Source organism: Lepisma saccharinum, chromosome 18 (assembly GCF_977018435.1).
Source record: "Lepisma saccharinum chromosome 18, izLepSacc3.1, whole genome shotgun sequence".
NCBI lineage: Eukaryota > Metazoa > Arthropoda > Insecta > Zygentoma > Lepismatidae > Lepisma > Lepisma saccharinum.
Genome location: NC_139246.1, coordinates 37,120,527 through 37,186,576, shown reverse-complemented (window position 1 = coordinate 37,186,576; position 66,050 = coordinate 37,120,527). Strand labels below are relative to the sequence as shown.

General features: G+C 37.2%; 1 protein-coding gene and 3 long non-coding RNA genes across 6 annotated transcripts; 2 read left to right on the top strand and 2 right to left on the bottom strand.

The window, feature by feature from the left end:
• Positions 1–25,930: 25,930 nt before the first annotated feature.
• Positions 25,931–27,057, bottom strand: LOC146001982 (uncharacterized). Its single transcript, XR_014443651.1, has 2 exons — positions 26,990–27,057; positions 25,931–26,099 (listed from the first exon to the last, which is right to left on the bottom strand). It is a non-coding gene; the product is annotated as an uncharacterized LOC146001982 (long non-coding RNA).
• Positions 27,058–37,999: 10,942 nt separating this feature from the next.
• LOC146001981 (uncharacterized) lies at positions 38,000–39,640 on the bottom strand. Of its 3 annotated transcripts, none has more exons than XR_014443648.1 (3): positions 39,611–39,640; positions 38,501–38,573; positions 38,000–38,245 (listed from the first exon to the last, which is right to left on the bottom strand). It is a non-coding gene; the product is annotated as an uncharacterized LOC146001981 (long non-coding RNA). The 3 variants fall into 3 exon arrangements; XR_014443649.1 differs by having other exon boundaries at positions 39,548–39,634; XR_014443650.1 differs by lacking the exon at positions 39,611–39,640 and adding an exon at positions 39,516–39,588.
• Positions 39,641–40,398: 758 nt separating this feature from the next.
• Positions 40,399–42,474, top strand: LOC146001980 (uncharacterized). Its single transcript, XR_014443647.1, has 3 exons — positions 40,399–40,451; positions 41,858–41,930; positions 42,202–42,474. It is a non-coding gene; the product is annotated as an uncharacterized LOC146001980 (long non-coding RNA).
• An 11,727-nt stretch (positions 42,475–54,201) lies between these two features.
• Positions 54,202–63,702, top strand: LOC146001979 (uncharacterized). The gene is made up of 3 exons (XM_083139695.1): positions 54,202–54,278; positions 58,029–58,103; positions 61,712–63,702. Exons 2-3 carry the CDS (start codon positions 58,053–58,055, stop codon positions 62,093–62,095), a joined length of 435 nt encoding a protein of 144 aa, XP_082995821.1. The 5' UTR covers positions 54,202–54,278; positions 58,029–58,052; the 3' UTR covers positions 62,096–63,702.
• Positions 63,703–66,050: the final 2,348 nt, after the last annotated feature.

The following is a 66,050-nucleotide window of genomic DNA, read 5'->3' as shown; positions in this document are numbered from 1 at the left end:
AAAAGTGCACCATGATATTCCTGTATCGCTCCTCATTGAGTCACGTGATTTCCATGTTGGCCCTCAAAAAATTAAGACCCGATCACGCTATTGGACCAAAAACCACACCACACAGTCACTTTCTTAGGATGAATGGGTTCGTCCAGAATCACTTGCGGATTTTCATCTGCCCAAATCCAACAGTTTTGTTTTCTCTGTCGGTCGATTATGTTGACCACAAATTCGTCTCAATGCACGAAATGTGTGTCGAACTGAACACGAATTTTGATAATATATTCGAATAATTTATATCCTATTTGTTTTAAACAAGTTGCTCAAATTAGATAAACAAAAATAAATATAATACCTAGGTAATATAACCTTATTTTACATTTTCCTGGTGATTTTCCAATACACGATCCACATAACTGTAAGAAACAGCAAATGTTTTTCAAATGTTCAACTATAAAACTTCTCCTTTTATTCCATAACAGGACTCTGTATTGATTAAATTATCTCTCAGTAATAGTGCATATTTGAACTTGCACAAATCTTCTGGTGTGTACTCAGTTTTAAAAGCATCGGAACTGTTGCCTCCAGTTTGTTAATTGTTAATACTATATGCGTGTACTTCGTGTATACTCCGTATACGGGTCGCAACCTGTGATGTTAAAAGGACCGATGACGTCAAAGGATTAGTCGTGTGCTTTGGGAAAATACATGTATTTGAATGAGCGTGTTGTTCAAAAAAGAGTTGTTGGAAATGTATTTATTTCAGAGTAAGAATAATAATTATTATCGCAAATTAAACATAGTTATGTCCTCATAAGTTACAAGTAAATTTATGTGTTTATATGTAATACAACATTAGTTATATGTTAGTAAAAAAAAGTGTGTTCAACCATTGCGAAGTACGGCATTTAAGAATTTGTGTTTGGTAATATTATCTACACGGTTGCCGAACTAGTAACTAATAATTATATTCCTTTATTTAACAAGAAAAATGTTGATAGTTATTCATATGTCCGTTTTATTGCTCATACGTTGTCTGAAATTGTGTAGTTCGAAGTCCAAAAGTCACGTCTTAAACATCTTATTTACTTTCCAGCCACAGCAGAGGATATTTGCTTAAGGTAAACCGTGGTATTAAGGACCACGGGGAATTAAGGATCGTGTGCTAGAATTTCGTAAAAAGCACAAAGAAATGCAAAGCGGCAGGTGCACCAGCCGTGTGCACGGTCTGTGATCCTCTTTCGTTTGTGTAAATAGGACTCTGCACATAAATGGCGTGTAACCTGCGTAGTTAGACCGGGAAAAGGTACCAGCCAAAAGGCAGACTCTCAAAAACGCTATAAATAAATGCTGACCGGCTGTATGAAGTTAAAAGCGCATCCTGGAACGTCCACTGCACTAACAGCTGCAGAAGAATCACAATTAGAGGAGTGCTTCATTCTATTTGCACAGTGGGGTTTTGGAATGAACAAACAACACTTGTGTGACGTAGTTCAAGATTATTGTGTTTCGAAGAAGAAAGATGTACCATTCAAAAGCGCACCGGTCCTTGATACCCCATTGGCTGGTCCTTATTACCCAGCAAAGGGGCAATTGGGACCATACAACATACTTTTCAATTCATTGTAGTTTTTGCCTTGCGTTATATTCCTACTCGTTTGTGTTGTCATTAATGTAAACTAGAAAATACACATTGCAGAATGCATCCTGTTTGTGTTTTCTTGAACAGCTCCTCATGAATTTCTTCAATGAAATAGCAATTTGGTGTCCTTAATACCTCGGTTTACCTTACTTCTTCAAGCTATGTTCCGGTTTACAAGAATTATGATATTGATGATATACATCACGTGCAAGAAATATAATGTACATCAATAGAATTTTACGACTTTCTTCAATTTTAATAACGTATTTCACAAATACATTGTGCCTAATTTTGTACCTTTGTATTCATTGTTGATTATTTCTGTCGAAGACAGGAATAAATCTTTATGATTATTGCAATGTAGTAAGCGAACTATACAAAAATGTGTGGTTGTGTCACCAACATTTTAGGTAATTGGAAATGTAGAAAATTTACTAGTATAATAAAGAATAACGATTCGTTTCGTACACTTGCACAGTCAGTCATTGTGATTTCATGCAACCTACTTGCTTTATTTAAATTTATGCTCCGTGTAAAAGTAGGAGAGCAAGATTTTATCTCAACCTGTTCTAAATATCACAAGTACAAGGAGAAAATATAATTATCAACTTATATGTCAGCGAATTTTGCATGGTACGATTTCAATACATGCCAAGCAGTTACAAGTAAATTGTCGTTGTTAGGGATGAATGAAACACATGATGATATTCCTAAAACTTACGCCGTATTCTGAAAAACAACTTGTCTCTTGATATTTACCATATCTAGCTTGTCTAACGAAAAGGGATATAATTATAAGGATTTTAGAATACGAAATTCTTCTAACAATATTTTCCTGATAGAACATGAGGTTTATTGTGTTCACCTGCTTTTTGCTATAGACTTATTAATTAAAGTAAGTTGCTTGCATTAATATTCTCATTATCAGTGTGATCGTAAATCCATTTTCATGCTTTAATTACTGTCAGATCATTTAAGGTTAGTGTTCTTAGAATCCAGGTATTTAGAATAGGTTAGGCTATACTTTTGCTTCATTAGTATGTGTGCACTTTCTCTCTTTGCATGATGTAAAAATTTTAATACGAAAAATGATTTAAAAAAATTGTAACCTTCAACCAAACCGGACAAACGTGTGGAGCCAAATATTTACCGGATTTCTAGAAATTTAAGAATTTATTCAAATTACACACGGGAATTGAGTTTCCAATGTTGGAAAGTTTATTTAATACCAAATTCCAATCTTACAATATCTTTCTTCTACCTAACTTTTGCAAAATTATCTTGCATGCATAACTTGAATCGTAAGTGTTTATTCCACAGCAATTCAATAGCAATTAGGTATATACTAACGATGAAAATTCTTTACGAATTTTGAGTAAGTTTTACGTATTTTCTATGCCGTATAACATTTCAAATGTTTGTGAGGTGAAAGCAACGTTCTGAACGAATAAGAAAGGACGATTCAGTCAGAAAAATAAATATTATACCCTTATAATGCACTTCGTTAAAGTTGTAAATCGACTATACTTGACTAATCGCGTGAAGTCACGGAAGCTGGTGTGAGGCCCGTATATATGAATCTCGGAGGCCCCGGCCAGAGCGGGTTTTGGGGGTGGCAACTCAGGCATCAGGGGGTCCCGCGCCAGGCCATTCCCATACAGAATGAAAGTAAAGTATTTCTCTTCATCGGCAAATACAAAATTAATCGTACTTGTAACATTATAATCTTGTTTTACATTTACAATGCGTAAAAGTGCATGACTACTGGGTATAACTCAAGATGAATTAGGCAAGCCTTTTTAGAATTTGGATTTAACATTGAGCCATGACAAATGTCGCTATTTTGTTGGCAGTGATTTATGTTCAGAACTCAACTCATTATGTACAGAACTCAACTCAAAGTGTTCCGTGATCTCTTACCTCAGGAAATTGAAACAGCAGAAGTCCTACAATACATTCGGTACCTTTGAGACCCTTTTCCAAACACGTACATTGCATTGAGAGTTTTTTTCTGACAATACCTGTAATCGTAGCTATTGCTGAGAAAAAATTATAAAACATACTAGAGATCAACTACGTTCCATCGAGAAGAGAATTTTCTCGTCTCTAGATTACGACGAGCTCATTACAAACTTTGCATCAAAGAAGACAAGAAAAGTTGAATTTTGGTAGACAAACTAATAGATTATGGCAATAAAGGCAGTTGAAATTGAGAATGGTAGTCATAAATGATACTAGTTTCATATTACACAAAATATGTAATTTATTATTTAGGGAAACTAGTTTCAGAATGAGGAAGAGTTTATCCAGAATTCTCAATTTTGACGGGTGTATGTGCGATTTTAGAGAATAAAATAAAAAAATTGCAAAAAAATGTAAATAGATTGAGCGCCGTGGTGATCTAGTCTGTAGGGTGTCTGACTGCCAGGAGGGATATCAGGGTTCGATTCCCTGGGTGGCTGATATAGAGACTTTGGGGCTCACCCAGACTCAAATCTATGGGTGCTTTGAGGTAACCTTGGGGGGGGGGGTTAAGGCGGCCGGGGCGTGGTGTTGATCTCATCACCTCAAAATAATGGCCGAGATTGAGAATGTATGCTGCCCTACCCGCACATCGCCTAATTATGGCTTCATGACACGATCTAAACATGTTAATAGACTATTCCCAATAAAAAAAAGTTTCGGGGGTAGTGTATGTAAATCACTTAGATGTCGGATTTTTAAAATGAATCTGAACAATTTACGTTATAGCTCTTTTCAGTTCTTACGGCGGGCGCTCTAGGAGCTGGCCAGGGAAGTGGGAAGCGGAGAATTCGCCGCAGTCCAACCGGACAACAGCAGTGGCGCCGAGAGATACGACGTGGCGGAAATAAGTACTACGTGAACCTCGTTCTACAGGCTGCTGAGTCTCTTATCGCGCTGGATTGGTCGCTTCCACTCTCCCCACTTCCCTTGACAGCTTCTAGAGCGCCCGCCGTAAGAACCGAAAAGACCTATAGTGTCCTAGGCCCCGCACCCACCTAGGGCCAGCCCTACCTTGGTCTTCCTCAAAAGGAAATACATCTGTTTCTTCACTGCATTTCCAATTCATCCTTCCAGTCGAATCTTATTGGTATTTTCCACTTCTGCACGTTAAGTAGCCACTTTAAACTTATCTACCGAAGCTTCCGCAATTGACATTTGACAGAAATGTTTCATCAAATTCATCAGTTCATCAATCATCGACGTGATTAATCCAAGGGATAGAAAAATTATATTCAATAACCGGAAGAGAAAAGAAAATTCAAACAACGACCTACATAAATGTACCCCATACAAAGACAATGATCACGAGGTGAATATATACTCTATCCAGGGAACCTCTGGAGCATCGCGCAGGAGGACATTAAGGAAGTGGGAGGACCGAAGCAGTACAAAGAGCTGGGATACAAAGATACAAAGAGCTGGGAGCTGCAGTCGTTCTCTCTCACCACGCAATCCCATTCCCTCGCACGCGTTCATTGGTCGAGCCCTCTGAATTCACGATTTGCACAGAGACTTGCTTTCGTTCGCTAGCTCCAGAGATTCCCGGAACGGAGTATAGTTCAAATACGCTCTGTGTGATAAGTTAAGAAAATATACAAATCGCAAAGGGATCAGAAATATGTGATTTTTCAAATAATGAGAAGACTTATTTTAATTGCATACTCTTTTATTGACTAATGAACGTGCATATAATTGTTTAATCTCAAAAATCCTCATTATTCAATCACCTGGTTGGATGCCATAGTTTCAACATTTGCAACTGGAGCAGCCGCATTCCTCACTTGAGGAACTCCCTACATTGTTGACATTGGAATTCTGCGACGAAGACGAAGCACTGTTGCCCTTTTCACTGCTGCCCTTTTCGTTTCCACTGGCGTAAATCTAAAAAAAACATATACGTATAAAATACAATTTAAATGGTTGGTTCCCTATGCACTTCAATTTTCACGAAAAGTTTCCAAAACTTGGTGTGAAATTGTATGGACAAACAAATTTACTGGAACCCTCTTGAAATAATACAAATTACTCTCTCTCCAAGAAATTCAAAATCCCTGTGACATGAAGGCACTTGGCTTGGATTTGCATCACAATAGAAAATTCTACCCTAGTCAGAAAATAAACTTCTGTTGCGTTTGCAAAGGAAAGATATTAAATATGAATATTTGTGATGCTTTTATTTTTTCTGGACAAATACAAACATCCTTATGATGTCTCAAAAGAGGAATTCTTTCATTAAATTTGCGAAAAGGTAGAAAGGATCTTACATTATGGAACATTAGACATGAAGTTAAATGGTTGATAAGGACCATAGTAAAGTTACTTATTTACTTTAGTGAGACTAATTTTGATGTATCATCTCTACCTTTATAGGGTAACCGTGACGATTGTAACATTCACAAAGAACTGCAATTATACATGCTGAACAATTGGACCTGCATATTGAGTTCTCACACTTTGTGATGTAGAAAAACAAAAGAAAATAGTGCATGATATTTTTATCCTATTAAACTACTTTCTCTGTTATTTATTTATGTATGTATGTATGTATGTATAAGTATGTGTGTTTGTTCACGTATACAAACTGTATTGCTTTTATTTTATTTTAGTTCATTTTATTTTATTTTTAATTTAACTTTTTTATTTTTCATTGTATCAGTAAAGAAAAATAATGCATTCTGTAATTAATGCTTAAGTGCAAGAGAAGGCATTTGAACCATAACTTCGGCATGTGAACGAAGTCGTAAATAAATAAAATAAATAAATAAATGAAGATGAGACGAAATAGAGAAGAAATAAAATGGGAAAGTAACTGTGTTTTGGCCAGGATTCCAAGCCACGACCTTCCGTTGAGAAGGTGTTGAGATATTACAAAACTCGTCATTTGAATTATTATTTTAAGAGATAGGCTAATCGGGACTGGACCTACAGTTTAAGGTGGGATCCCAACCACTATGGAATGTGCTTCCACTGGCTATCAAATCCGGGAATCTTTGATTACAAGGCGGTGATTACGGTACCACTACGCAAAACTCGCTATAGAGTAAAGAATATATTTTTCAGCATGTAAGTGTTCCCATTAAAATATATTTCCCCCTTTCAATGAAGCAGCACCCGTTGAAAATTATCTCATAATTGGTTTGATCCGTTTCTGTCAAGCCGAACTTTAGTAAAATTTCAGCCTAGTGAAATCAGTTAAGGAACTTAAAACACAGAAGAATACCGATCATACCCACCCTCGTCCCCCTTTCGGAGAATCTCACAACAGACTATAAAATGTTGGTAAATTAGCAACTTGTAATCTAGATATGCTTTTTTAATGTTTTTACATTTTTTTCGGCTTCTAGGCAATATATATATATATATATATATATATATATATATATATATATATATATATATATATATATTATCCTTCTCTCGCGTAGAAGGGACAATGAGACTTAAACGTTGCGGTTGCTCAGACTATCTCTTATGAGGTAAGTTTAGTTTTGATTTTATTATCTCCTATTTTTTGACTGAGATCACATCAGACGTGAAATAAAATGTATCAACACTACTGCAACTATACCCTGTATCGGTTATCTCTGGAGCAAGGCCACACATAGCAGCAGGGAAGGAGGTGAATCGAGTAGGCAGAGCGAAGCAGTACACGCTGCTGCGAAGGCTGGTAACAGCAGTCACTTTCCCCCTCCACGCAATCCCATTCCCTCACGTGTTCATTGGTGGAGCCGTCTTGCGTCACTACTTGCGCAGATACTTTTCTGTTTGCTTGCTCCAGAGATAACCGAGACAGAGTGTACACTACAGAAAATCATCAGGAATTCATTAAACGAGGAGGTCTCTTATATAGACTCAACATTCAGACAGTAGTGACTATAGCTTCTCCCGTTCAGCCACGAACATTGTCGTCGCTAATATTCCCTCCATACACTTCTAAAGAAGCTCTGAAGGAAATAATAATAATAAACCTTTCTTCTATTACAGTTGCCAAATTTCAGAAAAATAATACATTGTCTGCACACTCAAACATCAATTAGTAACCGAAAATCTACAGGTTAGTCCATGACCACTTGGTGAAATTAAACAATTTCGTAATTTACTAGAATTGAGGACTAAAAGTTGTAAACGTTGTAAGTGCCAAAAGCGAAAGTGTTGTGAAATTGCATCGTTCAGCACATCAGCCCGTACGAACGTTCACACTAGTGCCTTTTTACACGCCCTTTGAACTACTTAGAGGGCTACCAGCCACTTTTCACGTTTACCACATTATCAAGCATGGCACATTTCACAGTTTAACGTGGAAAACGGTGTTTGAATTCTTGTGGCACTTACAGCGTTTACCAATTTTAGTCTTCAATTATGCAGTGGCCATAATAATTTCATCATAGCTTCATCAGAAAGAACAAACAGAAAGTCTCTAATTTCAACCTGGATTCAACTATAAATTTAACGTACCAATGCCATGCAAGCGAGAATCAGAAAGAAGACAATCTTCAAGTTTGCCATTTTTTGTTGGTGATCTGCAAAAAGAAGCAATATTTCATCAACATTAACATAAGACCAACATCACGCTACATCCCTAAAATATTTTTATTAATATTTATCAGCAGCCCTATTAAACCTTATCATGATTGCATTACGGCGTTAAGAGCCAACTGAGCTCTCGCTCTACGAGGGTTTCTTATATAGGTTTTTGAGTGGCGCTGATGTGGTGTGGGAGGAAAAGAAACAAACATGTGACGTCACACTTTTCAAGGTAGCAAACTCCTTTACGGAGTGTCAACCTCTGTTCCAATAGTACAGCTTGGAAACTAAATTATTTAATGCTAACAATACTCTTGCAACTCTAGTCACAGCTTATATATTAGTTATGGGTATTGAGACATCAGATACAGGCTTTGGGTTTCGTGTTTGATAAGAAATTGATCTGAATGACCATTTTATTTATTAACTTAACGAGTTTAAAAACGATCTATTGCATTGTAAATGTCCTGTCTACCATTATATTTTTTATTAAGTGGGTTGCATACAGGTATCAGGTGACGGCTGGAAAATAACAGTGTCTGACTCGCGGATTATTTTTAAAACAAATATATCAATCGATTATTGCTGCATAAATACAATGGAATTTGTAAAGCCTTTGTATGTAATTTGATTATGTAAATATGTGAAAGGAATTTGACATTCCCAAAGGTATGCCACATACAATTGATAATCAAATTGAAAAAATTCCTGTTGATAGTAATAGATCAAGAATCAACTCTACAAACATTCCCCACGCGCCAAATGTCTCTTTAAAGAAACTAGAATATTCTAACATTTTAAATCTTGTATCTCCTTAGAATATTGTCTGTTTTATAGACGCGCAGTTATTTCTGTCGATCCTAGGTCAGGTCCTGCTATAGGGAAGTAAACACAGTGACTTGCGCAGAAGCTGCTGCGCATGAGCTGAAGTTCGAAAAAGTGTTGAGTGGGCGGAGCCTGTTTTGGAACGTTGTACGATAGATTCGTACCGGAGTTGCTCATAAGGAACGGCATGGCCAGTTTTTTTTTTTATTTTTTTGTTGCACTGCAAGCCTATTTTCTAACATAGCTATCAAAGCATGTGCAAAATGAATCCATACTAGAGGCTTGTCGATTAAAGGCGTAGAAGAAACTTTAGGCTTGCAAATGCCATTATAACAATAGACAATAGTGAATATGATATATTTACCTGTAACGTTTCCTCAGTAGACACTGTGAAGAGTGAGTCGTCCTCATATGCTTATATCCAAGCGTACTTAAGGAGCTTGACACAACAGATGTTAAAAAGGGTTGTACAGGGAAAACGCCCACCTTTATGACCAAGCCGAGGTCTTCTACGAAAACGATGATAAGGAGAGGGACACGTGCTTGAGACTAATAATGTAGCACACAGTGCGAAGACCCAAATAGACATTCACTCAGGGAAGTTGTTTCAAACTTCAACAGTATTTTTTCTTTCTATCGCCTGGTATCCTGAAGTGCACACTTGAAAAAGTTAAAGTTTCAGACAATATGTCTCTAGTCTGTCCTTAAAAGATAACGTAGCTAATAATTATATTTGATTAATTTATGATTTTGATATAATAGTAATTACTAGAGTTATTATTGTTGCTGCAATGATAAAGAGTGCGCAAATTTAATTTCTGCATGGCTGCCCGCAGCAATGGCCGCAGGGGAGGAAAGACTCGGGACGACATTTTTTAGGTCAACGAGAAAGAACTAAAATTTCTCAAGTTATTGTAAAATACTAGATATTTGCGTTTCCTTTAATGCAATGAGTGGGAGGAGTCAACCTGGTCTATTAGTACAACCAGGAGTCATTGTGAAGTCATCGACAACAAAAATATGTCACCTATACTCTGTCCCAGCTAACTGTGGAGCAGGCAAACGAAAACAAGTATCTGCGCAAGTAGTGACGCGAGACGGCTCCACCAATGAACACGTAAGAGGAACTGCGTGGAGTAGGGGAAAGCGACTGCAGTTACCATCCTTCCTAGCAGCGTATACTGCTTCGCTCTGCCCACTCGATTTCTTTCGCTTCTCTGACGCAATGCACTGCCTTACTCAACAGTTAGCTGGGACAGGGTATACTGTCAGATTAAAAAATATATACCCTCGTGTTTAGACTCCAATTAAAAATTAACCAGTAGGCCAACATTAAAAAGAGTTACATCAGCATTTTCGTGGAGTATGCCTTCTATTATTTATCGTCGTGACAACAAAGAAGTGCTATTTTTTAGTTTTGCAAACGATCGCTCTATTTGAAATCCTATAAATAAAAATGGGTGGTCCGATGGTGAAAAAAAATTAGTATGGTGCAGCCAGAAAGGATTTGAACACAATTCTTAATTTCCAGATTTTAAAATAGGTAAAAACAACCGTTCTCATCAATTTTGTGAAAAAAACTTTTTCTCAGAATTGGGTAGTCCTAGAAATACAATATTGGTCTTTAGTAGGACGACAAACTGGCCAAAACTTGTCACCTTGTGGGAACGTCACCGCCACAAGTGACAACACTATTTTCCTCAAAGAGGTCATCATGGAGAGTGACTAATTCACACTTAGCTATTTTGAATTATAGCTTATTATTATTATGATCATCATCATTAAAATACCCTTTCGGCACGTAAACACATGGATCAGAGGTAACGTGAGTGACAGTAGATTAAGTGGCCTCTGTTTGATATCTGTACATCGTGGATAAGTATAAAAAGACAAAGAAATTTCCATCAACAAAGTGATAGATGTTTATACAAAGGAAGCAAAGTGAATCCAGTTTCTATCTTAATAGTAGACTCGCGTGTGAACTTATATAGAACACCAATGTATTTTCAATTCAAGTTAAAATTTATTATTTGTAAAGAAGTAGTACTAGTAGTAGTAGTAATAGTGATATTAATAATTACAATATTATTAATATTAATACTAATAATAATAAAAGTTTTCACGACTGAAGTGCAAGATATGAAATCTCACTCTGCTTCCTCCGAGAAAAAATCCTGCGGAGGATCTACAATCAGCAGTCTAGTACTATTATTTATAAAATTATTTATTCTTTATTCCTATCTTACTTCATGTTTATGACACAATCTTTTATATTCTAATAATTATTAGATAGAAATATTTAACATTTTATCTTAGTAGCTCCTATATGTTTGAATACATGTGAAATTAATTAGAGATAATAGATATTTTAAATTATAATAGCATGTGTTGTATTTTTAAATCTTAGAATGATCAAGTTTAGCATGTGCAGCACACTAAACATGCACCGTGCAAGAGTGTAAACTATGCACCATATTGTCCCTTCTGAGCAACACGATACTGTGAATATATCTATAGATATTGCGCTATTTTTAAGCATGGACGAATTGCTGGAACCAGTTTTGAAATGTAAAAAACAAATATTGTTTCTGCTTCAGCTTAGATTACCTTTAATCAATCCGTTTTACTGGATTTCAAGCTTCACTGATGACGGACAATTTGAATTCCGGTGGAGGCTCATTGGGTCCCACTTTAAACTGTAGGTTCAGTTCTGATTAGCCTATTTTTTATTTTGTTCACACAGGTTAATGGGGACTGGGCCCTCAGTTTTCATATAGCATACATGGTGATTGTAAAGTCTCTGTACATTTTAGTGAAATCGTGACAAAATACATTTGTGTTTCAAGCTAAGTGAAGCAATCCTAACAGAAGAAGAAAAAACAGCAGTTGTTTGTACTCGTCTGCGTTGAATGACGTATGAACAGGTGTGAACGGACTTCACCCGGAAACCAGATCCCACAAGGCTGGCTATTAAGAACCTGGTCAACAAATGCAAGTCAACTGTTGTGGATGAAGAACGTCCTGGTAGACCAGTCATAACACCACAAATTGTGCAAAGTGTACAGGACGCGATCACACATGATTCCACCGAATCAACCAGGAGACTCAGTACACTCAGGAGACCCACTTATACTTGTTCATATCTTGGTTTATCAAGTCTACGATGTACGAGGTGATAATCCACAGCATTGCCCAGTTGAAACAACGCATTACGGTTGATGAGATTTTCCCAGCTATGGTGGAGAAGGTGTTTCGGGCTGTGGTGGATCGCTGACATCTGTGCCTAGACTTGAGGGTTGGTCAGATTGAGTTATACTGATTTTGTGTTCTACCGTAATGTATGTTTCAGTACATGTTGTAGCGGGTGTTTCATAAATACTTGAAGGGTTACAAATACTTATTATTAATTAAACCAGTACAGAACGAACGAGGAACTGTTTTTTTAGCACCTAAAAATGTTCAATGTGTACACCAAGGATGTCACGGGACGCATCAACACGATAGTCTACTTCTTGCAACACACGCATCAAAATGGACCTGAGTAGTGGTATTTACCATATTACTGGAACGAGAAAGTATGAGGTCTTGCCTGTACTAAAATTAGGCTAAGATGCCTATAAAGGCTTATTGCTCAAGTGTCCTCCTCTATCAAATTTAAGATTTTTGTACAAGAAAACTTTTTGAGAAAGTATGACCCCCCTCTTAGATTGATTTGGTTATACCTGTATTTGTCAGATTGTTATTCATAAGTTTGTTAAAAATATGTTTTTTTTATATACTGTTTTGGCTTCACTTAAAACTAATCCAATAAGCTCATAAGAGTTTTTTTTATTACACAGTAGTATACTGTAAAATATAATCTTAAATACTTGTTTAAAATATTTTTGTACTATTATGTTAATATATTGACTTGGAATGTTCTGAATATTTTAATTTAGGACCAGGCTTAATTGATATATTTAATATTAAGACAATGCATTGTACAAAAGTTTTCTAGAATTGCTCTGTGACTCTCTCATTTCTTACATCATAAACATATGATTTTTCACCTATAAGAATAACACTACATATGGTGTCATCAGGGAGTGTATCATGGAATTCACAAATAATGTTAATGTTTGTCCTGTCATTAACCACAACCTGTTTCCTTTTTGAGGTGTTGATGACAAACATGGGTCTCTGTGTTTTGAATTCATCTGGTGAGTAATACATGTCAGTATTCCCAATTGTGACTCTTTTGTATGCTGTAAATGCCTCATATAATTTAAGAAAATCATCCTTGGACATGTCTAAATTATAATTTTCTCTAGGAAACACCTCATTTCTGCCATTTTTAAGATATATATGTTTGTAATGTTGCAGCTATCAAATTTACTTGATTTTTTTTCTTGGTTATTGTTTCTTCCAGTCTGAAACAGTACCACCACAAAATCTGGCATGTCATATTGTATACTGGAGAATGAGTTTGTAGCATCAAATTCATAATAGCTACCAGTGGCAGGCTTCTGGACACATTGATATGTATAAAATTGTAAAGGCACCTGTGGATTTTTTAGTATATCTGCCTTGTATTTAAGAGCATAACTGGCTTCATATTCAACTACTGGAATTCTTAGCTCCATAGTCTGAATAAGACATTTGCCCTCATCAGGTAGGGTATTAGGCAGAGCTGCCCCAGTAAAGTTTAATGTACTGTACCTCATCAAAGCATTATTATCATTGGCAGCTCTTCTAAATGTAATTCTTAAACCACCCTTCCACATAATATCTTTGTAATCTGAGAAGAATCCAGGCAACAGGCGCATAGGAAACAGTACTGTGTGGCTCTTGTTTAATATTTTATCACCAGCCTCAAATCCACCTATTTTGTAGTATGAGGCCTCGGTCTTGGATAATTTTAGTGTGGCCAAAGCAGTAGATGTAATACCAGGGTAGTCTACTCTGTTTATAACAACACCATGTTTTCTGATCTCGATTTCAGAGAACAGATGTGGCACAAAATTGTCTACCAGCCTTATATTTGAGTTAGCCGGATAATCTGTACCATCAAGCTTTACAACATCAAATTTGATATATAGGTCTGCTCTGTGAGGATGTATAAAGCCATCCCCTACATCAAGGTCAACCTCAATCTCTGTGTTGACTTGATTTAAATTTGCAAAGGTCCTTCGGTTTGGAGGGAATGATTGTAGCTCATAACTCTCAATATTTTCCATTTTATTTATTTATTTATTTATTTATTTATTATTTATATGTATTTTTATTTAAATATTAATTTCTATGATAGCAGTTGTTGTGGCTCCAGCAAAATCAACTAATTCTTCTTTTTCATTAGTGACCATCAACTCAATGTAGTCTATTCTATTATGGCACACAGGAAAATATAATTTTGGTGATGGAGTGTAGATGATTGGTTCCATAAATTCAGAGTTAGGTTTGAATGTTGCAATGATGCCAGTTTGTTTGTGAGTGCCTATGCCATCTGATTTGGTGATCATACCCTCGGCCACATTACAGTGAATATTTAAAGTCTCTATGGCTAAGAATTTTGGTATATTAATAGCAGTGTGTTTAATGGCTGGTTCAAGTTTTGTGTTGTTCTGGAAGCCCAATAGCTCTCCTATAGTACCCAGATCTATTGTTTCTGTAGCAGACACAATCTCTACTCTGTGAGTGACAGAATTTTGAGTTAACACTATACCTCTGGGTAACTGAGCATTTAGAGTAGACAGATTATACTGCCCTGGAGTGATGACAAAGTTTTGGTCACCAACTGCAATCTTGTTGTTGTGGTGTGTAATATTAGGGATCAAGTACAGGCCATAGAATGCTCTGAGAGCTATTGTTTTGGGATAAACTATATCATCATGTAGTCTGAGCTTCAATATTGAATTTTGGCTGGTAAGATGGAATACTCCATTGATGTTTTAGATACCACAAGGCTTTTTGAAAATTTTCAATTGATGGTTTATTTATTTGGGACAGATATCTAAGAACAGATAAACACAGATGTACACAATTAACATCTTTGAAGTTTTGAACACGGGCATTATTGTAATAAAGATTAGTTGATTTTAGATATTTTACTAAATTCTCAGGTGGAACATCTCCAAATGAATAAAACACAAATGCCTCATTTTTTTAAATATTTAAGATAGCAGATCCAGTGAGTGCCTTGATTTTTGTACTTATCTAAATTGACTATGCCACACTCTTTTTTGAGTGGTTTTTCTGGTAAAGAATCAGACATGTACACACCTCTAAAATGTTTGATGCCCAGTGGTTGGATTAAAGCTTCAATATCTTGGTTTGTAAGCGGCTCTTGTTTTTTTTAAACTTATTCATAACTCTCTTAAGACCTTTGCCTTGTTTTTCCATAGCCAGATTATGGCGCTTTTGTTCATCTAATTCTGCCTTATTCTTCTTGGCATCTATTACTGTTTTTGATATGGCAGCCGATCCCCCAGCCAAGCTGCCAACTGCACCGAGGGCTGCTAAAATAGCTGGGATACTAAATATGAAGCCGCCTAAATGTGACTTTTTTCTAGATTGCTGTAATTTTTTTAATTGGGGGGTACTAAGTAATAATTTCATACCATGGCCCTTGGCAAGACAAGAACTTTTCTTCTTGCGCTGCTTTTTGGTTAGAAGACTATCAATAGTTCTAAGAGATTTAAGACCTGCATAAGGTATTTGATACATAACACCTTTGGCTTTCATTGTTGGTTTATTATATACATATTCTGGGATTAACTAGTTCAATTAAGTTGTAGCTAATTTATTTAATCTTTTACAACCCCCACCCCAGTTTTTGTTTAGTGTTCATAGCTATGGTGGTCCCCAATGCTGATATTCTCTCACACAAAGAAGCATCTTTGCTTACAAATCTACCAAATGCAGCCTCTTCTAATTTCTTGTCTGCCACATGTCGCTTGTCAAGATCGGTATGTGTGTTGTATGCGATGTCATGGTCTCTACAAGCAGCATCTAGGGGATTAACACCAGGATCACCTCTGTTTAATATATGGTCTAGTTTTGTGCCTGGACCACAATACTGATAGCCTGGAATGTAAAACTCAAATGGCAGCTTGTTTATGATGTCATTAACCAGCCCCCGACCCTCTGAGATATTCCAAAATTTGGGGGGTAGAGTATTAATAATTTTTATAAGATATCCAATGCCCTTAGTGTCGTTAACTATAAAATTATTCAATTTGGTGCCTATCATGTCCATAATTCCAACCTTTTCATTGTAAAAATTGTGGTTACCAGCATTTTCTTCCCCAGCTATCACCAGCAACCTATCTACAAGTTTCCTGACATTATCAACCCAGACAAATTCTTTAGGCAGGGTATTGTACTGTTTGATCCCACTACCTGTCTTGATCTGTGACCATATGGGCTTAATTAAATTGTAGTATTTTGCTCCACTGCTAGACTTGACTCTTCTTTGTGTGGGATCATTGTTCTGGTATAGTGCATCTGATTTTATTAATATTTCTTTGTAGTGCTCATAGTCTTGATCTGTATAGCTGCCAGGTCTCTTACGAGTCAACAGTTTCCACAATCCAGGTGTGCCAGGATACTTAACAAAACCACCTCTTTCTCCAAGATGAGATTCTGAATATACTATTAGATCATCCACCATAAATGTTACTCTGAAATTGCCAATTCTATGTATAATGCTACCATCAAGTTCTGTGTCAGCATATAAACCAAAAACCTCATCTTTGTTGTTTTTAGGTGTGCTTAAATATTTTTGAGCAAGAAGACCCAATTCACTAGGATCCTGACTAGCTTCAATTCTTCGAGGAGGAACAGGACTAGGTGTATGAATACTAGAAAGTGGGGTGATTGGATAATCTAATATGTTCCTAGCAGCTACCGGTACAAGCTCTGTGATTAAATCTTGGTTCTGCTCTGTAACAGTTTTAATATTTTTACCTAGTTCACTAATAGCATCAATAATAGGCTGTTCTGTGCGCTTGTGTTGTTCATAGATACCTCGGTTCTCTACTTTCCATACCTTAAATCTTTTTACAAGATAGTCTCTTAATTTAAGATCATCAATGATTGGTCTTTCATGGTTATTTATATATGTTTTTATGTCTAGAAAATTGTTAATTTTATTTCTATATTTACCAGTATTGGGTTTCCTTGTCATATCAATTGTGACAAATCCATAGCTGTCCTGGTTCCAACACCTACTGCAAAACGTACAAAAATCATTGTAGCTCAAGTCCCCACCTACATATTCATCATGTATGTGTTTGAGGTTGGTATGGTTTTGATGAAACACACATATAAAATTGCTGTTGTCTCTTATCAACTGTTTTGGTATTTTAGAAAAAGTCTGTGCCAGGTAGAAGCAATCTATGTTTTTGTGTCGCCCCTGTGTAAAGAAATTTCTAACCTTGTTTTGGTTTTCCAGTATAATATCATCAAATACAATAACAGAGTTATCAAGACAGTCATGGAGTGGCTTAACATCTGATTCAAAAGTGGCTATATCCAGTCCATCATATAGCTTCATCAGCTGCTGATATTTTAATTGTTCTAAACTCTTAGAGAAGACAGACAAGTGCCTGTTTTTCCAGTCTAACCAGTTGGGTGCCAATAAAAAATTATCAATCATTAGTGTAGTTTTACCACAAGCCGATGGCCCAACAATAAGACATCTAATATTATCAGGTAGCAGATTGCCATTTCTCTTAGTCTGCTGTTCAGGATCTGGTAGTCTCTTTATAACATCCCAGGTGTTTATATTATCACTTTGTCTGCCTCGATCCAGCTGTGTTCTGGGAGACCTAGCCATTTGACCAGTATTTTGTTGCCTTTTTTGCGGATGACTTTTTCTATAAGATATGTGTCAGGCTGTTTAGTTTTTGCTGAGTTCTTCTTCATAGAACCTGCCTTTGAGTATTTCTCCTCGGTGGTCTTTTATTATATATGTGTTACGGGTCCCAGGTTTAACTTGAACCACTGTAAATAATTCAGTACTCCAGTTTCTGGTAAAACCTCTTTTGAATAAGTGCTTATATTTACTGATTCTTACTTGATCACCAACCTTGAATTTAGCTTTTTTGGTTGTTGGCTGATATCTAGGATAGTAAACAGTGCTGATCAATTTTTGCTCATCAGATGAAGTTACCTCAGAGGGTTTCATGTTGATTGTGGTGTGGACTGAGTTGTTACATCGATCTAGAAGTTCTGGTAGGATATTAAGCCATTTATATTTGCCTTGAAGGGTAAATTGTTTATACATATGATTTTTTAGGGTTCTGTTAAATCTTTCTACAATAGAGGCCTTGAGATCACTGTAACTCGAGTAATGTTTTATTGACTGGCTTTTAATAAATTGTTGGAACACCAAATTATAGAATTCTTTGCCATTATCTGTTTGTAGATATCGTGGTGATCTTCCACTCTGATTAATAATTGTCCTAAAAGCTTCTGTAACACATTTTCCTGTCTTAGAATTGAGCGGCAAACCCCAGGCATATTTTGAAAATGTATCTATAACAGTAAGTATATACTTGTAGCCTTTGTTGATTTTGTCTAAATTTTTCAGCTGTCCCCCATGAGGGGCCATTTCAACCAAGTCAGACTGCCATAAATCATCTATGCCTTTTGTAACTACTGGCAGTCGCTTATAGTTACGTCTAGCTGGTCTGTGTAATTCATCAACAATAGTTTGTCTAGACATAGTATGTAAACAAGAATATTGCAACTATGGGGTGTTCAGCAGCAGATACTACAGGATTTTCTAAATACAGTTTGTCTCCTATTTGTATATTAAATTCAAGAGAACCATCATCTTCAGCATAAGCTGTCTCTAATGTATTGGGGTCTGTAAAATCCTCTAACTCTATACTGGTGACTTTTGGTTTGTTGTCAGTATTTTTTATTGATAAAGTAGGATAGTGGTGTGCCTGTGGTTGGAGCCAATATTTGATCTTGATTGGTCTGAGTGTGCCCCCAACAAAAAACTGGTAATAAAATTGTGCAGAGGACAACATATATATTTTGCCACCTGGTGTAAATGGTGAATCATATTCTTTGTTGGGGATACTATACAATTCAAGAATTACTGTATGCTTAGGATTTTCGATTAGACTAGTTATTTCTTTTTCTGCTGTAAGCAATCTACTTGTTACAGATTCAAGGTGCTCATTGATAGTCCTAACAATCTCATCGTGACCTGGTTTAATTCTTATGTCTACAGCACGTTTTTTGTATTGTTGCACAATTTCTTGAAGCTGGGTGGTAAAAACAGACAGAGCATTTGCTTGGTTGGATTCCATGGTCCCTAGCTGTTTCTTGATGTTGGCTACAATTTGCTGTAGATTTTCAACAACAGCCAATTTTGAATTTTGGGCTGTAAGATCATGGACTTGTCTTCTGATATCCTCAAACAAAGCATATAGTTCATTAATATGTTGATTGGTTGGTAGAGTAGCCACTGTCTGAGTAAGCTGTTTGATTTCTGTCTGGATATTCTTGATATCTTCTGATTTCAGTATGCGATTCACTGCTCTTTTAATATTTTTAAGTTCCTGTGATGTAGGCAGATTGGCTACAGTATTCTGCAAAGACTCAAGGGCCAATTTCACAGTATTTAATTCAGAAGCATCAGCCACACTACGCATAGCATCTTGGAGAAGGGTTATGTCTGCCTGAGTAGGTGTTGATTGTTGTAAAATTTCAAGTTTTGTTTGGATATCATCGATGAAGTGATGAAAATGAGATAGCTCAGATTCAGTGTTGAGGTTTTCAAGTTTTGTGATCTGTTGCTGGACACTGACAAGAGTGTCTACAATACCAGGCAAGCGAGATTCTAGAGTTTCTTGTACATTTGTCAGATCACTTTGTACTGCTGCTATGGTACCCTCAAGGTGGGTTATGGTACTCTGAATTTTTCCAAAATCTTCATATATCTCAAGTAGCAGCTTAATGTTGGCAACACTACGAGTAATATCACTCAGAGCATCAGAAGATGGTAAGTTGTCCATAAAATTCTCAAGTGTCTCAATTTTTTCTTTAACCTCGGCTTTGGCATTGTTCAAGGGGTCCAGATTAGGAATCTGTAGTGATTTAATTGGTTCTTTTAGAGTGGAAATTACTAGATCAAAATCTTCTTGTGATTTTATGCTTTTGACAATTGTTTGGAGCTGTGTTTGGACACTACCAATCTGCTCTTCTAGTTGCTGTTTTAATTGCTCAGAGTTGGTAGTCTGAGTCTTTAATTTGGCTTGAGGCTACAGCTTCCTCTAAACTTTGAAAATTATCTAATGTTGCCAAGTCAGTATATTTTTGAAGTAGCAATTTAAGTTCTGAGTCAATTTTAAGAAGAGGGTCCATGCATTGTGATTGTAAATTTGTAATCTCTAGTTGAAGACTGGCATTGAGTGTGGTTTGTAGAGCTTGTAAATCACTTCTTAATTTTTTAACTCTGACATCAAGCATCAGAATCTCATCCCTGTGATCTTCGCGCCTTGTATGGCCAAATATATCATTAGGCATTTTTTGTTTTTTGTTTTAGTGGTTATTTATTATAAAATATCTAATTCTTAATTCTATAAAAAGAGGTATAAGTTTGTCATAGTATCCCGGGACCTCAATATATAAACAGTCACCGGCAGAGACAGTATATACAGTGCCAGAAATCATGTTTGAGTGCTTAATTCTATAAATATTTCTCCCTACTGAAACCTTGACATCACCCTCGGGAGTTGTAATAAATTGTAATTTACCACCTACAGGTAACTGGTAGTGGTTTAAGTTATTGTTAAATATGTATAATGTTTTACCTGTTTTATCATCAACATCTGTAAGTATGCTGTTCAGATGAATAATTAAGAAACCACTTAATTTAGATTTTATATCAGGAGAGGGTGCTGGTGTTGGCAAGTCCATAATAGCTTGTTTTTTAAATCCAAATAAATTCATTGGCATGTTTATTTATTTCAAATCATGCTCTGTAATTGGGCATTGATTGCCACTTCTTAAGTCACAATGACCCCATGGTAGAGTATGTAACCCACATGATAAAATACACCTCTTATCGTCATGTGGGTCCAGAGCTACTATTCTTACAACATTTGTGGTCAACAAATGATCCACACTCTGGATTCTACATTCTGATGTTCTTATTAACCTCTGCGATTTAAGACAATCTTCATAATCTTTAAATTCAAGCTCTTTGTCTACAATTACTCTACCTATACCCTTGGCATTTTTAGTAACACCACCACTACATGTTTTAAAACTATACATTTTAGCTCTTAACCCAGCAAATCCTACAATAACATCGCCAAGTGTCTCATCTTTTAACTTGCCAGGCACCTTTTTGTTGTGGGGTTGAATTTTTGTATGTTCACTAGTATCAAAATATTTAAACAATTCAGGCTGTGATATATCTTTATAAACATCTTCTGTTTGAATATCAAGAATAAAGCTATCTGTATCCATATACATTAATTTTATACTATTACTATAAAAAGGTTTCAACACATCATAATAGAGTTCCAGCATGTGTAATTTGGCCAATTCTCATATCACAGCCCCTACATAAATAGGTTTATCAAACTTAATCTTTGTTTTTTTCATATTAAAGAGTGTCATATTTTCATCATAAATTCTTCTATAATTGAAATTAGGCTTTGCCACCAATTGTTTGCTCCGGCTGGGGTCGGTAACTAATTTAACATCACTATGCTTTCTAACATTTTCTATAGTTTTGCCATATACTGAATTGACCATTAATTTAAACAAAGTTTTATCAAATTGGCTTACTGCAGATGTTCGAAGCTCGGTGTTCGTATCAATATATGACTTAAACCATTTTGAGTGCCTGAACCTCAAAACTTTCCCAACTTTGGTAACTTGAACACCATGATTCATTAGGAACTGGAGGTTTTTGTAATATATTACATAACCTTGTTTTGGCTCTAGAGTCATCATCAATTTCTTTTGTTTAGAGCCAGGTGAACACTTAACCTCAGGAATTGGGGGTAGATCAGAAAACTTATTGTGTAAATTATCTGGAATTATCAGATCAACCTCTAAGAACAGGCCATAGTGACTGTCATCAAAATCCTGAAGATTTTCAATACTAAAATTTTCAACCCACTCAAGCTCTGCATATGGCAATTTATCCATCATAGCATGACCATACAGGCTGTTGGCATCCACATAAAGTATATAATTTGATTTCAGTGCTGGATCATAATCGGGAATATATTTGTTATTGGCTCTGGCATATCTCTGAGAACATTGCACCATGCCCCCACGTATACATTGTTCCATAACTAGATATATATCTTGATCTTGGATTAGATTCAATTGCATTTTAGTATTCAAAAATATTGCAGACCATGCTAGGCCTGGAGCACTGTAGAAATACATCGGATCCAGCTTATAATTTTTCATTGAAGATTTTCTAAATGCCTGAAGTATATCGGCTAAGAGAGTTACATCAAGTTTTAAGTATGCCTTATGATAATCACCAAGTGTCTGGCATTTTAAGTTGTCCCACATCAACTTGGCATGGTGATAATCTTCATCAGTGATTCCGGAGGCCCTGAGTTTACTGTAGAACTCTTGTTGTGGTGGCAAAGCACACTCATTAAATTTTGAAAAATCTGTAACATAGTCATATGGGTATACACCTTTTCGCCTAATTAATTTCAAGTCCTGATTTGGAAACATATCACATGTGATTTTAAATTGATCATCAGATAATTGAGTGGCCAGAGTAGCCAAGCTAGCCGACAGAATTCTGTATGAATCAAGAAATCTTAAGTGAATAGGAACACCATTAACTTTAATTATTTTGCTTATAGCTATATATTTCTCATCATTTTCTGCTAAAATATTTAAATTCTCCTTATCAAACCCCTTGTACCTGATCAGATGATGAAAATCATAATTGGATGCACCATGGCAAAATATTGGGACAAATTTTGGTCTCTGGATTTTAATATTACAACTATTATACAGAGCCATTAAGAATTTACCATTTGTATGAGAATGGTGTTTCACCTTGATATTTGTAATTGAAAATTTAAAATCACATACCGGGCATTTTTCTGCATTGTTAAAATTTTGAATTTGTTCTTTTGTTAAAGGCATCATAAGTTTTGATTTTAATAAGATATTAGATGCTATGTAATAACACTCATTTTCTATTCTATGTGCAAATTCTTTGATGGCATTTGGTCCCATGTATAAATATTCTTTACTAACAACACCATCCTGTATAACTATATAACAAAAACTAGAAGGTTCATGTAGTTGGTATGATGTACTTGAAGATTCATCAGGATCTGGGCTGCAGAATACAAGAGGTTTCAGGTTTGACTCAAAATCACAAACTATATATGCTGGGTGCTCCAACAAGGCTTCAAATTGTTTGAATTTAGCTTTTTCATTTAGATTAGGCATAACCATATAAACAGGTTTATGGTTGCCACAGTATTTTAAATGTTCAACTAATTTGTTTTTAGCAATTTCTACATTTTTTCACTAACCCCATTTACCATTTTTTGACCATCAAATACAGTTAAACATCTTCGGCACAACTTGTATATTGTATTAGATTTGTCTAGTTGTTTTCTGACTAAAGCTTCAAGACTGCGTATTAGAGTGTAATGGTATGTGCCATCCCCTTCAATTAAGAGTAAATCAATCGGAATAGCAAAATCATCATCAAGTGTACTAATTCTGAGAGGTTCTATCAAGCAATTGCCACGACCAGTAGAACAAATAAATACATTAATAGATAATGGCTTACCATTGATATCTCTGGCTTTTTTTTTTCAAATTTATCAATATTTTGAACAGACATTGGATATTCTAAGCCCTCCATAACATCATCAAAATCATTTTCATGTTGTTTATAATAACTTATTCTTTTTGGATTATTTAAAACTGGAAACAAAGCAGCTAAAATACACCACAGAAAGCATTTCTGATCATTATTTTTTAGGTTAACCACAGCTTGTTTGTTTTTAATATTGGCAGGTAATGGCAAATATGTAGAACCTTGTAATGGGCTAAATTCAGAAATACTAATATATAACTTGTGTGGAGATCCACATAAAGTCCATCCTGATTCTTTAGCAGCAAACTCAGAGTGTTTAATAATCAATTGCTCTATCAACCTGCTTAGTATTTTGTCTAAATTTGTATTTGAGTATACAGCTACAGTTTCTGTTATGTGAGGCTGTGTAAATTTTGTGCCATTTGGTTTCTTATATTGTGTAAATAATTTGAAAGACAGTTTATAAGAGCCATTTTGTACATTTAGAGTAGCTTGCATATCAGGATTTATATTGTTTAAAAAATTCTTAATATCACATTTTGGCTCTGATATAAAACGGTAATCCTTTAGTTGGTTATTAAAACTGCTATAAATAGGTGCATTGCGGAGCTGCTTTGCTGGTTTATGATTAACAGGTGTTTCAAGTTTTCTTTTTAGACCAGATGAAGATGTAGATGGTTGTACATAACAAGTATTTTTATGTTTATATGTAAAATATTCTATATTATATTTTTATAGCATTTTGGGCATATTTTTGTGAGTGTTCTATATTTTTTTGGATTACAATTCTTTTGGTGTTTAGCCCAATTAGGGCTAGATATATTCTTATTGCATTGATTACAATATTTTTGATTTGGCATTTTTATTATTAATTTATTATATAAGATTTCTTGGGGGTTCAAATTAAAACTTTATACTTAATATAAAATATTAATTGTGTTTAATAATATGCTTTGTATACTTAATATGTTAATATTTTTTATTATTAGTTTATTATATAAGATATCTTGGGGTTTAAATTAAAACTCTATATTTAATATAAAATATCAATTAGGTTTAGCAATATGTTTTGTATACTTAGTGTATATATTTAGTGTGTGGGTATTTTTTTATCCTATGTTTATTATATACATTTTTTGGGGGTTCAAATCAAAATTCTATGCTTAATAAATGACAGGTTGTAAAAACTATTAGCCTACACGCACAAAGATAGAAGAAGTATTGATCCACAGAAGCAATAACCTAGAGAATCACTGACCTAGTACAATTGCATGTCTGCACAAGCATGTCGTGATGTGGCAATGACCTAATGCCGTGTATTATGTTTCGATCTTGTATATCGCTGTATCTACCAAACAGAGAAACTTAGTCACGCGAAACATAACAGCGAGACTTAGCAAATTGAGAATACCCACAGGAAACCAAGCAGAGCAACGCAGCAAATTGAGAATACCCACACGAAACCAAGCAGAGCAACTCTAGAAGACTTTTGTACAATGCATTGTCTTACTATTAGATATATAAGTTGAGCCTGGTCCTAATTCAGAACATTCCAAGTCAACATATTAACATAATAGTACAAAAATATTTTAAACAAGTATTTAAGATTATATTTTACAGTATACTACTGTGTAATCAAAAAACTCTTATGAGCTTATTGGATTAGTTTTAAGTGAAGCCAAAACAGTATTAAAAAAAATATTTTTAACAAACTTATGAATAACAATCTGACAAATACAGGTATAACCAAATCAATCTAAGAGGGGGGTCATACTTTCTCAAAAAGTTTTCTTGTACAAAAATCTTAAATTTGATAGAGGAGGACACTTGAGCAATAAGCTTTTATAGGCATCTTAGCCTAATTTTAGTACAGGCAAGACCTCATACTTTCTCGGCTTTATAATATCGTAAATCACACTATCCTGTTCATGCAAGCATATATAGTGACTTTAATCACCTAGTATACACATAAATGTAGTCAAAACGACAAAAAAATACCGATTACAATTATAACACTGTTTTATTGTATTTTCATTACAATTTTATAGATCTCTTGTAGAGATTCTAAAACACGTTCAAGAACTACACGGACTTGTAGATGCAGGTTAAAATTCAAATGAGCAGCCTTTACATGTGACGTCATCAGTCAGCTTTTATTTGGTTGACATTGGTGTTGGAGGACTGCACTGAAGCCATATTCATGTCATCGTAGTCATCCTTGCAGCCTGCACAGTTATTGCAGTGTCCGCAGTGGTGCGATGAGAAGACCTGTAAGAGTATAAACATTGATAGGGTACATATTCATGGTGCAGCATATGCAGACACATAGCATAGGTATGAACCAGAATTTCAAGTAAAAAGGGCAAAGATAAACTTTATGGATATTTTTAAAATTGCAGGGAAACTTCTAAATATTCGCTTCAGCATGAGACACATATATTCTTCTTGCAATTATCACAAAAGTATTAAAGCTATTGTAATAAATATGAACTTAATATTTATGAAAAACTGTCATATTTTGTACGTTTTCGAGAAGTATAACTTGCTAATGTATTATTCAATTCTTACTTTCTCCCATACTTGTTACAGGTGTTACCTGATGCTTGTCTCTTCGGTGTGAAAGCTCCTTACTTTTCAACGTAGCTACTATATGGATATTATGAGCAGAACATTTCAATAAATTCATGAGCAATAACACCAGGACTAACCAAAAGGAATATACCTGTCTCTGAGAAGTGACGTGGTTTTGTTCACATCAACTTTGTTCTTAGAGTGTATGGAGAATTGTTATCAATGAAAAGTTGAACACTGAATATGCACACGAGAATATTGCACAATTTAGAGCAAATAAGAACAACAATGAAGCAGCCTTGATTATCAGTTGATAAGAATGAAGAAACGTACTAAAACAGGACAGAGATGTACCGCTATCAGCATTTCGTCCACACTCCGTGGTCACTATGCAAAGACTGGTTAATTCTTCCTTCTTCATTAACCCAGTTTTTAAGCCCTGGCAACGTTGACGTGATGAGTGGTAAGTTATAACTTCGCGAACACGTGCTATTCGACAATGTCTTCTTAAACAAACAGAACAGCGTTCCGTTTGTGAAGAATATGATAACAATCCAAAAATATCCATCAAGCACAGCAATACTTACCATAGCAACGCAGAGCAAGACAAGAAGGGCAACAATCTTGATACCTGCCATTGTTATTTCGTAGAGATGGGTAACTAAAACGAAAAGTTGGAAATGTAACAATATGTTGTCTAGCTAATCAAATAGAGCAATGCTAGTATACTCAAGTATCTCTCAAGCGACGTTTATAAACTTTATGTATTTAAGGAAAAATATTTTTAAAAGAAACTACAACGGATTCCAAATGTTTTGAAACGTAAAAGTAATCAAAAGTGGAAATTGTAAATGCAATACATTGCAAATGGTTTGCATTAAATCTAGTTTTTACATTCAAAATTGTAGAATATATATATTTGACAAGATTGGAAGTAATATCAACATAAAACTGAGGAAAAACTTCAAGCTTCTTTCAGATTTGAATATATTAACCTATTTATCCAAGGCGGACTACGAGATGAGTTCAACTTGAAGTTACCCTGTGCGAATTAAACTTTTGTTTTTTTTGGGGGGATGACCTCTCAGTGACGTATTGTGATTTTATTTTGGGAGGTAGGTTCTTTTGTGTGCCAGTTTGTCTAATGTTACCAGTCAGTAAACAAACTGTTGTCTTGAGACCTTATAACATTGGTTCTAATCTAGTTCATTAATTCTTTTGATAAGCTTTACACGTAATTTGGAAACACTTATTATTTCTAAGAAAGCCTCAACTCATACACAAGAAGAACTATAGAATTAGTAACACAGAAAACATGACCAAATTTGTATTGACAAAAGTTCAAACTTAATGTCCACTTAACCTACCTCCAAGTTTCTTGTGAACACTTTAATGCATGTGAAATAATGGTTGGAAAATGGTGTTCTTCTCTAATCCATAAGGCTGCATACTTTTTAGCAGGGAAACTTTGATGGGAATAACATTTTTCGTAGGGGAGATCCCCGGCAGGCATCCCCCCCCCATTATTTCGCACACTGCTATTAACTGATCTTCTACGAAACTATACTTATTTTACTGTAGTTACACTAGATACTGCTTTCGGTCTTAATGAAAATGCCTGACTCGATTCATATAACTACTGTCCTGCATAAGTTAATGTAAAAAATCACGTGGAAATCGTAACTTTAGTAAGACACATATTGTCTGCGAAAGAAAGGAGAAACATGTACTTACGGTTAGTTCAAAGGATAATGAGTAGAAGACTGTGAGTAGAGAGGGTATTCAATTAACTTATACATCAAGTTTCATGAGGGTCGAAATTGAAAAATCGAACCACTTCAAACTGCAATGGAAGATAAGGCAGGTTTTCATTAAAATAAACTTCTTCGTTTCCTCGTGTTCATGATAAGAAATGTGATAGTAATGTCGGTTGCCCGTGTTACACGCACGCAGCTTTCTTGCCCTGGTTAGACTGACCTGGCAAGGATTGTGATAATTATATTTCTCGCTTCCCTGAAATATTGTGTTACACGGAATTACTAAAAGAATTTTCTTCTTTAGATCAATGTCACCAAATGTCCATGAAAGTACAGTCTTTAATTTTATACACACAGAACCAAAAACATGTCAACTGATAAATACAGGGTGTTTCCAGACTTCATTTGCAATGTATGCACGTTAATGTGTTCTTAGAGTCAACATACGTATACAGAGTATTTCCGAGATGATGATACAAACTTTCAAGGATGATGGAGAAGGGCACATGTATCAATTTGATATAAGGAACCCTGGTCCGTAAACGACTTAGTCGAACGTTATAAGCGAAAATCGGTGTATGAAGATGTAATACTTTTATTACCTGCACAAGTTGAACAAGCTGCTACAATCACAACAGTTGTTCAACAACTTGTTCAACAACTTGATTTCTTCTTGTTGGGTCAGTGTACGAGACACCTGTCGAGACTGAAAACGATCTCCTGGCCGCTGCCTGTGACATTGTTCGAACGACCCCGAGGTTGTTCCAACGGGTACGCCAGAACTTTGTGCGACGATGTCCTGCCTGCAGCGAAGCTGGGGGACACCACTTTGAACAACTGTTGTGAATGTAGCAGCTTGTGCAACTTGTGCAGGTAACAAAAGTATTACATCTTCATACATGGATTTTCGCTTATAACATTCGACTAAGTCGTTTACGGACCAGGGTTTCTTATCTCAAATTGATACATGTGGCCTTCATCATCCCTGAAAGTTTGTATCATCAGCTCGAAAACACTCTGTATACGTATGTTGACTCTAACAACACATTAACGTGCATACATTGCAAATGAAGCACTTTTTGGTGTGTCAAAATACACACAGAATTGCATGAAAGGGCACGTTTATCACCTATTACACATATTCGTACCTCTGTCAATTTATGGATTAAAAGTAATTTTTTTTTTATCTTTGTAATGATCTTCCCAATTGATTCATTTTCGGGCATCACACGGAACACCAGCTGATAAAAGTGACCTTTTATACATTTCTCTGTGTATTTTGACACACCAAAAATGTGTTTTGCAGTGTATGCACGTTAATGTGTTATTGGTCGTGTGGACCAGGGATGGCCAAACGGATCCGGATCCGAAAGTTCAGGATCTTAATCCCATTATAATATTACCACATCTTAAAAAGGTATACGGTCTTCGAATTACAAAGAATTTTTTCATTAGTATGGACCGATTAAAGTTACAGTGGTGTAAGGCACTTATAAAAAAGGGAAAAAATGACTTAAACACAGAAACCAGTCTATGTATATAAGTCAATCTGTTAACAGAAAACGTGAAGTAAGTCAGAGATTCATTCAACTGGCAACAGACGACAGTTTAAGGTATAGTGATAAAGGAAACAGCTGTTGTGTTGATCAGCAAATTGCTGTGAGTCAGACTGTTTCTTCTTTTTAACAAAGTGACTTACACCACTGTAACTTTAACCCGCCTAAGTCCTACAATATTTTTTTTCAAGTGTTGTTCCTAAAATACTTTGCTACGCATCGACTTACACACTCGTGTACAAAAATAATCTTACCTGTTTAACATAAAATGTCAGAGGTGATTTTGTAAACGCCATTGAAACGAATATGTATTCATTCTAATGTATTGGAAATGGAAACACACACAAATGTGAGACATTCCTTTCCAGGATGAAACCTTTAACACATTTAGAACATAGAAATGTTTATACAAAAAATATGCAATTGTTCTAAAGTTATAGTTTTAAAAATTAAAATGAAACATTATAATATATGCAGTGTTATATAATTACGAAGTGTAAGACTAACAAAGGAGGTTATCTAAGTGTCCCCCTCCGATTTCCATGGAACTTGGCAGGTGTATATAGAGGGGCCCAAAATAAGAAATACGTGTTTTCTTTTGTTTCGGCTAAAAAACTGTTTAAGTGGCAACACTCACCTCAAATGTCAAGATGAGGACAAATTGACGTGGGGATCTGACCCCTGTGCCCCCCTCCGATTTCCATGAAATTTGGGAAGTGTAGAGAGGGTCCTATTCCCCCTATTTCTTCCTATGCCTTATTTACGTGGTTTCGGGGTGAGATCCCCACTTCAATTTCTCCTCATCTTGACATTTGAAGGGGGGGGGGTTGCCCCCTAAAAGAGTTTTTTTAGCTGAAACACAAAAACACGTATGTCTTCCTTTGGACCCCTCTATACATCTACCAAGTGTCATGGAAATCGGAGGGGTACACAGGGGTCAGATCGTCACTTCAATTTGTCCTCATCTTTACATTTGAGGGGGGTTGCCACCTTAAACAGTTTTTTAGCCGAAACAAAAAAAAACACGTATTTCTTCCTTTGGGCCCCTCTATACACCTGCCAAGTTTCATGGAAATCGGAGGGGGACACTTAGATAACCTCCCTTGTAAGTGTATTAATTACAAATCGCACACGCGCGCGCACACACACACACACACACACACACACAGTTGAAAGGATTTTTGTTCCGTCATTCTCATCTTAAATCTGTATAGAACAAGACAAAACATGACAGACTGTTCTTTTATTTTCATGTGAAAATGTAAAATAAATATTATTTAAATGTTGGTTCTATGAATAAAGTAAAGGTTGCTACATAATTAGACAATTAGCAATATGGTGAAAAATGAAAAGTAAAATGAACGAATGGTGTATTTTCGAAACAAAGAAAACCTATTCTAGCGATACAATTAATGATTTGTTATGTGTTTGTGTAATATTAATGTTTTTCAAATTATTGTTATTAATGATAATACTATATTTTATAGAACTAATGAATATTGTGAGTCCCCCAAAAGTTGAACTTGCGCACTGGGCATGTTCAACCACCTGCAATAACTATGAGTCACCCCCTACAATACTAGTTTCTTTAAATAGCGTTATGTGTATTGCCTAACTCAAAGCCGACGACAAAACTTGCGATTTGAGATTTGCTTTTTAAATTTACAAATGCCCTTGGATTTGGGCAACACCGAAAGTCATGCAGAGAAGCGAGTATATTTTAGCATCTGAGTGTCACTTCCTTTTAGAGTTACTGCACACCTCACAATATTTCGTTCATCGTTGTGCCATGAAGAAGAAAACACACAAGTTCTGTATAGCACTTTAGTTGGGAAAATGCTCAAAATAGTGCTACATTGCAAATTTACCAACACATAAAGGAGAGTGCGGTAGTCGTGAACACATACGTATGAGGCTTCCGTCAAGTTTCTGGAAGGCTTGATTGGTGCTGCCATCTTCCGTGCACTACTGGAGATACTTCTTTTGTATCGCCATTATTGTAGAACCCATTTTCAGCGGTGAAACAATTTCTTGTGTGTGTTTGCGATTTGCTATAAGTAGAAGACACATTTCTGAAGGATAGTTATATTTAATTTTCCAGAATTCTTACAAGAATTAAAAAAGTAGGAAGTTAGGGGAGTGTTTCTGGATTTATTTTGCATTGAATATGGTAGGTTGTAACTTCAGTACTTCTGTATGAATTAAATGGCGAGTTTTTGGTAATGTAGAACGGTCGTCATGCTCATGTTCGCCGTTATCTCGCGCTGTTAAATGAAAGTTCTCCCTCAATTTCTCCATTAAAAATACACTATAATTATATAGCATGTTTATTGATTGACATTAACGCTGGTGTAAATATATTGAGAATTGAAGATATATATAAACTCTGTTGTTTAAACTGTTAGTTTGATATTTTATTGTCCGACAGAGTTTATATTTTAGATTTTATATTGTTGAAATGGTATATAGGTTTTCTACGTACAGGGTGGCGCACGAAATGATCCACCATTTTGTTGTTGAATAAAAACTTTATTATAAAGAATCTCTCAATGAAACATAAATGACACAAAGGTTGCACTTTGGAAAAACGTACTACTGAAATACATGCTCAATATGGCCACCGTTTTGACTTTTAACCTCAGTCAAGCAAACACTAATATTTCCAATTACCCTACGGCACATGGGTTCCGTAATTTCACTGCAAGCCTGAACAATAAGTCTTCGCAGTTCCATTAAATCTTGAGTTTTTTTTTTTTGAAAATCTTGTCCTTCAAAAAACTCCAAAGAAAATAATCACAGGAGTTGAAATCTGGGCTATATGCGGGGCAGGCAAGATTGTCCACCAGCGAAACGATCAGGAAATCTGTTACACGAAGATTGAAAATGTCGTGCAAAAAATCCAGTACAATATTTGCTTTGTGTGGCCTTGCACCGTCTTGCATAAACCACTGCGTATTGAACAGTAAAGCTGTGGCAAGAAGCTGTGGAATAAAACTATTGCGGAGCATGGTCAAGTAACGTTTACTGTTTACTGTCTCCTCAAAGAAAAAGGGTCCAATCAGACCATGACTGGAGATAGCGGCCCAGACCATAACCTTCGGTGCATGGTTAACTTTTTCATGAAGCACTCGTGGATTCTCAGCTGCCCAAAAGCGCACATTTTGTTTGTTAACCACACCATCCAAATGGAAGTGCGCCTCGTCAGAAAACCACACGTTGTACAGTGTTGCATTCATAGGCGTAGCTAGAACTTTATATTTGGGTGTGCACAAAGAAAAAATGAGGTCTTGTACCTTTTTAATAGCATATTTTGCAACAAAATCACTTGGCTCTTTAACTGCACTGATGTTTGTAAAGGAATATAAATTCACTAAAGGACAGTGTTGAAAATTTCTGAATATATGTAGTAGCAAAAAATCAAATTGCATAGAAATTACACACACACACAAAATGTTCATAAATGTTACAAACAAATACATCAACATACCCGTCATCTATAACAAGAGACGTCTGTCAAGAGGTACAATGTTCTTAAACTCATCAATAACTTCATTTACATCAATTGACTAAGATTTTTCCTGTTCCACAAATAGCAAGAGCAGGGCTTCCAATCTATCCTGCTTCTGAGTTGCTCTTCATTTAGTTTTAACTTGGGTAAGCTTGGAGAAAGCTCTCTCACACGTGCCGCTTGTGACAGGTATAGAAGAAAGGCACTGCAGTACAGAGTAGAATGCAGTAAATACACTCATGCTCATAAATTAAGGATAATAGAGGTTTTGGTGCCCCACGATACATCACTGAAACAAACTAGTTGTGGTAGCACAGACACATGTTGAACACACAAGAAAGAAATCCACATACCCTGTTTAACCCTGTTTATTGCAGAAACCAAAAACCAAAGAGCGCACATATGATACAAAGCAAGGGAGATTGTAAATTGTTGTTCCACAGTTCTTTGAGCATGTGCACAGGTTTCAGTATGGAATGTGATGCCCATGCACATTGACACACGCAGTACAACGGCTTGGCATACTCTGGGGGAGGTTGTCGAGCATCTGTTGGGGGTATGGCCTCCCATTCTTGCACCAGTACCTGTCGGAGCTCCTGAAGAGTCCGAGAAGGTGGAAGACGTGCCGCGACACGTCGGCCTAGAGCACCCCAAGCATGTTCGATTGGGTTTAGGTCGGGGGAATAGGCAGGCCACTCCATTCGTATGATGTCTTCTGTTTGAAGGTACTCCTCCACAATATCAGCTCGGTGTGGCCTGGCATTGTCATCCACCAGGAGGAACGTAGGACCAACTGCACCTCTGAAAAGACGAACCTAATCTTGCAGAATAATATCCCAGTACACCTGACCTGTTACAGTACCTCTGTCAAAGATATTCAAGGGTGTACGTGAACTTAGGATAATGCCACCCACACCATGACACCACCACCTCCATACTGGTTCCTTTCGACGATGTTACCGGGTCGGTATCTGGTTCCTGGTTCACACCAGATGGTTACACGACGAGAATCATTGTTGAGACTATACCTGCACTCGTCAGTGAAGAGTACCAGAGACCATTCTTCCATTGTCCATGTCCTGTGTTCTCTACGCCAGTTGCTACGGGCTACTCTGTGACCGTGTGACAGTGGAATGCAAATTGCAAGCCTCCGGGCGAATAAACCGTGCCTGTTGAGTCATCTGTACACAGTGTGTCTGGAAACAACTGTTCCAGTGGCAACTGCAAGGTCTCGAGCAAGGCCGCCGGCAGTACTCCGTCTGTGTCTCCGGGCACTTACGGTGATATACCTGTCTTCTCGTGGTTTTGTACACTGTGGATGTCCACTGCTGTAGCACCGAGACACGTTTCCAGTCTGTTGTAATCGTTGTAATTATCGTGAGATGACACTTTGTGGCACACGGAGCACCTGTGACACGACCTGCTGTCTTTGGCCCGCCTCTAGCCGCCCAAGTATCCTTCCCCTCATTACATCATCAATATGTGTTCGTTGAGCCATTTCACTCACACACTCACCATTCGCACAACCGAATACAACTGCGCACTTCCTATAGGCACTGTACTCTGGTCACCAGTTTTGCTCCTGTGAGTCATTTGTCTGCTTACAGCGCCACCACACACTGGATCAAGGTCATAGTCAACACAGGTTCTTTGGTACAGTACCCGGACATCATTTCAAGCTGCAACGTGCACATTAAATATTTCTTTGTACAAGATTCAGCATTATCCTTAAATTATGAGCATGAGTGTATCTTCTTTCTCCAATGACAACAAAAAATCGAAAATCTATAGACACCCGTTTCATCAGCGATAATGCACACGTTTGTACCAAGTAATGACATTTTCAACTTCTTACAAACTGCCGCTCTTATTGAAATATCTGTATTTAATTCTCTTTGATAAAGCAAGCCATTAGGGTGTACCTAGGCACACCCGGCACACCCCGTAGCTACGCCTATGGTTGCATTGTTATCCTCTGCCCAATTAGCGAAGGTCAATCTCTTCTGTTTCTGTTTATTTGTGAGTTTTTGCACCACGGTAATCTTGTACGGATACATGTGGAGATCACTTTTAAAAATCCTTTGAACAGAACGTCTTGATATACCAAGTTGTGTTGCTGCTTTTCTGGTCGATTTGCCAGCGACGAGGACGGCTTCAATATTCTCAGGCGAAAGCACGGGTTTACGACGATCACGCTTTGATTCCAGTACTGTTCCTTCCACTAGAAATTTTTCATGCAGTTTGTGTATCCTTTTACTCGAGGGGGCCCACCGAGTTTGGAAATGTGCACGAAAGCGCCTCTGAGTCCCCACAATGCTCTTTGTTTCGGCGAAAAATAGCACAGTTGCTGATCGCTGTTCCGTCGTAAGTCTTCCTTTGTCCGCCATTTTGTATACTCTAGCCCCCTGGGGACAGGTGGATGCACTACGCTTCAGTTTTCATCACACGATATTTCCAATGACTACTGCAACTGCTGTTGGCACACATGACGTCATTCCTCATCTCAGATCTGAAAAAAAAAAAAAAATGGTGGATCATATCGTGCGCCACCCTGTATTTAAGTTAAATCGGCTTCTTCAGAAGTAACCAAATTCCATAAATTATATATTTTTTATGTAATATAAAATGTGTTCTCCATTGCTCCGCGACACTGTGTAATGGCGAATATTGCCACATTTCGCATAATGTAATATTCCTAATCAAGAATTCAATGTACCATTGTCTATGAGCAACTAAAATATTCATGTTAAAATACTGAATACGTGAAGCATAATTAGAAGAATATAAGTTGTTAGCAAGTAATCCAAAACTCACAACATATTTACCCCATTCTCCCTTATCACATGTTTCCAGAATAAGGACGGCAATAAGGTCACTGTTTTATCACTCTCGAAACGTTCCTTCTCCATGCAACTTATATTTATACTGTATAACCACCCACCGTCAGACCTGTTTTAGACTGTGCGTCCCCAATACAAAATACAGTAAAACCTGTCTATCCCGGAACATGATGGTTCCGAGCAAAATGTTTCGTCTTAGCAGTTTTCCTTCTTATACAGGGTTGACTTTAAATACAGTATAGAGGGCTGCAGTAAATAATGGAAAGGAAGATTTACATTTCACAATACTTATAATGTAGAGTACTAATGCATGTACGTACATGAATAAAAATGCGATACAGTCGCAATAAGTATAGCAGATATTACAATTATGTAATTACACAATATGTTGGTACATTTTTACAGTATTGTAAGAACGTACAGTACGTACTTGTGTATCTTTTCGAACCCGGGACCCCTGGCGTCGTAGCGCGATGTGCATAGAGGGAAAGAGAAAGATTGAAAGATGGAATAAGAGAGGTGAAGAATGATTGAGATAAAAGTGAAGAAAACGAATGAAACAAAGAGAGATAACAAGAAAAATAGAAAGATGACGAAAGAACAGAGGAGAAATAGACAAAGAAAGGTGGCGAAAGAGGGTAAGAACTGAAAGAAAGAAACGGAATCGTAACAGGTATGAGTACTGTAGCGCATTCTTTCATATAGACAAGCGAGTGGCAACAGAGGCGTGTTCCACTTACAGTATTGCATTGTTTTCTTGCGAGAGAAAAAATAAAGGAAGAAATTTCCATCTTACTGACAATAAGAACATCTCGTTGGTCTTTAAATGGTGTTCCTTTTCCGCGTAAGGAGGTTTCCGCCTTAAGCAGGTCATTTTCAGGTATAAAATCGGTCCGTTCTGGTGACTTTTGTCCCCGTATTTACAGGGTTCCTTCTTTTTAGAGGTTCCGGGATATGCATTTTTTACTGTACTTCTTTTAAAAATCCTGGTCACGAAATGGAATAATTTAAGAAGACTGCCATCGGTCTTATGTGCAGGCAATTCAACTCCAGAATCATACGTCCGTTTTAGAAGTACCGTAACAGATTCAAATCTTGTCAATGTTTGATTTATGCTGAGATAGGGTTGTCGGGACAAACAATTTAGAATGGATCCGAACAACTGTGCATTTCACGTCAATCCAAGAATGAACCCTTTGAATTCAATGCGACAGTGTTGCCACTGCGCAATTTCGGATTTTCTATAGACAATAACGATCAGGAAAATAAATGCTGTTAATAAACTCGTAAAGATACAGGGCAAATCATATGGTCTCCTGATTTTTAGTAGCCATTGGTAGTACCAGAAGAAAGACCGGTCATTTTGACGTCAGGGGCAGAAAAATCTGCATTTGTATTAACCGAAATTCTCTGAAGCTCCGTTAAGTTCCTGGCGCTTGTGCCATTCTGTTCAGACATTTAATGAAATTGATATAATGCATTACGATGGGCAAACGCATCGGGTATTTGTAAAGCTAAGGTAAAGTACATCACAATTTTATCTTTCTGTAACCATATTCTCTTCATTTGCGATGATATGCTAACCTGTATTATCTAGAGTAAACATGAAAGCACATCCGTTCAAAAAATGTCTCACATAAGGCACCTTAACATTTCACACAAACCAAAGTTCATGCCGTTTAAAATATACCATGTCTACCGAAACATTAAGGTCACGGTTACCGATGCTTATGGCGACATTACAGGTTATACAAAGAATGTTTTCCGATTTCATGTGTTGCTTTAAAATTCTTTTGTCCCCTTAAAATTTACTAACCCTCATTAAAAGGTACTACTATATCTTATCATGGGGTTTTCTGTGGGAATCAACGCCAAACCAAGGGAAAATTGGAAAACCGAACTACCTGTACTTAGAATTGAAACACACAAGTTTCATTCACTTTTCGTGCTTTTACATGTATTTTAATGTACAGTTTCACATAATGAATATCCCAACAATGAATATGATCATCTAGCAGCCGCCGCACACGTAGCAATCAGTACACTCATCTCCAGCCTTGATGTTGTTGACGTTCGTGTTCTGGGAGCTGGTATATGCCACGTTGGACATTTCGTCATCATTGTAGCAATTGTTGCAGTTGTTGCACTCCTTGCAGTGACGGCGATGATGCGAGGCGAAAACCTGTGTTGAGAAAAAAACAAATATTAGTTTACCTCAACAGAAGCTGCCAGAAGCAATGGTTGAATGAAGCTACGTAATGTGAACCTCCACTGAATAAAGTGTAACTAAATGAGAATTAATCTTGAGAGTGAAGACAACAATAAACCTTTCATTTTTAAAAATCTTATTTACTGATTATTAGTGGCTCCTATTACTGATATCACTACTATAATATATTTTCAGAAATTAAAAAATATTAAAAAATTAAATAATCACCATGGCAATACAGATCAGGACAAGGAAGGATATGACTTTAACACTGGCCATTGCGGATTTTTCGCTGATTTATCTGAAAAGAATAAACAAACCGGATTAATATACACTCATAGGCAAACGTTAACTTCTCGAACATATTCAAGAGAAGTGGTGTTCGATTAAGGTGGTAAAGGAAGAAATTCATAAATTTCAGAAGTGATAAAACATAGGGTGACCGACAGGTTAAAAGTAGAACAGAAACAGTGGAATGTGTTAAACTGACCTGTTGACTTTTATCATTTGTCAATGAAGCAATTCGTGAACAATGTAATAATTAATATAAATAATAACCCATGGTGCGAGAGCCCTGGAAGAGCCTTGGCCTATCTCCCGACAGCCAGTCTCCCTCCCACAATCCTGCCTAGAGGCGTGGAGTTCTTCAAGTGGTAATGGGGTATCGTGGGGTAACCCTCAGCCGTTATAGGAGATATCCGAAACCGGGTTACGCTACTCACTCGTAGCTCCCCAATTTCCTCACGATGGTGGGTTGCCACCGGTACTATACACAGCCCGAGAACCCAGAGACTGAATCCAGACGGACTCGAACCCATGCTGTCTCGCAGTCGGAGTCCAAAGCACAGTGCCACCACATATAAAGATTCTGTATAATCAGATCTTCATCTAAGGTACGAAAACAGGTGCACTGACCTCCTGCTGAGAATCCCCATTCGGAAGAAGTTGTGTAATAATCCGCTAAGAGGCGCTAAGAGGCACTACTGACAATCTTGCTTCCACTTATTCTAACAAACAGAACAAGAGATGGCAATGTTAAATTTCAACAGCTGTCAAGCCTGACTTCACCGCAACCATTTCCCTGAAGCGATCTTTATCTGTGGTGCCACGGAAACAAAAATATCTCCGTGCATATTTAGTATTTGCAGTGCAGCACTACCCTCTTTCTCTGATCGAAGAGTTGAAAATTAAAAAGAAATATTTATATTGTTATGCATATTAACCATGAATTTAATGCCCATACTTGCTCTTGGTAGAATTGATGTAAACTCGTACCAGTACACTGCAGTGTGTTGGAAGGTTGATCATATGTTGAAAAGTAGATAGGGAAATGCTTACACTATGTCCACGAGATGGTAGTTTTGCAGACTGTGAAGAAGAGATGGCCTTTGCAGGTTTTAAGCGGTTATAAGTGTGAGGGGTTACTATGCAAAGAAGTAATATCGCTTGCGAATTAAGATAGCGCCAGTCTTATCTTCGTTTCCTATTACAAATCTAGATATTCAATGGTGTTTGCGTCTTGATCACATCTTTCTGACCGTCCAGTTATCTTGTAGGCGAGGGTATGGCATTTCACCTTGACGTATTTTCTTCTACACACGACTGAAATATTAAAAACTGTGCCAGTAATTGCCTAGATAGCACTATTCGTACAGAAACGTCGCCAATTTGGCGCGTCTACCACCTCCATTACAGATAATATGGACGATTGTGTATTTGGGCTCTAAATTATAGATTTTGCAAATACCTCACTTCTGAGATTAGCCAGTAACGCCCAAACATTGTCAATCGATAATATTATCTAGGCGTTTCAAGGTGGTATACTTGCAAAATACTGAGCTACATACGTATATCTGCAATTTGCAAAATGAGAACTTCTATGGCTACACGCTAAACCCTAACCCCAAAGGAGGTTGGTACTCTTTACAATTCATGCAACAATTATCTAATGTCGGGCAAAAGAATGTGCTGAGAAAACACGCAGCATTAAATAATTACTGGTGCAAAGTTTACCGTAAACAGGAAGAATAGCCAAATGCCAGATATCCTACATTCACAGATAACGATTCGCAAATAATTACCTCCTTGTATAGTGACCCCTCACGATTTTTCCTGCTTAAAACTTGTGAAGACAATTTCTTCTTCACAGTCTGCAAAGCTACTACCCCTTGGACAAAGTGTAAGTATAGTAGGATTCCTAGGTATTATTTAAGAAAATATACAGGACACATATTTTTTAAGGCTACCATGCACAATATGTCCTTCTTCTAACAGAACGTGTTATACCTTGTTTTAAGCTTGAGTAATGTGAAAAAAATAAGGCAAGAAACTTGTTTATGGAGCTTTTCATACAAAATAACCTTATTTTTTAGTTTTAATGCATTTTTTAATATTATCACTCATTGTCACTGATTCATAAGCTCACGCTTTCTTTTCGGCATTTTCAGTGGAAAAACAAAACTCTAGCATAAACCACAGAGAACTGCAATACCCAGTCTTACTCACGTCTCGCGTTACCATGGATAGCTAAAGGAATTATCTAATTGCCAGAGAACTTTCGTTGTGTGAGCAAAACGCCACAGGGGAGTTTAGTTGCCCTCATAATTAGATTCTCTGCAAGGCTTCTAAGAGTTTCTTATTATGGAATATGTACACCTGTAGCTTACCACAGTGGGTTAAACTTCTCCAGTACGGCTGAAAGTAGAAAATAGTGAGGCCAGGTTGCCTCAACGACTACTGTAGTTGAAATACGGGACAAAAAAGGCGCCCCGAGGACTTTTGTCTGGACAACTGGACACCTTAACAAAACACGGGACGTCTGGGAACCCTAAAGCATACTTTGTGACATATAAACATTCCATTAACACTCTGGTAGGAATTCGCACCAGGTTGGGAGACTCTAGCAAGACCCAGTGTGGACGCCAGTTACAGTTTTTAATTTCGAACTTTTCAATCAGAGACACGAAAAATTCATGCCCTGTAGCTATTTACTAGAAGTGGCGTCAACAACTTGTGACTGTGCTATCACTAGAATTCTTGCTCCATATCTTCCACAATAAAACAGCCAATCAGGTAGGAAGATGCCAACTGGGTCATTGGCCTTCAAAGTGCCAGGTCACATTAAAACTATGATTTCACTGATAAACAAACAGGTTACAAGCATGATAGCAACTGTAAAATTGATCGTGGAATGTGGTACATACTTAACAGACCTAATACTCTGAGGGAAATTGTAGTTTCTATCTTCTGTATTACTCCACCACCATATATGGACAACACTTACCAACAAACGTGACCATAACATGGCATTTCCCATATTAAAAAAAATGTGTTCACGGTAGATAATCTTCCCACGTTTAGGCATGAACTTATGCCACTCTGTTGTAAATCCAGAACTAATTTTAATAAAACAAGCTCTCTCTTGGAGAAAATTGATAGTAATGCTAATATCTTTGCCCAAAACACACAAAGTGACCATAGCATTTTTCTTTTTAAATTGAACGTTTAAGCTTGAACACCTCTTAGAAGTTTAGCACAGTAATATTTATAATTTTATAATAATTCCGGTCTGCCTATTCTTTTCAGATAAATCAGCGAAAAAACCGCAATGGCCAGTGTTAAAGTTGTATCCATCCTTGTCTTGATCTGCATTACCATGGTGAGTGCTCGCTTTCTGTTTCAATTTTTACTGTTATATAGTTTTGGAAATGCCATATGTATAGTGATATCAGGAAATAGTAGCCAGTAATAATCAGTAAATAGATTTTTTTAAAAAAAATTAAAGGTTTATTGTTGACTTTACTCTCAAGGTTAATTCTCTTTTAGTTACACTTTATTCAGTGGAGGTTCACATTACGTAGCTTCATTCGACCATTGTTTCTGGCAGCTCCTGTTGAGGTAAACTAATATTTGTTTTTTTCTCAACACAGGTTTTCGCCTCGCATCATAGCCGTCACTGCAACGAGTGCAACAACTGCAACGATTGCTACAATGATGACGATATCTCCAACTTGGCATATACCAGCTCCCAGAACACGAATGTCAACAACATCAAAGCAGGAGATGAGTGTACTGATTGCTACGTGTGCGGCGGCTGCTAGTTGATCACTTTTATTATAGCGATATTAATTGTTTGAAACTGCTTCCTTCCGATTTATGTTAAACATGGAAAAAGCTGATAAAGTTAATAAAAAACAGGTCTATGCAAATATAAGTGCTATTTTATGCTGCTCAATAGGGTGAATATAATCCTCGATTCGATGAATCAATCCTTACACTCATTCCTAGCCGTCTCCTCGTACGTGTATCAACTTCATTCTGATAACAACAGATGGTGCCACTGGGCAAGGAACAAAATATAGAAGATCTTTTGTGGAATATTCGAATATTATTCCTTAGTTCAAATGTAATATCCAGCTTCACGCCATTCAAACTTTATTAATTGTTAAAGTTTGTGGTGTACATGCGTCTTTGGCTTCCTCGAATAGATGAAGAATCTTAAGTCAAATTTGAATTAATATTATGATTATTTCTCAACGTTTTTTGTTGGTATTGGTTATTCTCAACGATAATAATAAATAAGACAGATGTGTAAGAATAACGCAAAGGATCTTCCACACCCAGTGGCGGCGATTGGGTTCCAAAACAGGATGGGGGAGAAAGGAGAGTTTACTTAACCCTTGTACATAGGTTTAGCATAGTGCGGGGCCAAAAGTGGCAATAAGTGGAAGCAACTGCCTCCACGCCCCCTAATTGCTAACATTGCCCACACCTCACCAAATAATCAAAACCAGAACCTCATGACTTGTAATCGTGTTATATTAACCACTATACCATGGCATGGACTGAAAATCGCAGGTATGAAAGATGTTACAAAATAGTATTGTGCTTTTACACCAACCTGGCACATTTTTATCCAGTCTCGTCTATACATTTTCTCTAGAGTTGGAAGCTGTTGCAGAAGACATGTGACAACTAGTGCTTCGATTATCCAGTTACAGAATACTTGCGCTATTTTGCGATTTGAGGTCAGAAATCCGAATGTCACATAATGCTAGTTAACAATACAGGGTGTCTCTACAATCCAGCTAACATTATAATCAAACGTAACTCTGAAACCACATGAGATAGAGCAGGTTTTTGTTTTTTCCAAAATGTTCTGCAGCTCAAAAAGTTATTTTGTTGTTGCTGTTGTTGTGATGTTCATTTGTTGTCATTAGTTCATTGGCGTTCATTTTTGTTCTGCAGATTGAAAATGACATGGGGTGTTAGAAGGCTGCGGTATGCTGAATGCAAGTCAGCGGTTACTGAGCAACGACGCACTGAAAAATATGTTGGTGTTAAAACGACACAAAGTGTGTCCCTGGAGGTCTACACCACATTTTGGTCAACATATATACTCAGTGGTGTCAAAGAGGTGTTGATTGCAACCATTTGTCTGTGTTATTTCAACACCAGTGAGGTTGAACGTTGACCAAAATGTGGTGTAGACCTCCAAGGACCACACTCTGTGTCGTTTTAACACCAACATTTTTTACAGTGCGCTTTCGTCCTCAATATGAAAAAGATCCTCCCTACCTCGATAGATATTTCCCTGGCAGATGGATAGCCCGTGGCGGACCAATCGCCTAGCCCCCGCGCTCCTCTGATATCACCCCCTTGGATTTTTTTTTTTTCCTTTTGGGGAACGTCATGGATTGTGTATACGAAATCCCTGTTCCACATCTTGTTGCTGCAAGGTGTATGGCTACAAGTGAAATACAGCCTTGACTTTCTGAGGCCAACCAGATGAGCACACATTGAGGTGCACTGACGTACAAGAATAAATGTTTTGAGCAGTGGAATATTTTGTAAAAAAACGCCCTGCTCTATGTCATGTGGTTTCATAGTTATTTTTTATTGTAATGGTAACGGGACCTCAGGCACACTCTGTATTTGTAAAATCGACGGTAAAGTTATTAATTTATTTGAGAGTGAAACTATTTACAAGAACAATTATATATTTATTAGTTAGTACACATACAAAGAAAGAAGCGCGTTCCTAGCCATCATTAAAACAAATAAACAAACATGAATTCTACCTGTCACAAAATTGATTTCACTTTCCTGCATTCACGTTGTTTACGTTTTTATTTACAGAATTTGCAGACGCCATGTTTCCCGAAAAGCCCGCCAAACCTCCTCCTCCTTGTCCTGTCTCTTGGGCTTGAGTGAAAACCTAGAACACGAATAAAATAATTTATCAGAAAAAAAAGAAAACATTTCTTAACTAACATTTCAAATGTATAGCAACAGAGAGGATTATCTAGTTGCAATGAAGTTTCAACGCCAGACACACAGGAAATTGTACCTTTGTTTCGATTTGTAACAGTGATCGATTTAAACTGTATTATGGTCCTCATTTTTGTATTATTTTATTTACAAGGGGTGGTGATTGATTTAGGGATGAGGACATACAAGGTAGATGATGTATCTAGGCACTCAATTGAAGGTAAATAACTATAGGATCACCGGTAATTCTTATGGAAGTAGCAAATATTTCTAAAAACGACCAAGATTCTCGCTCGACGGAGAATTTTTATATGTAGAAATCTTCATATCCATCCACTGCAGAGCCCCCCGATGGTAACGTCGTCACCTTGTAATTAAGGGTTCCCTAGTTCGATACCCGGTGGAGGCTCATGGAGTTTCGGAACCCACTTTAAACTGCAGGTCCAATACCGATAGCCTTACTGTGCATAAAGTGGACTTAAAACACAAAATCAAACAATCGAGCCATTCATTACTTGGTATTTATTTGAGCCGATGACTTCACTTCTAATTTCCTGTTCTGTTGTCATTTTCATTAAGATCACTGGCATCTATTAACACTGTGTAATGTTCCTCCACAGGGTATCCAATAAGGCTAAGACGTTACCACTACGCCATCTGGAGGACCCAAAATATACATTTGATTTATTGATTTGGCTTATTTTTATTCGCTTATCTACCACTCTTCGCTAATCATCAATGTGAGAATGATTGATGATGTGATGAAATTAATAATAAAAAAACACCCAAGTCAGATCCGAAACTGTGTCACTTCAAAATATACATTTACGCATATGTAGCCATATACGCATGTGAATATTTTTCGCCTCGGTCAGATGGTATTCCTAAATAAAATTATTTATGAGAGAAAAGAAAAACGCTGGGTTCAAAACCTAGGCTACTCTTCATATCATAATGTTCAAATGGGAGGCTCTTTTTCGTTCAATGTCTTGGATTTTGATGTGATGTGACATTGTGATAAAAAATATTGGGTTGATGCATAAATTCGTACGGTTTGTGTTTGGTATGGCAACACTGCGGTGTTAGGAGTTTGTTTATCGTTTAATGTTCATCAATTGGAGTGGTATTGTTGTGCTTGCTTTGAATTTTACTGATTTAAAGAAAGACGGTGTTATTTATGGGCTAGAGAACAGTAAGGTTTCAGTGAAAAAATAATTTCCGACATCTTCTTCTGTCTGAGTTTTCTATTTCCGTATCAAAATTTCCATTTTCTGGGAAGAATCCCATGCCGGTTAGTGAGTTTTGTACAATTAGAATCGCTGTGAGGTTCTACCGCTGGGAAGAATAAAGACAGGAGTCTTCAGCGAACGTAAGCCCCGCCGCATCAAGTGGTGTTTGGAAGAAAGAATCTTCAGGATGAAGCCTGGTGATGGTCTAAAGTAAAGGGGCCCATAAACTATCGTTTTCCCCCGAGGTTGTTATTTGTGATCATCAGTCACATTTGCTAGTCAATTATTTCCTGTATTTATTCTGGTCTTCGGAGATAGCCCAGCTAGCCTAGAATATACGCGCCTGGCTGTCATATATGACATTGTTGTCATACCTCATTTTCTGGAGAAATAAATTGGGCAGTCTATTGATTATAGTTCTGAATAATGACTTATAGACTTATAGAATGTCGGACTTTCCGTCTTCACAGTTCTGGCAAGGCGTGAAGAGACGTCTGGCCACCACATGTCCCTTCGATGTTGCCAGCTCTTAAGAGGACATATCCTTCGTGGTAACACACAATAGGCCTCTTGGTTGTGAGGAGATAAGGTCTGGTTTTACACAGGGTTGTAAACATATCGTGTAACATGAATTTTCTTTCACAGTAAAAATAATGAGAACCTTTAATTTTTTTACAAAAAGTTGTACAAATTTCATTAAAACCTGCTGAAAATGTAATATTATCCGTTAAAATTGTTACAAATCTATACTGTACCTCAATTATATGCATTTGTCTTAAATGTTTTGACGAAATCAACGTGAATAGGAATCAAATGAGGAAAGGAAATCGTTATTTAAATTAAAATCGATTTTATATTTCGGGAAGGTCTACGATGGATGTATCTAGCTGAAACATTTTCCGGGAACTATTGAGCAGCAAATGAAACGTTCTTGGCATACAGTTCGATTACATATACCGTGTGTTTTGAAAGTCCTGCAGGACTCGAATATGCTAAAACTTTAAAGTAATAGGTTTATTACTACAATTTTTTTTTTACACATATAAAAATTTAAAAATTTGTTCTGTCCACACAGATGAATTACGTGTGTGCAGGTGATCACGCGATCACGTGATTCCAAGATGTCGTCGATGTAGGAAAGAGCTCAGTGCGTGTTATGGCTTGCTGAGTTAAAATCTTGTGTTTTGTTGCGGAGAAGATTGAAAACAACGTTTGGAAAAACACCTCCAGCGGAGACAAGTATCCAGGGATGGTACGAAAAGTTTAAGGCTGCGGGAAGTGTAGCAGATTTGCCACGTAATTGGAGGCCAAGAACGAGTGATGTGATAGTGAATGCAGTGCAGGAGAGCGTGCAATGGAATCCAATGAAATCTCTTAAACTAAGATCCTTGGAACTGGAAGTAGTGAGGTGTATGTTACAAGAAATTGAAAGCCAGGCCCTAAAAGTTGAGATTTGTGCACGATCTGATAGAATATATCTTACCATCATAACCAACACTAGAGCCATGAAGAGCAACGTTTCGACTGGAGTCATCTTCAAGATTTCTGTAACGGAACACATCGTATGATTCAGACACGTGAAGATACCTCTCAACATTTACACAATCATCTCAGAGTTTACCTAGAGTTGTCGTCAGCTAGGAAAGGTGTGTTGAATACTATTCTCGGAGCGAAGAGACTTTTGAACTGTGCGTGAACATCTTTACTTAAAAAAAGGTTCTTTTCCTATTCTTCCTATAATTACTTATACATACAAGTAATTACCACTTATGAGCATGCACTTATAGTCTGATCTGTAATTAACAAATAACTAGAAAAGGTGTGATTTTTAATTTTTAAGTTTTCAATTTAAAAAATGTTTCTCTTAAGCTGTACAGGATTTCGAATTTTACCCTGAAAACACTATGGGTGTTGTGGTTAATACTGATTTAACAGTCTGGGCACTTCAGGGTTAATAAATAGGTACCTGATGGGCAACTCTTGGGAATGGGAGAGGTGGTAAACGTCTATGGATCGTTGATCTCCACAAGTGGCCTAGATTATTAATATGTGTACTACTACCGCTACATCACCACATACCTTCACGATATTCTTAAATGTGTTGGGGTGTATCATATCGTGTCTGTTAAAATGTACAGGGTGTCCGGATTGTAACTGTCAGTGTTTAACTAGTTATTACATTTCAACAAACTGAGCTTTTTGTTAACAAAGCATTGCGAAAGCAATCATACATTTCTGAGTTTAGTTCAGCAAATTTTAATACATGTACAACCAGCGGGCGGCGCTAGTGTCGCTCAAACAAAAATTGCGTCGGTCCAGGAAGAAGCACAATGTGTGTGGTATGCAGAGACAAAAAGAGCCATGCGTTCCACAAGAAGAATCATCCATGAGGTAACACCAGGAAGAATGGAAGGAACAATTTTCATCTACAGAGAGTGTGTGAAACAAATCCCGAGTGTCAGACGTGCCTGAGGAAACGTGGCAGTTAATCTAAGTGCATCTTTTGGGGTACATCAAGGACATTGTGTATTCTGGAGAAAAGATAGATGATCTACAAGAACTGCAGGACTGTAATCGGTAAGCTCTTGCTTCCGTAAGCCCTCAGATGCTACAGAACAGGTGAAGGGAGATTGAATACAGGCTGGACATTCTCCGTTCACCAAACGGAACTCATGTAGAGCTATACTGAGCTGTGACTGCTTCCAATAAATCTTGATGAGTTTGCCTTTAAAATGTATGATTTTTTTTCAAGCTACTCCTTACCATATTAAAATACCACACTTTAAAAAACTGTCAGTCCCACTCTGAACACCCCGAAATTCATGAAATGGTGTAAAAAATATGTTAGCTTAATTGTAAGACTACTACAAAAACTAAATAATAATAATAGAGTTACCTCTCTCTGTGACCTATCTTCAAAGCAATAGACAATGTACTGAAATAATATATTTCTTTCACTGCCTACTGCACTTGGACAATGATTTACGTCATTTCTTAGGAAGCTTTATATACTTCCAGCGAAGGATATTCTTCGCTATCTTCAGAAAAGTACCCAAAGTGACAAATGGCGAAATACTGTTCTAGTTATGGTTTGACATAAGATACCAAATGTTGTTTTTACATGTTTTGGATATATAGAATGACATGTTCCAGATAAACTTTATCTGTTATGACTGTTTGTCATTTTCGCTGTACTAATCGTCCTATTAACGTAAATCCGATCTTCAAAGCGCGTGTTTGTCTTGTTAGGAAGAGTACGGAACAAATGAAAACAAGTTATTGCGAATTAGTAGGGGGACAGTCTTGGCACTTCCTCTTCAAAAATGCTTAACCCTAACTTACCTGATGTGGAACAGACAGACCCATCTTTTTTATCATTAAAATTCTGGAAAACATTTTGTTATTGAATCACGATTTCCTCTGTTGATTACACATGTGCAGTTATTTAGTAATTATAATAATTACAAAAATTGCCATCAACAATCACAAATAATAACCAATTATTGCATGAGTGCCGCACTGTATATTAACAGTCACTAAACTTACAAGAATATAATAACTTTTCATGAAAGCTTTGTTGTTTATAGATGTGCAGTTGTTCATTAATTATAATAATTACAAAAATTACCATCATTACCAAACAATTGTACACTCTGACTGGCATGAGTGTCTTGTATGACACTCATTTAAAGATGGCGCCTTATAAGCCTAGTGCATTTTGCCCCTATTTACATTACATTTAAGTTTTTATGAACAAAAGTAATACACAAATATTGGGAACACTCTAGGTTGATTGATTGATTGATTGATTTCGTGTTTTAAGTCCGCTTTATGCACAGTAAGGTAAATCGGGACTGGACCTACAGTTTAAATGGGATCCGAATCACTATGTGTCTCCACCGGGTATCGAACCCGGGACCTCTTGATTACAAGACGACTACGCTACCACTGCGCTATCGGGTAGGCGGAACACTCCAGGGAACAATGTAATTTATTTTCAATTTTATATAACAATTTATAAAGTTGAAAAATCGAAAAAATAGAGGAGGTGAGCCTGACTGTCCGCCCTTCGGGTAAGCTAGTGTTAATCCGACGACATAAGCTTGCAATAACGATGGAAAATACAAGGGGTACAGACCAAGCGCTGTACCTCTAAGCGAGCTATCTTCGAACACGTATGTTCTCTTTACCACGAACGGAACATAGGAATGCCAGTTCGAAGTGACCACAAAGAAATTACATTTAATATAGCGGGATGTGGCGTTGCCCGAAACGGCTAATTTCATATTCAAATTTTTGGAGAAAACTAAATACTAACATTTTCAACCCTACGGGAGCATCTTAGAGATGTCTTGGAAAGGCTCACGTATCAACACTGACGTAACGATATGCAGCGTTGGAATTGAAGAAGTAATTTAATATATGTATTTAGTAGAACATTTAAAGTCTTAGACCAATCTTATTAAAACTTTACAATTTTGAGTTAATGTAACTTCCAGAAATTTCCAGCGATTTTACAATTATTTGACATGGTTTAGTATAATTACCATTTTCCCAACTTCGGTTATAGTGCTGAAAATTGGTGTTGAATAATATGAAATAATTTATAACAGTACAGGGGGAGGAAATTTCGTTTGCAGTGTTGGGAACATTTTTAGAAACACAGAACGTAGTAGTTCTTAAAGCCTTGGGTTATCAGAGGCTGATTTAGAAATGGTAACATTGGAACAGATGGGGAATGTCATCCAGTGACATCCTTACTCACTAGCGTACGCAGGATTTTTTTTTCGGAGGGGTCTAGAATTACAAAAGTATATATTACATAGTTGGAGTGGGATAAACTATAAAATATATTGTAATTCTGTTTTTAACCTTTGTTTAAATAGTTGTTAAAAGCGAAAAGTTGCATTCGGAGTAATTTTAAGAAGAATTTGCATTTACCACTTTCGCTTCTCACAAGTTCTTCACTGCTTACATTTGAAAATGTCGATTTTTTTCAAAATTTCTGGAGGGCTCTAGCCCCATCAGTTTCCCTCCTGCGTACGCCAGTGTCTCTCGTTAATAGTATCCCTTCAGGTTTCTAGCAAGCACAGATTCTTTTCCCAGTTAATCTCGATAATAATTATCTCTATCTACATATCAGGACTCGATCTATATGATCTGTTTTATTGAAGGCACACTCCGTCAGGAAGATATCCATGTCCACTGGCGTATGCAGGATTTTTCGTCTCTGGAGGGGCTGAAATTGTAAATTTCGAAAACATATAGCTGTATTGGAGATTGTAAGTAATTTTGCTTTCCGCTCCTCATTTGTTTTTATTTTACTCCCGCTGAGAACTTCCTCTTTAGAAAACGGAATTCTGGGAGTGTGACTTCATAGCGGCATGGTGCATGTCGACTCACAACAGCGAGAAAGACATTTCATTTTTTCATCCTATTCAGATTTAGTCATTTGTGTGATTCATCTGTGTGTGCAAACGTGTTACCATTATTGTACAGGGTGGTCCAAAAGTGCGGAACGGGCCGAGTAAAACCGGAATGCATGCGGTTATGGAAATTTAATATGTGTACATGTAGTTTCGGGATGGTGGAAAAGCTACAGAACCGCTTTTGAAATATGGTCGCCATCTTGAAAGCCGTCATCTTGGATCGAGATCACTTTTTTTAAAATGGGAACCTATGCACGTGACACATGAAATTACACTGGACAAAGCTCACAAACACGATGGTAGCATTAATTTTTACAAAACTTTATTCATGTTCATGCTACAGGGTGTTAAAGAAGTGTTTTCAACTGTTTCTCTCATTGTTGCAGGATGTTAGAGGATATGCTCACCATGTTCACCATTGTTGGCCAGTGTCATATTGAGTCGATTCATCCATTCCTGATGGACTTTCGATAAGATGTCGGGTGTGATGCTTGCATAGCACTCGACAATTATGTCTTTCAAATGTTCCATATCACGAATTTTTACGGAATAGACCAGTGATTGCACGTGGCCTTACATATAAAAATCGAAGGCGTTAGGTCCGGCGAGCGTGGTGACTATACCACAGGCTCCCTGCGACCTATCAGCCGATTGGGAAACTGGATGTTCAGATAATCCCTGACATTGTGACCAAAATACGGGGAAGAGCCGTCATGTTGAAAGAACTCAGGGAAACTGCCACCGTCGATCATGAGAGATGGAAATACTTGTGTCTTCAGTAAGTTCAAATAATCTTCGGCATTGATGGTACCGTCAATGAAGAAAGGTCATGTCACAGGGGTTCCCCATACCATCACTTTTGAACGGAGGACTGTCCCAGATGTATCCACCCAATGAGGATTCGATTCAGACTAGTATCTCATGTTTTGTCTGTTCACCTTCGCATTGAGATAAAAGTTTGCTTCATCATTGAGCAACAGCTTGTGAAGGAAGATAGAGTCTTTTAACACCTTACGGGACATTTCTTCTGCAAATTCAACCCTACGGTCAGGATCGACCTCACTCAGGTGTTGAAGCAACTGAATCTTGTGTGGATGCTATTTGTGCCTCTTCAGAATCCTCATAATGGAAGCACGACTCACTCCAGTAACAGCATCATGACTACGGGCACTCAACGTAACTGCCACAAACACAGCTGTTGATGTAGCTTCATCTGTGGCTACCTTAGGCCTACCTGATTTAGGCCTGTTTGCAACAGATCCAGTCTCTCTGAACTTAGCGATCAGTTTCTTCACAATGCTGTCAACAATGGGAGCTCGTTCTGGATGGCGCTGATTGAATTCATCTGCGATTACTTTCGAGCTTATATCCCCACACATCAGGATTATTTCCACACGTTTTGCTTGTGTGAGCTCCATTTCTTAGTGCACCTGCAACAATGAGAGAAACCGTTGAAAACACTTCTTTAACACCCTGTAGAATGAACATGAATAATATTTTGCAAAAATGAATGGTACTATCGTGTTTGTGAGCTTTTCCAGTGTAATTTCATGCATCACATGCCTAGGTTCCCATTTTAAAAAGTGATATCGATCCAAGATGACGGCTTTCAAGATGGCGAACATATTTCAAAAGCGGTTCGTTAGCTTTTCCCCCATCCCCAAACTACATGTACACATATAAAATTTCAATAACCGCATGCATTTCGGTTTTATTAGGCCCGTTCCGCACTTTTGGACCACCCTGTATATAATATGTGAACTGCATTAAAGGATCTGTATTAAAAAACAATTGTTACTGTGTCCATAACTTCCAACTTTATGGTAAAGCGTCCAACATGGCGCAAGTCCCAGAGGGAAATGCAAACAAACTGCTTTTTAGGGGGCTGCACACACTCAAGAAGATATTTCATATTTATATAATTTTCCACTCTCAAAAATGGTAATCGGAGCTGATTTTTAGGGCTGGTTGACATTTGCCACGAGTTCTTCAATGCATTTATTTAAAAATGTTGATTTTCGTTAAATTTCGGACGGGGGCTGTATCCCATCAGCCCCCGTAAAGCTTGAACGCAGGAGTTTTGGTTCGTAGCAATTAGCATCACATCTAGGAGGCTGGGTTTTACAATCGAAACAAACAAGGTGTGACTGTGCTCTCTGCAATGAACTGTGTATCATGAGGCGGTGAAGGTAGGTTCCACATATTCGTATTCCGAGCCACAATACAGGAGGTGTGATAAACACCACGCTTCGTTCTCATTTAACTCCCCCCCCCCCAAAGCACTAATGATAAACCTCGGGGAATATTGCCAGCAGGTATCGAAAAGTTAGTGTCCTGTATCGAATTTCCCACGAGAGGTGCAACTACGAATTTTTGTCTGGAGGATAAACGTTACAATAATGATAATAATAATGTAGGATGACACATTTTACTTTGTAATTAAAAAATGACAAAGATGTCACTTGCCATGTTTTACACCCGAGCCCTTCAATTATTGTTTTACTCATGACATGTGTAACTTTCATGTATAGCATATTACACATATGCAACATGGAGCGACATAAAATCAGAAAATGCATATGAAACATGTTAACACTAATTTGCGTATGTATTCAAAGTCCTGCTACTCTTAGATTCTGATAGTCTTGCTTTTTTTTACTTCAATGTTTGCCCCCCTTTCCCCCTTAGAATTGATTTCCGATTAAGTTTAGGGGGCATGCCCCCCTTCCGTGGTTGCGCCACTGTTACCCACACCGGAAATTGAGCCCACAGCATTCGCGTGGCAGTCATTTTATCTAAAGAAGCAATAGCAAACTTATCTCGACCAAAACAAAAGTAGGGCTTGCAGCAGGAAAAATGGGTTACTCTCAAAAGGCGATTTACAACACAACGTTCCTTTATCGTGAAAAAGTGGGACGCACACGTTACGTGTCGTTCAATACATAATTTGCGTTCTAGGTCGGTACTGCTGTCCTGATGAACATGGAACAGCATTCCACGAGGTAACGGTTCTACAATAATCTAAAGATTTGGACAGAAAAAAAGCAATATGGACATTAGTAGTGGAGCCAGCGAAAGGTGAGTTCTAGCCTTCATTCTATGCTATTAACTCGATGTTAACATAATCATCGCGTAGGTCCCTAAGAAAGATTACACATTTAAAAAATCGATCATCTGAAAGGTACGTTTTCTCTTTAAGGAACGGCAACTTATTTTCTAGCCAGTTAATATCCCACACCTTTTTTAAGAGAAGAACATCGTGTTTAAAAAATGAGTTCATTATTTCAGGGATTTGCCAACTCTTCTCTAACACAATCTTCATTGCCTTTCGTTCTAACTGTTCGTAGCCTACCTGATTTTTTAACTTCTGAAACACTTCCTGTTACATCAAATAACTTGTTGGTTCTTGATATAGTGTCACGTTTAAGTGCTGAAGGCGTGGGCGTATTTAAGGTGGGTTCAGCGGGTCCAATCCCTCCCCTTTTGGTTAAGTAAAATTACCAGCTTACCTCTTCTATCCGCTTGTTCATAAACATTTCTTCGGACATATTTTATTCTCCTGAATTAAGAACGTATAGGACGGGATACAGGTGGGAAACGTAATTTCACACACCAGATGGGACTGCAGACCAAATGTCTGAAATTTCCTGATAGTTTCGGAATTTGTGCGATAAGAAACTGCATTGGGACTGTCAATTCAGTTCCTTGAGTCTTTTTAAAGTAATTTGGTTTTACAAAAACAGTGCAAGAAAACCAGGAAAACACTATCAAACATTTTCAAGTTGTTTGACGCAATATGGACCGACAAGCATCAATACTAAGTAGCATGACTTGTGGAATTGTATTCACTAATTGTAGCAAATTTAACTTTACAATTTACTAGTAGAAGAGAAATATTTCAGCAAGTTCTTCATTTTCTTCACTGCGTAACCTGTGGGGAGTTTGAAATATCTCCACTTGTTCTAACCAAATTGTTCTCATGCAGTGCAAGATTATGTTTGGCACCTCAAAATGTGAACTGTTCAGTACTGTGAACATGTCAGTATTCTAATATAGATATTTAAAAGAAAACTAAGAGAGAGTTCTAGAACTTTAATGAAATGTATTCCAAAGCAGAGAAAGTAGAAAGAGACTGTGATGAAGAAATGAAGAGACCTAGAACACCCAGCAGTCAAAGAGGAGGAACAATGCCCTACCTGAGAGCACAAAATAATATTACAAAGTATATCATTATCGTCCATTCTTCTAACCATTTTGTAGTAGAATTGAACTCACGTTTCTCTGAACACAGTCAAGACATTGCAAAATTGCAACAACTTATTCCAAAAATGTGAAATGGCTATCCCTCATTCATTGGAACAGTGTGTCAAAATGTTGGATGCCCTGGTTGATAGATTAGATTTTGATAGCCTGATCAAACCTAGCCCTGCTATACGTCCCGGATATCATTGTCCTTGTGTCCCGAATAGTTTTTTCGGTATGCTCAAATGTCCTGGAATCGGGAGGGAAAGAAGAAATTATTAAGACTATACTTTCCTCAACATTATTTATATTTAAAAACGTAATATTAAAATGCTCATTTTACTAAACAATATATGGTAACTGTACATTGAACCTCTCCCTCTCGATAATACAAGAATTATCTAGTTACAAGAAGATGCTGCAAAGATATTGGACTTCAAGATAGCACCGTCGTCTGCTAGCAGCACTGAATTTCAGTTGCAATTCTGTTCCATTGCATAGTAATCTGTTTACTGTAAACAGTCAGTGCTTGGGTGCCCGCACTGCTCAGTCCTCAAATAAAGTTTCGACATTCTGAGATAACAGCTTAGTTCATTTTGGCACCGAAAAGGAATTGCAAAATTAATGATATACATCGAAGTGGATTTCTGTTTCTTCTTAAGAAAATGGATATGTACATACACAGAACTTCGTCTGGTCCAGCATTCTTTCCCCCTCCCCCCCCCCCCCGCTCCCCAACAAGCTTCCGGTCAGCAGTGTTCCGGACTTCCACTTATGAAATATTGCAACCTAATCGTATCAAAAGTTGGCCCTCCCCCCTTACGTGAACTACATATACGCCCATGGCTGGGGGTCAATCTTGGTACCATTCTAAAAAAAACATTCACTTCCTCAGAGATGTCGGTTAGATTCTTCAGACTTCGTATGTATTGTATAGGCTGTATTGGGTTTAATATTAACCACTGTGAGTATTAAACTTTTGGTTTGGGCAGGATACTTACTCCAAGGCCGCCTGTAGAATTTTATCTCGTGAGGGAGTAGTAAGATTTCAAATATTACATTGTTGTTGTTATCATTATTATTATTGCTATTATAATAATATTATTGCTTTATTACTATTATTACTTTACAAATCATAAAATTCAAATTGAATTGAAAATACTTTCACGTTGTATACAAATTCAGACTAGAGCCTACTATTTAGATAGAACGTTCAAACTTAATATCCATTAAAGCTACCTATGCAACTTTCTAGTGAACACTAATACATTAGGCTGTTCAGTTGAAAAATGGTGTCTTCTGTAATCCACAAGGCTGCATACTTTTCTGTATGGAATCTTTTATGACTGTATCATAAATGGACACGAATGATTGATTGATTTTGTTTTATTTTACTTCGCTTTTCTGCCATTTGAACCACTGGCGTCGTAGCGCGATGTGCTGGGCACGAACTATTTCTCAGTTATACTGATAACACCATTAAGCCTTGATTCCATGATAACCAAAAACTCAATATGCTGACCAAGGCAGAATTTATTTTATTTTAAAACATAAAACTGAAGGTTACGTTTCAACCTTCTGGAAAGGTCTTCTTCAGACTCTTTACCAAATACAATGATATAAGGTACAAAACAGGAAGATATATATGTACACAAAAATCACTCCCCTCTAGACACAAAATTGTTAGAAGAAGGCCAAGGAAATAGAGAAGAATGGGAAGAAGACAAATAAACTGGAATGGGGGACTGAAGATAAACAAAGAAGGTGTTAGAAAGAGTGGAAAATACAAGAACGAAGGAGGAGAAAAGAAGGAAGAGGAATGAAGAAAGAAATGATAAGGAAAAAGAGCGTGAGATAAGGAGTCCAACCACGTTCCAGATGAAAGGAAATGTTTATCTAAATTGCCTGTCAGGTGAAACAATAGTTGACAGGAGAAGACCACCTGCTGGAACACATGGAAAATAATGTTCCAGATAAAGAACTTTCTAAAAATTTTGTGTCTGGAGGGGAGTGTCTTTTGTCGTATCTTCCTGTTTTGTACCTTATATCACTTGTATTTGGTACAGAGCCTGAAGAAGACCTTGCTAAAGGTCTTTTCTACTGTTACGGCGGCCGGTCATAATTCTGGCAAGGAAAGTGGGGAGCGGGGAAGCAACCAATCCAGCACGATAAGAAACGCAGCAGTGAGTAGAACGAGGTTCACGTAGTACTTCTTCTTGCCGTGTCGTGTCTCTCGGCGCCACTGCTGTCTGGTTGGTCTCCGGCGTAATCCCCTCTCCCAACTTCCCTTGCCAGAACGAGGGCTGATCGCCGTAAGAGTAGAAAAGACCTATAGAAGGTTGAAGCGAAACGTTTAGTTTCATGTTTTAAAATAAAATAAATTCTGCCTTGGTCAGCATATTGAGTTTTCTATTATTTGTATCCTTTCAATTCCAATTTCTTTGAGGGGGATAAAAACATCCCTGGCAGGGATAAAATGTTTTGTGGGGTGGAAATCCCCTGCATCCCCCCCCCCCGTTAATTCGCACATTGATTTTAACTTATGTATTTAATGCTTCCTGTAATGATTCTCTTATCTCACACCAGGTACAAGAATTGGGAAACGAAGCCATGACGTCATTAGAAGGAGCAGGCCTGATTACAATTGTTGCGTTGTCGCAGGTGAGGCACCATATTATTGAAATGCTATCCTATACTGCATAAATGAAAGGGCAGTGGTCGTGCGGTTGTCATGCTTTGGGCTCTGGACGCGCTCAGTTTTGAGTCTCACGTAACAACTTTTCTCCTGGATTTCGGCCTGTGTATTGCTACCCGCCATCGTGAGGAAATTCTGGAGCTACGAATGAGTAGCGTACCCGGTCATGGAAACCAACAACAACGACTGGGGGTTCATCGTACTGACCACATGTTACTTGCAAGTATACTATACACTGAATACATAATCCAAACTAAACTTGAAGTATGAGCAGACTTCTACACAGTTTTTAAATTAAATTTAAAGTCCTCAACGTTCAACTGGGTTTCGATAATGTTGTAACTGAAGTTGCATGGAATAAAAGAGCAGGGGTATTTAATTCACCTTAAAGCATCCGATACAAACTCAATTGCAACTTTTTAACACAAGAAATTTTAAATAAATATTCCTACATAATGAAAATGAATCGAAATGACCAACTTTCAAAATTTTTCATTGATACAATGTTATTCTCAATGACTCCCTGAAAATTTTATGAACATATGTACAATAGACAAAATAAATACTGGTTATTCGTGAATGTAGAAGACAGCCACACACTCTGTAACTCCTTCAATGATCTCAAACCTCTAGCCATTATTGCGCCACGGTTTATTATTTATTATTAGATCCCGGATTTGTATGAAATTGCATATTCTATTCCTTTCTAGGTACATACCTTGAACAGGAAAATGTCAACGAATTATACAACTGATATAATTTTGCATAAGATTTATGTTACATATTTTTACATATTTCCCAGGATGTTACATATTTTACAGATTTGCTGATTTACTTTACATAAAACAAGATATTTCGGTATATTTTCCTCTTTCCTCAATTTTCGATCCTTGAAACAGGATGAAGAAAATTTGTAGCTCATGTTGTCATATTTTCTAATCAATGAAATGCATAGTGCTTACGATCACTTAAAATTGACTGCCAAGTCGAAAGACAGGCTGAAAAAAAAAAACCACTGCTACTTATCGAAAGATGCTGGAGTCCCCCCCCCCCCTTTCTGAGCTTCCAAGAACATGGAAAAGAACCTAGTGGTTCACTCTGTAACAAAGCATATGTAAGTCCTGTATGCATTAATTCTTCTTGAATCTGCCCTCATATTTACATATTCTACAATAATTCCTGATCTGAAAAGAAACTAATAGTTGAGAAAATCAGTTTTTTTTAAGTCTGTACACGTTGCTGTGCTCTTTTGAGTTTACAAATTCAATACAAATTTTAATTTGAACAACTTACATCCTTAAAATTATGTTGTATATTATAAAATAAAATAAATATCTAGGAGAATTCTTACAATTGCTCGGATACTCGATTATTATTAATATTACATATTTTTTGATACTATATATTTAGCTACATATCCTTTTGATAATACATATTTATGTACATATTTTCTCAATTATTATTACATATTTATGTACATATTTTGTACTTTGATATTACATAGAAATCCGAGGTCTAGTTACTATTATCGTAAGGGGGGGGGATGTGGCAGAAATTTCTTCTTTCTTTCGGAGGAAGTCTATCACCAATTTGAGTGTTCTGTGTAGCCGACTGTGTCAGTTTCATCTGGTCTCGACATTTTACACGGAAACGTCATTTTTTCGTGTCTGCTACAAGAACTATTAGTCGCTCAAGGTAAAGATAAAATAGCTACCCCTTGTACGATGTACTATCATGCCATGAAAATATATGCGGGTGGGGGTGTGGATGTAGAGACCCAAGCAATCAGAACCTAGGCCATTAGTGGAAGTGATCTGATCAGCAACACTCTACCGTTGCGATAAACTCCACTTCGGAGTTACTACAGGTACCCATATCCCAGAGCCACTGCATGTAGGGGAATTCTGGAAAAATACCCACCTCAAATCAATCAAATTTTAATTTATATCACTATCAGGGACTAATCCATCCCCCATCGGCAATCAATGCCCATAAGGAGGTTGGTTGTGGTCAAGCGAGATGCGAGAAAATGTGGCAAATATATGGGTAACTATAAAAGAAGGCTCAACCCTCCTACGACAGTTCTGGGCACAGCACTGCCCCAAGTGTAGCACATCTATAACGTTTTGTTACACAATATCAAAGTTTTCTGTAAAAAAATTGAAGTCTTCTTGTTTTAATGATTCCAATAATATTATGGGAGATGAGTATAAATTATGCAGCGTAGTATTGCTGAATCTTCTTCATTCACGTGTTTTAATCTGTCCCTAGGTCCAATATTTTAATTGTTATGCATAAATAAGTATATGTTTGAAAATCATTTAAATGTAAAATATATTTTAAAATGCATATTTATTATAGCTCTTTTCAGTTCTTACGGCGGGCGCTCTAGAAGTTGGCAGGGGAAGTTGAAAGCGGGGAAGCGACCAATCCAGCACGATAAGAAACGTAGCCGCCAGTAGAACGAGTTTCACGTAGTACTTTTTCCGGTCGCGTTGTGTCTCTCGGCGCCACTGCTGTCGTCTGGTTGGTCTGTTGCGTAATCCCCGCTCCCCACTTCCCCTGCCATCTTCTAGAGCGCCCGCCGTAAGAACTGAAAAGAGCTATAGTCTCAAGGAAATATGTGTTGTTGAAAACACATGTGCAGTATATGTAGTATTTATTACGTGGAGGACGTCAACGTAAAACTTTACATTCGCTAAATATCTCTATATTTCTGGCGTCAGCAGTGCTAGATGTGAATGGGGGTGTGGAGGGATGGTATCCCTCCCAGGTAGCAAAATTTTCACAATTCTGTTCCCCAGCTTACTTATTTTCATCAAGTTAAACCATAGGAGCATACCTTCAGCTAACCCCAAGACCCGACCCTTCCACCCCCCGCCCCTCCCCGCTAACGTCAGTGGTGATCGATCCACTGATATCTACTGTCGGATTAAATATTATGGATACTCGAGTTTGAACTCCAACACCGCTAGTGACACTCACAGTGACAGCCCGGAGTTCCGACGGTTCAACGGACATCACTGTGCGTGGTGTTGACACGTTTCACGTACATCCTTACTCCGTTGAATAAAAATCTGTTTAAAATCGGTTTCTCAATGTGAATTCACAATGATAATGGATTTTAAAAACATATGTAAAGAGATTTAAAACAAGAGCAATATTGTATTTGTAGGACTATCCAATACCAAGAAAAAGTTGTTTCGTAAAATTGATGAGAACAGTTTTTTTGTGACAAATTTTGAAAATCTGAGAATTAAGATTTGTGTTTGAAATCATACTAAAATTTCATTGCTCTCGCGCCACCAGTTTTTATAGAATTTTAAAGAGGGCGATCGTTTGAAAAACTGAATAAGAGGCATTCTTTTGTTCCCACGACGATAAGAATATGTATAAGACTTACTCGAAAAAGAAATTGGTTGGCATAGATTAACGTAGAATTGAATAAGCTAAATTTTGATTTAACTCCTTTTATATATAGATCTGCTGGTTACTCTTTTTTTATTGGAGTCGAAACTCGAGTATCTATAATTTTTAATCCGACATTAAGTCTTGTGTTGCTCCTTTTTCGCAGGTTATGAACCCTGTACACACGGGTTGGTGGTCCTGGGGCACACAGGACATGCTCAACCCGACGATCTTCGTCATTTACAAGATTGTGAGTGAGTACTTCGACCCTTCGGCGGTCGACGCCTTCCTGGGACAGCGCCACGTGGAGGATGAGGAGACGGAGGACATCGCGAAAGCCCTGGGTGGGAAGGAGACCAAGAACGCAATCGGGAGCTCCCCCAAGAGCAACGCGCTTGAGCAGCTCAAGTACTTCGTCGGGAACGTCGTCGACAGCAACAGCGTCCCGTCGTCGCTGGCCTCGTCTCTGTCGAGCCTCAAGGACAAGCTGGACAACCCAGAGAGCCTGATAGCGCAGATTCTGAAGACGAAACCACCAGTTGAGCTCTGAATGTATAGGCTTACACAGCTTGTGGATCATTCTCTACCTATATTTATTCCTACTTTTCATCTCTCACGTACTGGTAATACAGCCTCAATGACACACAGATTGCTAATCTTTCCTTTTCTCGTTTTCAGTTCTTCAGTGTCTAACAACCCTTATCATCCCCACATTCCCATGATGTAACCATCTCCAATGGCTTTGCTTTTCTTTTCTTTGATTAACCTCTTCTCAATATTCTCCCAATCCTTGTCACTATGAAAACACGATCATCAAGTAGAGGATTTCAATGGTACGTAGAAAATTAAGCCACAACTGCAGATTCGAATAACTCTCGAACATACCCTTCCTTTGCTCTACCAACTGACTTAACAAGAGCTTTTGCTTTCGTTGTTTTACCTGTGGAATTGCCTTTTTGCTTTTACTGTTTTACCTGTGTGGAGTTGTGACTGCCAGTGCAACTGCAACATCTGTTGCCTTTGAAACACCGATGACTTCGATCCTATCTACAATATTCCAGGGTGTAGTTCTATATTACCTTACAATTTGGTACCACAGGGTGTGCTAGGTACAGACAATTCAACACAAGTAAAGACAGCGACAGCGAAAAATCAGCCAACAACAGTGTTGACTCAGTAGCTCAGTTGGTAGAGCAGTAGAACGGTATGCCCGAGCCCTGGCCCAGCTTACATTTTCGCTTCAATTTCGATAATACATCTTCGTGTGTGACAAATGATAACGATAACATTTCATTTCTTCCTTTCCTCCTTTCCTCGATATTCTTTTAATCTCCTCTATCCTCAAATCGTCGACATAAATATCCCTTCCATCCCTCTTTAATGTAGCGTTCATTTCGTGATGATTTCACCTTCTACGTCCTCACACCCTTATTAACAATGATCTTGATTTTCTTCTTTGAGATATCAAGTAGGAAATTGAGCTTTATCCCTTAAGTCCTGAAACCCTCAACAACATGATCCTCCCATTAAAATATTGAACTTTCATGTTATTCTTCCTTTAAATCCTTTGTTCTCTTAGTATTACCATATTCACCATGTGTCTCACATCTTGTTTTAGTTCTTCTCTTCATCTTCACATTCATGTCCACCAGTCACAATCATGACATTTCCATTCTACGTATTTGTAAACTTTCCTCCGTATATTTCTTCTAATATTCATTGCCTGAAAATCATAAACATATCTAAATTTTTATATCTATCCTTATCTTCTGATATAGTTTTAACTATTCTTCTTCTTCCAAACAGAAAGTTAAATGCAGTTTTTCTAACACTTTCAGCTTACATATTACTGCGAGAGACATGATAGCCTTAGAATATGTGTATGCTGCCAATTTCGTGAAATAGAAGTCAAGAGCATTATGCAATTGTGCATTAACGTATTGTAAACATAATAAATATATTATTTATTGATATCTTATCTTTATTTATTCAAGAAATCATACTAAATATGTAGCAAAGCTCTTATTTGTAATTTAACACGTGATAAACTGTATTCAAGACAATATCTATGAATTTGCAGCACGATGACTGCGTATAAATACACAAAATATGATTCGTTGACAATATCAGACTTCAACAGATGTAAACAATGTTTAATTTTCTACATGCAAATAAATTTTTATGTTATCATTTAACATTTTTTAGCTGAATTTTTAGAAACGTATGTCAGTTCTTATGAAAAAAATAGCCGAGAAAATAATTTCCTATCTTATCCTTGAGCATGCTACTCCGTTCCTCCCTCCCACTCAACACGGTTTTATTCCTCATGCTTCATTTGACACAAACCTTGCTTGTTTGCTTACCAATGCGGTTAATTGCCTGAGTACCAAACAAGACATGGATGTCGTTTACTTAGATTTCCCAAGCCTTTGATTCTGTCCCTCATACACAACTTACCTACAAATTGTCAAACATATTTAACATTCACGGCCCTCTTCTTTCTCATCTTACTTGCACAATAGAAAGCAAAAGGTTATCATAACTAGTTGTTCTTCGTCATGGCTGTTGTGAAATATACGATCCTCCAATCAGAGTGAAGTTCGATTCTGAGGAGCAGGAGGCGTGACTCACGGTCTTGTCCACAGGAAGTTCAACCAATGCAGCATTTCCAAATATGAGATAACGTCCCCATTGGTTAAATATTGTTTCAATAATGCGAATCGGCAGAAAGATTGCGCAAAAGTTTACTTTGTCGTTTTAATGCTTTTAATCGTTTCAAATTAGTATTAAATTGTCCCAATTATAGTTCATGAGCTTAATATAATGTATTCATGTATGTGTTTGACAATCATATATCACTCATTAGAACAATTTTCACATTGTTTTCACTACGTGAGATGACATTTCATTTACATTTACGATAAAATAGTGGTTTGGGTGTAATAACAGTTTTCATTAATTAATTTAGAGATGCATTTTTATTTGTTGAGTTAATGATTAGGTTAATTCGTTATTTCTCGCGAAAAGAGGGAACCACAGCTGAAAGAAAATACACAACTTGTATTATTGAGGTCAAGAGTTCGTTTTAACATCACTTTTTGCACACATAGGCTAATCACGACTCGAGATACATTTAAATTGGAATCTGAATTATGCGACCTGACTGGAACTCGGAAAAGGACACATCGATTACAAGACGTCGATACATTACCACTTATGATTATCTTATAAATACCATATTTAATGTAAATTTGTTTTAGAAATGGGGGCGGGGAGCTGTTTGTTTTACGTTCAGTGCAGGATAACAAGTGGAGACACATAGTGGTTCGTATCTCACTTTAAACTGTAGGTCCAGGCCCCATTAGCCTATCTGTGTATAACGTGGATTTAGAATTCAGTAGAAAATAACGTCGATCTAGTATTTTGGATTTTAGATGCGTGGAGACCACTAAAATTTCCAATTCTTATAATAAGAAAACTGTCCTCATATTACAATTTTGAAAGAGTGAGAGAGTTAATTGTATAATCTTTAGTTGTTAGTTTCAAAGAAGACTAATTCAAATAGTAACAATGGGAACGAATAAAGCTTACGAAAAGTTTTTACCACCGTGCGGATTTGAACCTACGACCATTAGAGTGACAACCCAGTGCGATAACCACTACCCCACGAGTTCGTTCCTTCTTACGGCATGATTATGAGTTAAGACCAATTCGTTCAATATGCATTAGAAATATAATCCCCACCCGCCTCTTTATAAACAACACACCCAAACGCTCCTTTGTAGCAAATGAAATAAAGGTGGTATGAATGTCACAAAACATTTAAGCAAAATCTACTATATTTACGACGCAATCGTTTTACATGGAGAGGCTACAGCTTCGAGAATTGAGGTTGTGACGTGGCTTCTTGTAGTGGTAGGGTAGATATTCGTATGGCAAGGTTCCAGCGTGCACTAGCCAATAATTTCCGAGAAAAAAAACTTCAATTTATTTTATGATGGTAAAGTGGTGTGGTGATAGGCTATCAGTAGGGACATTGAATTTTCGCGATGCGCGAAATCGCGAAATGTGAAAAAAAAAGAGGCAATTTTAAACATTCTGCACGTAACTACACCCCCAATGATGAAATATGCATGAGTTTCACTCGCGAAGCAATGTGAAATGTGTGCTTTTCCACGAAATGAACGCTATTTCGCGAAATAATAGTGAAATATCATCAAATTAAGTAGAAAACACGCAAAAACCGGCAATCGAGGTTGTGCGCGCAAACTGTCGATTTGTAACGAAACGTTTGCTTAAAGTTTCCTACCACTTGCAGCTGAAGAACGTTTTATCTTCGATCACATCAGGAAAATGCTGCAAATTGTAATTTCCCATGCACATAATCTCAGTTCGAAAACTTCGCCCCTGTCAAGCTGCATTCCTTTCTTCCCCCGAATGTCTACTCAACTTCCAGTTTCATTGAACTTGCTAGCTGTAGCAGCGATAAGATTAGTCTGTTCCCG

What these genes read in the sequence shown, in the direction of transcription:
- LOC146001979 (XM_083139695.1), top strand. Translation starts at nt 58,053, where the DNA reads ATGACGTCATTAGAAGGAGCAGGCCTGATTACAATTGTTGCGTTGTCG. An exon ending in CAATTGTTGCGTTGTCGCAG is followed by an intron (nt 58,104 to 61,711) that starts GTGAGGCACCAT and finishes CCTTTTTCGCAG; the next exon opens with GTTATGAACCCTGTACACAC.